The sequence below is a fragment of the Bidens hawaiensis genome, unplaced genomic scaffold (assembly GCF_021521415.1).
Source record: "Bidens hawaiensis isolate Kalapana, Puna unplaced genomic scaffold, B.hawaiensis_p1.1 tig00052927_1, whole genome shotgun sequence".
Classification (NCBI taxonomy): Eukaryota; Viridiplantae; Streptophyta; class Magnoliopsida; order Asterales; family Asteraceae; genus Bidens; species Bidens hawaiensis.
In genome coordinates, this window is record NW_027506235.1 from 3,181 (window position 1) to 75,269 (window position 72,089).

At 37.0% G+C, this 72,089-nt stretch overlaps 1 protein-coding gene across 1 annotated transcript; it reads right to left on the reverse strand.

The window, feature by feature from the left end:
* Nucleotides 1-5,229: 5,229 nt before the first annotated feature.
* LOC143617178 (phospholipase SGR2-like) lies at nt 5,230-18,441 on the reverse strand. Its single transcript, XM_077089818.1, has 22 exons — nt 18,177-18,441; nt 17,449-17,549; nt 16,746-16,922; nt 15,341-15,496; nt 14,533-14,604; nt 13,961-14,113; nt 13,799-13,849; nt 12,677-12,847; nt 12,206-12,355; nt 11,980-12,045; nt 10,836-11,222; nt 10,388-10,439; nt 10,163-10,287; nt 8,981-9,053; nt 8,563-8,665; nt 8,192-8,285; nt 8,050-8,112; nt 7,918-7,966; nt 7,700-7,800; nt 7,551-7,597; nt 6,480-6,742; nt 5,230-5,285 (listed from the first exon to the last, which is right to left on the reverse strand). Exons 1-21 carry the CDS (start codon nt 18,370-18,372, stop codon nt 6,526-6,528), a joined length of 2,604 nt encoding a protein of 867 aa, XP_076945933.1. The 5' UTR covers nt 18,373-18,441; the 3' UTR covers nt 5,230-5,285; nt 6,480-6,525.
* Between the last annotated feature and the right edge of the window lie 53,648 nt (nt 18,442-72,089).

Consider the following 72,089-nt stretch of genomic DNA (forward strand, 5'->3'; position numbering starts at 1 on the left):
AGTGTGAAATACTTATACTAATTTGGTATTAGATGAATGAATACGAATATGTATTACAACGTTGAATACAATAAAACTTTCATAAAATAAAAAAAAAAGAAAATTAGATGGTAAATTTTCAATAATCTCTAAGAATTTCTTCATATCCAGCATTTGTAGTTACTCTCTTAATTAAATATTAGAATATTGACTCCATCTCTAATTTTAATCCAGAAAATGCTACATAAATCTAAAAAACTTGCGTTGTATTACTTTTATATAATGCGTAAACTTTATTTATTTAACTTTTTTTACTAATAATACACGATTGTTACTAAAAACATAAATCATTTAGTATTAATATTAATTTGTTATGAGGATTTATATTTTAAGAAGAATAGTGTTTTAAAAAAAAGATTGATACAACTCATATAAATACTTAAATAAATAACAAAACACAAAGTTTAAATAAATAAATTATATTATAAAGTAATATAAATTAATATTTGTGTTTAACATTCAAATAAATAAATATATATATATATATATATATATATATATATATATATATATATATATATAAGCAAAACGTACACCATATACTAAGAGTTTAAAACAATGCTAGTCCACAAAAAATGAAAAAAGTATTTTCAAATATAAAAAACATTATCTTAAAGATAAAAAACAGCTTCATATTTTCAAAGCAACAAAACATCCTGAACAACATGAAACCATTATAGGTTTTGGATTGCATCAATCGTTAGAAATTTTAGTCATATTTATATGTATTTTTCTTGAAAGGTATTAATCTAGATTTGATGCATATGAGCATGTAACACCATATGACTGACAATGAAATTACTGTTGTTAACATTTGTTTTTTTTTATGTGAAATAAACCAATTTTTTAATTAAAAACATAGGATAGTAAGATTATATAAAATTAGTTTATAAACTTTTTGAGCATGTTGTTGTTGTTATTATTATTATTATTAGTAGTAGTAGTAGTAGTAGTAGTAGTAGTAGTAGTAGTATTTTTGGAACATAAAAAGTTATAATTATAGTCGGAAAGTGAAAGATTTTAAAAATATGGTTTTCAAAATTAAAGTGTTAAGTATAGTTTATAGTTTAAATTAAAATAAGATTAAGTATAAAATTTAAAGAATTCACTTTTTAATATGAAATTATTAAGACTATTATTTTGTATAAGTCATTAAATTGTAAGAAACAATGGAATGTTATATTAAAATATTAAAACAAATATTGTAAAAGGATATCATTAAGAAACATTTATTTTTGTTAAAATTAAATACGGCAAAAAACATGTTAGAATTTTGGTGCATTAATGTGATAAAGGGATAAGTTATAGAAAGTTTTAATTGATTTATTTTATTAAAATAATTAATAATTAAAGATGAAAAGATAGGGGTGCCGTTTGACAAAATATTATGCCAATTAAAGGATATACGGTTGAACCATCATTTTCGTTTATTATAATAGTATATTGATAACACGTATGGCCCTAGAATTGATGAGTGTTTACTCATCATGCTATTAAATTTAAGTTCTTATTAGTTATGATCTTAACTGTTATATGACCTGGTATTCGTGTAATTAACTCTTAAATGAAATGATGGATCAAAACCGAAATAGTGTGCCATGTGTAATTAACTCTTAAAAAATAAGCATAAACTATAAAAATTCGGTTATTATTATTAGGACGAATTTCGAATTATGTTTGGTAGATCAATAAAAGGTTGGAATGAAACTCATTTCAATGAATTTTCACGATCACCGGAATTCAACTTCTTTCATCATGTTATTGTTAGTGATGGAACTTAAACATTTCAACGAAATGCTTAAACATTACCAAAATACCAAGATCTAGAAAAAAATGTTCTCTAGTCATCACAGAAGCGATGAACCGTCAACCGAACCTCCACTATCCCAAACCATTGATTATTGAACCTTCGATTAGAGGATGTAGATCAAAACTCTCATTAATAACATGATTTGCATATCTTGCTTTCCTTCTAACATTGATAGGAAAATTGGTTTTTATTGGTACCAGCTATTTCATTTTTGTCGACGCTGGTCCCAACTTTCATTTTGGCTGGCAACGATCCCAACTTTCACATACGTTTCTTCCACCAGTCCGCGACTAACGGAGTACTAACTCCGATGTTTTTTCTGATGTGTCCATCTGAGTTGTCAAAAAACCGTTACGTGGTACCCACCGTGGCAGCCATCTGATTTGTCAAAGACCAGAGAATCAGAAACCCCTACCGGACTCCAACCTCCCACCCATCGCCGCTATCAAACTCAAACCCACCTCCTCACACCACCGTCCACCACCACTCCCACCACCCCATCACCACCGCCCAACGCCGCATCAGCCACAGTCACGTTCACCATTTCCGACCACCGTGTCCATCATTATCTCATACCACTCTTAGTCTACTACGACCTCATTATGATTCACACTTTTGTTTTGTTTCTCCAACATGCACCAATTCGTCAGCCTCCATCTCCGGTCGGGCGGCCGACCACCATCATCTTTGTGCATCACCACCATCATGCTTGCGGAGTTTTGAATCTGCTTGAGCCGTCTCTCCCATATTCGTTATTCATCTCAGTTCGTATGTAATCGCCTCGTCCCGTTTTTCCGGGGACCCGCCCCCGTGTTCCGATTTAGGAACCCGATTCATATATGATAAATTGGGGGGTTTGACGCGTTGGTGGTGAAGAGTTCATATCTTGGATGATGGCTAGTGATCTCTTTCTCTGGTTGCCGGAAAAAAACCGTCGCCGGAGTTGGTGGAGGAGAGAATTGGGGATTTTGATTATGAATGCAAACTTGTTATATAAAAACTAATATCCATGTAGGCTGCCATCTCATATGTTTTTGATAAGTAGGATGGACACGTTAGCAATGACATAACGAAGTACTCCGTTAGTTGCGAACTGGTGGAAGAAACGTATGTGAAAGTTGAGACCGTTGCCAGCCAAAATGAAAGTTGAGACCAGCGCCGACAAAAATGAAATAGTTTGGACCAATAAAAACCAATTTTTTAACATTGATAACATGGTTTCGATGGTCAGAATGCAGTATATCAACAATTAAATATAATTCGCAATCATTATGCCAACAAGTAATTATAATTTCCAATCATATGTCAACAATTAAATATAATTTGTAACTTAAAAGTTCCTAGTTTGCAGTCATATGCCAACAATTAAATATAATTTGCAGATTTATTTGTATTTTTATTGCCGAAAATTTATTATTATCACCGGATATTTAAAAAAAAAACATTAATTCATTTTTAAAAATTTTTAAATATTACCGATGGATTATCTGTGGCAACTCAAACTTTAGCGGAAAGTTGTCGTTGGCTAGTAGTCAGTAAGCACTCGAAAATTTGTTGGATAAGGGGCGGCAATTCAATTCACTGATGGAATAAGTGTCTGCCTGGAAATATCCATCATTGTTTCATGAAAAAGCTTTACCGGTAGTAAAAGTCCAGTTTTCCAACGATGATTCCATGAAGCCCACAACATTATTTCTTTGGCAGTGGACTTCAATTAACTCTCATTGTCACACTAATTCTTTGAACCTAATCAACTTCTCTTTTCTTATAATTTGTGTACCACAAAAATTAATCAACTTACACAAAGTTTTACTGCTTCTATCAATCACTACCACCCACCCACTTTTATTGGTTTCCAACAAGCAATTACATTTAAATTTTGATATCAATCAACATCCCCTACCAAAACTTTAACCTAACCTTGTTACAAATAAATAAATACATTAATAAATATATATAAAAGGTATATTGGTTTTATTATAGTACCAGTCCCAACTTACCAAGTGGCTGCTGACATTTCCATCTTTTAACGCATTTGTTCCCAACGGCCTACGACTAACAGAATCCTAACGTCGTTACTTGCAAATTGCTGGAAAAACGTTTTTGCCCGGAAAAGTCATATTTTTCTAGAGAACTCAGCCTGAGCACCGCCACGACCACCAACTGATTCACCACCAACCAACCACCATCACTTGTGCACCATCAACCGATTCCGACGATGGTTCTAGGGTTCCGATGACCTCAATAATTGAGGTTTCTATCAGAAAAAGGTTCCTAAAGGTCTTATCCAAGGTTACAAAGATGTTTGGGACGTAATGTTGAGTTTTCCCAAAAGAAATGCGAGTTTTTTGGCCAAAAACGTTTTTCTGGTAATCTGCAACTAACGGCATTAGGATTATGTTAGCCACGGGCCGTTGGGAACGATACGTAATTAGTTGAAACCGGCAGTGATCAAAGATAATAGTTGAGATTAATAAAAATCAATACACCTAAATAAATAAATTCATTTTGACCAGACTCTTCTCCTCTTTCTTGTCCTGCAATGACCCAAAACTTTTTCAAACCTTCCCGTTGCTTCTCCATATTTACCAAACCTTTTGAACGGACAATTTATTGGGACAAATAATAATTCCGATTGATACCACCAGAAAGGGGGGGGGGGGGGGGGGGAATTACAAAGAATACAAAAAGTTGAAAAATTGACTCTATATCCAATAAATGAAACTTTTCAGGTATGATAAAAAGTATTTTATTTTGGTTCAACATGTAGTCCCGTATGTCAAACTAATCTAACCTGCCAATCCAGTCATGAAAACAGTGACAAAAACAATCTTCTTTGTCCAATTTGAACAAATAAACTAAATAATCACAAACTAATCTTGCAAATACCCTACTCTCCATTTTTTTCAAAAATGTTGGGTCTATCTGGCCAGGATAGGCGAGGTTAGGCAGGTAACATATATGTCGGGTTAATGGTGGCGGCTGAGAAGGCGCATCACGTTGGTAATAATTGATGATGACGAGGGCCTTTGAGAATTGCTAAAATTTTTTAGCAGGCGAAAAAATTTAAACATTAAATTAGTTGAAGAATTAGGTTTACACTTAAGAATACATATTTTTTTTTTCTAAAAGAATATATATAATTTAAAAAACAATAAAAAGTCCAGCCTGTCAAGCCTTACGTTTTGAATTATTCACTTCTATCTTGCAGCATTCGATTCAAAGATCATGCATGTTTCTCAAGGCTGTTATATGCGACCACTCAAATCGCACACTACGGATTCTACTCATTCATTCATCCATACCTATTATACAATTTTTCTAGCATAAGGCACAACATGATTACAATTCCAGAATTTAAGAGGAAGTTATTTGCAACTTTAAGGTACTACAACATCCTGCTTTATATTTCCAGCAAAATTTAAAGCTTCTGCGCCTGTATACAACAAATAAGAGACAAAATTAAATGAATTAGAAAGAAAATAAGCGAAAAACTAAAAGTTGTAACAGTAGGGATGACAAACAAACCCGAACCCGGTATGCAAACCTGGTAAGGGTTTGCTTTTGAAAGCATTCGCAGGCATTAGGGTTTCGGGTTTCCCGGGTCGGGTTCTTCGGGTTTCAAAGTTTTAAATCTTAACCCGAAACCCAACCCAAATCTCTTACGGGTTTTTCGGGTTCGGGTTTTTTTGGGTTGGGTAAATCGGGTTTTGAGTATCCTAGAAAATGAAACAAAAAACAAAAAAATTTAATAAACTTCAATGCTAAAATTAAAACAACATATTTTTCTTTGCTCGTAACGCAAACAATCAAATAATAAACCAGTATAACTTGATAAAGTCATAAAACAATTCAAAAGAAGAGTAAAACTAAGTAGCTAACTCGAACCATAATCGTCTTCAATCATGCATGAGTTGATTGTTTGATTATGGTTGTTATTATTAATAAACAGAAAACATAAATTAACAATAAACAATCGATCCATAATAGTTGGATTGACAAAAGTCGACTAGGCTCAGATTCTGATAACTTTATTGATTAAGACCAACCCGAATTACTTCGATTCGGGTTCGGGATAGTCTTTTCTCGGGTTCGGGTTTTTCGGGTCAGGTTAGTTCGGGTTCGGGTACAGGTTTTTTCGGGTTGGGTTTCGGGTTTCAGGTAAATGTGACAGCCCTAGCAGGCATGGAACGAGTATTGTATCAGGTAATACCCGGGGCCTGATTACCCAAAACATATACTTATCCGTTTACCCGAATCATAATTTTAAAATATTTGTTCTTGGGAAATGGAAATTTATAGAAATAAATTTAGTAAAAAGTGTATTTAAAAATCCCAAGATGTAATTTTTGGCAAAATAACAAGTTGGGTTGTTTGACCCATAAAAATTCTTTTTGCCTTTGTTAGTTTAATTTTACAAATAATCAATATGGTACATAGATTAAAAAGAAAAAACACCCATAATTACCATAGTCATCTAATCCTAACTTCACTAAAACAATATGGAAACTCAGACTACTTTCAACCGTTTTAAAATTGACCCGTTCGACCCATTAGCGTTAAAATAAAGCCAAAATAATCCTATTTTCGCATAAACGGGCCAGTCAGATAACTTTTTTCTACTATTTACCTGTGTTTACATTATGTACAGATCAAGAAGAAAGTCAGGCATGATTTCACTGGTTTGTTAGCTTTTTTACTCCAACCGAGAGTTGTTTCAGAAATTTCTGACTGGCGAAAGTTAAAGGAACCTGTTCTTCATCGAACATTTCTTCCCAGTCTTCGTTATCTTCATTTGAAGTGTTTTCCGAGGGTCTTTTGGGCTTCTTTGGTATATCGCAATACAAATGTTTTAATATGAATAGTGCGGTATCACAGTCTCTCCAGTATTTTCTATGAAACAAAGGAGGAAAGTGAAGATATTTTTATAGTTTAGATGATATTGAGCATGCGTTTTGAAAGCGATCATGTGATAATGATCATTGTGTAAACCAAGTCACTCATGAGCAACTCTAAATGGGCTCGCTAAGAGCTTGAATCGAGCCAAGCTTAACGAGCCCAAACCTAAATATAAGCTCGTTTAATAAACAAGCCCGAGCTGGCCTGTGAGCCTAAACGAGCCTATGATTTATATAACTTTTATTTAATATAAATATATTATTCACACGATAATTGCTATTATATATAAAATTATGATAAAAATAACTAAATAACATATATTATGCTACATAAAAGTTGTAACTAAAATATATATAAAAAACAATTATAAACGTATAACTTAATTAATAAATAATAAATGAGCCGACCTTGAATAATTACTCACCAGCAAAGCTCGAACTTGTTTAGAACCCTAGTTAAAATGGATCATTTATTTGTGTGGGCCAAAACAGGACAGATCAGGCTGGGTTGACCCGTAAACACCTTTAGAGCAGTATTATGATTACAAAAACAATATTGTTGCATTAATAATTTCAAATTTTGAATGAAACCGATTTAGGAAATTTTAATATTGTCAACTTATATGCATAGTTTATAGAATATAGGCGAATATAAGCTTGTTTGACTATTTGACCCATTTTGACGTTTTTCCCCCCTTTAGCTTAATTATTTTTTGGCCCGTTTGAGATATTATACAACCTACTCACATGTATATGAGTCGAAATCACCACCTCTATGTATGATAAGAATAATGGATACTTACGTATGTGCTCCGACAGCTGATATGTATTGATGCTCAAATGTTTTATTCTGCATTATCATAATATCATGAAGTTTTGAAAACTATTTAAAAAATTAATAATATTTTCATTTAAAAATGAAATTGACCAAAGTCAATTTAAATTTACATACTTGAAGTACATGATCAACTCGCCCATCTTGACTCCCGGTCAACCTCTCCAACATTATTGAACCATACGATCTCTCAATTTCTTTGGTTTCTTCTGACGTTTCTGCAAAACAAAAACATACAAGTAATTAACTTTATAAAAGTTAAATTACATATATATCCTTCAAATTTTCATGATATTATATTTGCGCTTTCAAAGCACTAAAAATATCATATGTACCTTCGTGATCATCATTGTCCTTTGATTGACAAATTGTGAGTACTTTAACCTAGAAAAAGTTAATCCCATTTAAATCATATTTTAAAAAGCAGAAACAAATATAGCATTTTGAGACCAATTGGTGACAACCACCTTTGCCAAGCTCATTTGATCAGCTACCACTTGAGTGCGTAATGCAACTCCTTCAACAAATTCCTGCACCATCACACAACAGGTCAAAATCAGGTCACAATCCAAATTGGCTTCGTTATAAGTATATGTATAGTGTGTGTACCTGGTATCCAACATGCAGCCTCTTTCCACCTCTGTGATAAGGAATAATGACGGGTCGCTTGTCTATATACTCTTTACAAACAAGTGGTTCAACTCTGAGCAAAAGACCAATTTTAATGGCAGGTGTCAAAACATAACTATTTTTTATTTGATACAGAAATAAATTATATGAAAAAGATTACATGTGTGCATCAATAGGTGTTATAATACTGTAATTAATAACCCTAAATGGAGCCAAATTTGACCTATTTTTTACTTGTAAAAATAAGATGCCCTTTTTTTTATAAAGAAGCATGCACCATGAAAGCAGAGTAACAGTGTCAACCGAAATGGCCATATTAAGAAAAAGACAAGCATAGGGCTGAGAGATACCTATATGCCACTGGATCGTAAGGATGGAAAACATTGAACATTTGACGACAACATGGCATTTCTTCAATTATATTTTCATCTTCCCAATAATCTTTTCCTTTTCCTGAAGAATATTATAAACAAAACAAATATACAAGTAAAATATCAAATAAAAATTATATATAACTATGCATCGAATATGCATAAAGTCCATTGGAGTAAGGATGCACATTAATAACATGTTTATATATTAATTTGTAAGTGTATAGATTCAATGAGAAGAGTTTGGTAGTTCACATAGAGTGAGACCTTAAAATGTCAAATAAATGCTAAAAGACCCATATGTTTATTTTTAAAAGTTGGAAGATTTGGCATCAATGACACTATATTTGGTTTACTCGACGTTAATACTCTTTCAGGATAATAGAATAATATTTACCAATTCCAATGCGGACATTACGTAAAGCAAGAAATACACCAAGTGGAGACCCGACTGCAAAGAATGTGTCCACCTGGCATGAATATAAAGCAGAATGAGGATCAAAAGCAAGATTTTTTATTTATATTTAATTACACAGATGATCCTTTTAGTTTGCCCATACTGCATGTTTAGTCCCCATGTTTCTATAATTACACTTGTAGTCCCTACCATTCACTCAAACAAAACACAAATGGTCCTTGGAGTGGACGGAGGTTAACTTTTATATCAATTATTTTAAAAATTGACCAAAATGCCCTTTTGTTAAAATCAAAAGATCAATTGTTTAAATCAAACTTAAAATGGAGGGGACTCACTTTTTTACATTATATTAATATATAATATTGCTATCTTTATAAAATTGTTACATTTTTAACATCTTTTGTCTTTATCATTAAGGGTAAAAAAGATATTTTACATGCACTTAATATGGAAAGACATTAAGGTGGTGTTTGATTTTGCTTAAAACATCTGCAGGAGGCTTATATCTGCGGGCACGCAGACATAAGCTTCTGAATACTGTTTGTTTTTTTTTTTAAATAAGATCTGCAAACTGCTTTTATGGTCTTAAAAAAGAAGCTATTGTTTAACTTCTTCACACATCTTCACACTTCTTAACATCCTACCAAGTACCAACACCCAATATCCAACACCACCACCACCCATCATGCGCCGCCACCACCACCACCATTCACCGTCCACCACCACCACCACCACCACCCATCGTCTGCCACCACCACCGTCCATCACCGCCACCCACCACCACTCACCACCACAGTCCATCACCACCACCACCACCCACTACCACCACCCACCCGTCGGCCACAACCATCGTCCACTACCACCACCCACCGTCCGCCACCACCACCCACCACCACCACCTACCATCCGCCACCAACACCACCCACCACACCATCCAACACCATCTACAGACGTTAAATGACTTCTATCTACTATGATATGTATGATAGGTAACTAATTTTCAGCTTATGCAGACGATACCCAATTTATAAAACAAACAATATTATATTTTCAGATTGCAGACCTTTAGACCACATCTTCAGTTGCAGATATGAAATCAGATTGCAGACAGTTTTTGTCTTCAAAAACAAACAACACCTAAGAAACATATATAAACGTTACCTTGAACATTAGCTTGGTGTACTTTATATAAGGGGTGTAACTCTTCATAGAATCATTTTTTGAGGATTGAGAACTCTCGGACATGCCTTCGTTTCTTGCGGTTGAAGTTTCCTGCTTCCTGTTAACTGTTTGAAATACACAACAAACACGATTTCAATCTCACATGAAACCAAATTAACATGATATTCATTAAACCATCAAAAAGCACAGGCTGCAAGATGGTACCTTCAGCTATCTGTGATTCTAAGTCTTTGACTCTAGCTTGTAAACAATCGATCTGCAAGATCAAAGACACTAACAATCAGAATTAAAGATAGAACAACTTAAATATTCACTAATTTTCTAGTAAACAAACCGAACGAACACACACAGGGCATGTTCGCGCTCCTTTAACGTTAACAGAACAATTAGATGAATGAGGTTTTATTGCTCGTGTTTTTTTATGTTCGCTTGTTAATAATATTAACAAACAGTTTACGAACATAAATGAATGAACAAACATATCCGAGCGAACATCAATTTGTTCGTTAGTTTTAACTAAATGAACAAAAAACTGTGTTCATGTTCGTAAACAAACATAAACGAAGATTTTACCCAGCGGTTCACTTAATGCTCGGTTAGTTTACAAGCCTGATATAAATACTAAAAAAATAGCAGTGTTGAACTTTATAACCTCTTCCTTCAATGACTTGATTACTACGCTTTCATCATTCTCATTAACCTCCTCGCTAACTTGACTTGAATTGCTTGTTAACACTTCATCATTCTCGGAATTGATTGCAACTTCATCTAAAACCGGACTAACATATTTCTCAGTATCCGTTGGTATTGACAAATTTCCATTTATGCCCTCCGCAGGTGAAGCTGCCGTATCCGTACCCACGTTATTTGTGATCAAATCTTGGTTTTGAGAATTTATGGAAGAATTAGACTCGGGAGATATTTCATGGGGTTCATCTTTGTACATCCATTCCATTGGGAACGGGGAAGATAAAGTCTCTTGGTGACAAAGGATGTCATATGAGAGTACACTTCCTAGAGAATGACCATATAAGGAAACCTGCACAAACGAAAATCACAAGCGTAACGGGTCAAAACTAGGGGTGTACACAAGTAGAGTTGAGCCCAAGCTCGAGCTTAGCTCGTTTAACTTACAAGAGCTTGAGCTCAAGCTCGGCTCGTTTTGAGCTCTATTTCTAAAGATCAAGTTCGGCTCGCGTGTACCTTTTAAAGCTCGAGCTCTGCTCAGCTCAAGCTAGGCTCGTTTATAATTTCTTAATTATTTATATATGCTTTAGCTATTTTTTTTTTGTATATATTTTGATTATAATTTGTATATGTAACATAATACATAACTAATTTAATCAATTTTACGTAAAATAATTACAATGTAACATTTGTTAATATAGTAAATATATATAGGGTTTGGATCAAATACAAATGAAATTAACGTGCTAAATGTGAGAATCAAGTAGAGTAATTATGTAATTACATCATAGAGTATATATATATATAAAATAGGCTCGTTTACGCTTGCAAGCTAGCTTGAGCTCAATAAGTGATGCTTGACTTGGGATAATTTATAAAACACACTCTAAAACTATCCAGAAGGTTGTACGCATTTTAGATACACTTTTTTGAGTTTTGAGTCGCTTCCATTTTATCCGATGTTTTGAAATTTTGAGTTTAGGAACTTAACCATGAAAGCAGGACCGATGTGTGAACTCGGAGAAAACTTTTACGGGTTTTCAATTTTTTCCCTAATATAATACCCAATTCGACCCATTTACCTATAAAAGGGGTCCGAATTCGTGTACCTTTCCATCATAACCAGGATTCCTCTTAAGGAACTTCATATATAACCGGTTTAATTGGTTGGAAACCTGCAAATATTTAAGAAATTAATTCAAAATGTAACCTACTACGTCAAAAGTTTAAATGAATCATCTCAAGGTAAAATGACATATAACTATAGGTATTTTTCAAACTCCAAATCCATATTATCTAAAAATTATATACAATCAAAAAACTAACCACACATACCGAGTCAATGATATCCTGGCAGTATATGGGACTCATGTAGTATAATACATCATGAACAGTTGCACTTAATGTTACTCTCAGCCCACGTACACCAGGCAATGTGCATTTTTCTACAGCAGATTCACCACTTAGTTTTAAGTCTTTCCTCCACTGGCAATACAAAAATACCAATCACATCAAGGATAACAATGAAATAGAAGACCATAGGTGGTGAAGCAGGCTGTTCAAATAAGGGGTCAAATGAGTTTCGGTCAAAATGGGTAATTTTTGGTACAGAATACAGATCAAAGCGGATTTAGGTGGTGAGGATGTGCATATTTGTCATTTTACAGTATTCTTACATATTTCAATATACGTAAGGATGTTTTCAATGAAAGAGGTTTAATCATTGTGCAATCTTACAAACAATAGTCCTATGTAAAGGGGTCGAAATAGCCAGCTCTAGTTTAAAACAATTAACATGATTATTACCTGGCATGGAATAAAGAGAACTCTTTGAGTTCCACGTTGGTAAGATGTAAGGTGCAGATCAGCAAGATTTTGTGTGACTAGGCGAAAAGTTCCAACATCATCAACCAAATTTGCTTTCTGCAACCTTTGACCAATACCATGAACCATGAATACCAGATGTCGAACCGGAACCTGTTAGCAATTTGAACACCAAAGGAATTTAATTCATGCAGGTCTTTATGATGTCTCAATAGCGAGAAACAAATTAAATGGTGCATAGGTTGGGGCTAATTGGATTTGGGTTGCAAACAAGCCAACACATGCCCACGGCTAACCTGTCCAATAAATAGGTTGGGTACAAGTTGACCTAACCAACACATTTACCAGCCAACATATTTAAAACTACGGATGTGAATTTCTCACACGACACGAGCATAGCACGAAATTTGCGGGTTGGGTTTAGTATAGATGGTTTCGGGTCAGTTTCAGGCTGAACACATTTAACTAAACAGGTCAGGTTCGTGTCAGCCCGGTGGGTTACCAGGTAGACCCGTTTAACCCGTTTAATTTTAATTTTGTTATTTAAATGTGTTTTATGTCATAAGTTAAATAGGTTTGAGTATTTTATGGCAATACTTTGGGTATTTTAGACAATATTTAAAACTTAAAAAGAGAAATTGACATATGGTTTTATAACTAAAATGTAAACTAGAGTGTGTGAAAAATACAAAAAAATAATAAAACAACAATAAAAAATCGGTTAAACGGGTTATGTTCGTGTCAACCCGCAAATATTCATGCCGTGTTCGGGTTTATATGTCTGACAATTCTCGAATGCGTGTCGTGTTCACGTGCGTGACGGGTTGGGTCCGCAAGCCCACGTATATAACCTGTTTAGCACCTTTATTTAAAACCCGCTGTCTCTGGCCTATTTACAGCCCCATTTAACTCACCAACCCGTTTACCCATTTAGATAATCGGACTATATAGGTCCTGTCCAGGTTATGGTTCAACTAGGGCTATATAAACTCAAACCCAACACGAATTGTCATTTGTCACCCCTTTAACAAACATACAGCAACATAGAACTTGTGTTTGTGAAGTCAGCACTATTAAAATATATGTAAGAATATATAGTATTACCTGTGAACAGTAATCATCCATTTCTTCCTCTTTTTGTTGGCGTAATTCATCCTATAAACACAAGTTATCAACCAAATAATAAAAAGCAAGGCACTGGAATATTGCTGTAGGATTCATAAAAGTTTGACCATTGAAGAAGTTTGTTGACCAATAAGAATGTACCTGGGTCGGTTTTGGTGAATGAGACGGCGCATAACCACGTCTTAATTTGAGGCCCGTCCCTCCAAATTTAACTATGCCGGAAAATCCAGATGAGGGAATATTTAGCCAAGCATCCCATGTATCATCCTCACCCGTAAAAAGAGCATGTAACCCCTATAAAATAAGTAACAATTAGAAATCCCAAGAGCAAATATATTGAAGAGTCATATAAGTTTACCTCGAATCCGTTTTAGTATTTATTTTTTTTCCATTCATGTTGGTAATCATAAGTTAATTGACCCAATTTGGTATTACCGTAATAATGTTAATTTCAATAGAAAAATTGCCATTTGTACATATTCATTAACTAAAATTATATGTTGAGTGTGAATTGTAAGGAGTATGTGTGTCTATTTATTAATACCACTACAACTATTATTAATAGAAGTAAAAGAGATTGACAGATCTCCAAAAAAGACCAAAACAGGTCAGAAAAACTTTAAATACATCTTAATTTGTTAATTGTTACTCTTAAGATAGTCGTCAAAACCCTGAATATAACCATATAAGTTTGAAACAAAGCACAAACATACCGGGCTGGACCCTTGCATATCAACCCGCGCAGCAAACAATCCAGATGGTTGAAATGTTCTACGGTGCCAAACCTGAAAAACAATGCTCACATTATGTCTTAATGAAACAACCGCATAAAAGCAGCCAAAATTGCAATAAATTTGCTTTTATACATGTTTAAGTTAATGACAAAACAAGAGAATAAAAGAAGTGCAATTAAAAACATTGAACTTTGAGATTCCTTGAATGAGAGAATCAACGATAGCAATGTGGCAATTCAACCCATCTACTTAGTCCACTTTTGTTATGTTTTTATCGTTACCGGGCAGAATTGTCTAAAGTAAATACAGAGTAAATTTCAGTTCTTTTTCCTTTATGTTTATACCAACTCGCAGGTATGTTTATACCAACATGCAGGTTCGTCAACTAAAGAAATTACAAAAATCATCCTTTGTTTTATAACTTGTAACACATTACGTCTTTTACAAAATGACTATTTTGCCTATATAACTAAAAGACCCAAATGTGTAATTTTCACAACAGAAAAGAAAAGAAATGTGAAAATTACACATATTGTGGAAAGGAAGTAATGTGTTAACTTTGAAATATAAGATCATTTTTGTAATTTCCTTAGTTAAAGAACGAAATCTGCAAGTCGGTATTAACATAAAACACAAAAAAAATGTAATCTACTTTTAGATAAACTGGCTGAAAAGTCGCAACCCTATGTATTTAAAATGCATACAGCCTTCTAAAGCACTCTATTAAATAAGCTCAAAAAGTTATAACATTGTTTTTAGGCAACCAGGCCCGGCTCATTTCACTTACACGGCTGCGGTAAGCAAACTCCAACTGTTCAGCAACATCTTCACGAAGTGGAAACCAATCAAGAGTCCCTTTACGAGCAAACCAATGGCCTCGTAGAACTCGTCGATTATCTCCATTCCAATAAACTGGAAAACTATGTCTTCTTAATAAGTCTACCTGCAATAGTAACATGTAACAAATAAGTAATTATTACCATTTTTCAACTTATTAATAATCTACCTAAAATGAAAAATCAACTTATTAACTGTGTCTTCTTAATAAGTCTACCTAAACTGGAAAACCATGTCTTCTTAATAAGTCTACCTAAAATGAAAATTCAACTTATTAACAAATACACCCATAAATATATCATTACCATTATTATTATTATTATTATTAGATGAAATATTTAAGCCTGTAAACGAGCCGAACGTTCAGTGAACCGTTCGACGAGAAGTTGTTTATGCTTGTTTATTTATAAACGAACTGACATGAACACATACCTCATTTTTTTCATTCGTGAACGTTTGTTTGCATTTGTTCATTTACATTTCATTTATGTACTCACTTAATATTTTATGCCCATTATAATGTAGCATAGTTTATCAAATTAAGATATGAACTATTACAATTTAGTCAAGTTTTATTATTTTTGTAGGACCGATAGATTGATGTTCAGTTTACTTTTAATTGCTATTCGCTCAGTTGCGTGCTTATGCTCATTTATCTATGTACATTCGTTTACGTTCGTGAACCATTCGTTTATAGTATTAATGAACAAACATAAACAAGCGTGAACATGTTTGTTTTGTTAACAAGCACGAACAAAAAGCCCCGTTCGTTTAGTTGTCTCGTTTCTTCGGTTAAAGTTAAATGAGTGTGCACGAACATGTTTTGTCATGTGTGTTTGGTTCATTTACAAGCCTAACTATATTTTAATCTGAAAACTTCTCCACATTCCTAGATTAGGCGTGTTACAATTTCCGTTTCGGAATGATTATTCCGACTTGATCACTTTTTAATGTTTGGATAAGCACATTCTGATAATTATCACTTGATTGTTTAGGAAACCAATAATCAGATTTGGATACTAAGTTTCATACCAGCAACAGCAAGATTATCACTAAGTTTCATACCAGCAACAGCAAAATTGATAATCTAGAGGTAAAACAGAACTACTTATTCACCCTCTATTTAAACCTAATTTAAGGGACTTCTCTTTTACTTCAAACAGAAAAAGTACATCCACAATACTTTCTATACCCCATTTTATTACAGATTCCGATTATTCAATATTACATAAGCACCACCAAAACGCATCCAAAACGAAATACAATCCTAAGCTTATAATCACAATAATTATGCCAAAATGCCTAAAACCAAGATGGTATTTAAAACCATAAAAAGAGAAGAAAAGAGACAGCACCTCATATAAGCCTCCTTTCACAGGGACACCAACTCTTTCTTCTTCATTTGCATATAGTTTGCTTGATTGAGTGTTTGATGAATCGTTTGACTCCGAAATTGAAGGAAGTGAACCTTTCGGGCCCATGCTACATTCACCATACTCTCTCCACCAATTAGAAAGCAGCTCTTCTTCTCTCTGTATAACATAACAGTATGCAAATCAGTAAATCCCTGAGCTTTGGTGCATAGAATACTTATCCACATGTGGCAATTCGGCCCATTTACGTATGAATGAATCAACTAGGTTTCTGTTTTATCTCTAACGGGTCAGACGGATAAAGAAGAAAACAGCTAAAAGGAAATAGGTCTTAAAAGTCTCCCAAAGTGTGCAAAATATTAAACTATCATTAAAAAACACACTTTTGCGTAAATGTATTTGTCAAACTAACAATTCTTAATAAATATAAACAAAAAATGTTTTTGGTCAACACGTCCCGCCCATTATGGCCTGTTACTAAATTGCAAGACCAGCCCATTTTGTCACCTATAGTATAATGCAATAATGTTTCATTTACATATTTTAGTATCAAATAATCACGGGAAAGTAAAATCTCAAATAAGCAGCATCGTACTGAGTAATCCTAAAAGTCTAAAATGAACCATGGATATCAAATCAATAACTAATTTTAAATACAAAAGAAAATGAGAACAAATGGTATGACCTGCAAGAATGATGCCTCTATAGCAAGAGAATCCCGCATACCAAATCGAAAGTAATCACCTTTCCCTACTACTTCAGTGGGTGGGATAGCAGCAGCTAGCTCTGTACATAAGTAATGGCAGCAACAAGAAAATAACATGTAAGTAAATAAATATGAAAAGGATATGTTCATGCGAGATTAACGGATTATGCATGATATCATATTTAAGATTTGAAGAGGACTATGCGTAGAGAGAGAACCGTGAAAAAAATGTAAACTTATAGAACCTCTTTAACTTTTCTTTATTCAAAGATTCAGATTATTATTATTATGGTATACTATTGTTTTCGTGTTAAGGTCAACCCGACCCAGCCCGTTTCAACCTACAGAAAATGACAAATTTTGGCCAGTTAACTAACCCACTTGACATGCCCATCATCCTTCTAATAATGACTAGCTCATGTAAAAACTACCCTTTGTATCCAATATATACAAGTACTCTGGAGATAATATAAAAATTACATATAAAATGAACACGGTTCGAAAATTGGATCCATATAACGTGTTAATGAGTCATAGCAAGTTGCTAAACCTAACTTAAACACCTATCACCAATAGAAAGAACACTAAGACACACTTGCAATGAATAACTCACAATCCCAGAAGAATGACTATAATTTATAACTCAAAACATTCATACAATATAACCAAAACCGTGTGACGTCAAACATCATAATCAAACAACTCACCATTTTCCCCCATTGGGATCTTAGAAAAGTACCACCGAACATCACCCCCATCCGACGGGCTTCTAGTCTGCGCAAGATACTTCTGTCTACCCTCACACTGCTGTATCTCATCAGCTAACCTCCTAATATTCGACGGTGTATTCCGTAACTCAGCAGAAGTCGCCACAACGTCATACTTGCCACTGCTTTCCCCCATTATTATCAGCTTAAATCCGATGTAAACTTCGTTCAGGAAATTTATCAAACACTTGGTGTGCAAGTTCCAATACCATAAAAACCCAATCTAAACATACAATTACTCGCTCTAATTCAATAACCACACTCGATCAACGATCACGAACTTGAAATCGGGTTAAACCAGATACAAACCTCATTCACGCATTTCATCAAACACTTGGTGTGCAAACTTCAATCCCACTAATATCACAATCTAAACAACCAATTAACACAACCCAGTAATCTAAAACGGGCAAATAGATTCTCACACACTCGATCAAGAACCGCAAACTTGAAATTGGCTTAAATCAGATACAAACTTCATTCACGCATTTCATCAAACACTTGGTGTGCAAGTTAAAAACCCACTAAAGACCCAATCTAAAGTAACAATTACTCGCTCTAATTCAATACCCACACTCGATCAACGATGACAAACCTGAAACTGGGTGGAATTGATTCTGGGATTTGAACATATAACCCTTAATTGATGATGAAGATCGAAGAGATTTGAGGCGAGAATATAGTGGAATGTTTAAGAAATTGGAGTGGCATATTCTGACTTTGGTTTTAATAATAATATTATATGGGATGGAGGTGGGATATATGTGTCATAGGGTCAAAAAATGATGATAAAGTTTGTAGCTTAATTCTGTTACTTACGGATGGTTGCCGACAAATATGATAAAAGGTGGCAGGCTGGCCCTGAGGATTTAGATACTTCGGTTGAGCCGAAATAAAAAAGGTCCGTATAGCTTAAAGAAACTATGGATAAAAAAAAATATTTTGCACCAAATATCTTTAAAATGCTAGATCAATACCTAAAGTGGCGGAACGTGAACATTTTAATTGAGGGACTAAAAATATTACAAAAGGCAAACAAAGAACATAAATAAAAAAAAAAAAATCCAGTTCTTACATGGTTAAAAAATTAACTGTCATGACCAATAACCAAATCATAACCTACATAACTGAACCGATTTTAACCGATAATCGGCATAACCGGTGGGTCGGTTTAATAATTTTTCAAAAACCGCCAAATATGGGTCGGTTTTGGATAAATGTAATTTCAAAACCGCCATAACCGAACCTGGCCCATTTGTTTAACTTAGAAGCTAGAATTAATTAGAGGATTGAAATTAATGTATGTACTGACGTATTTTGGCTTGATATTAATGCTTCATAATCCCAAATTCCCTACCATATTATTTCATACTAGCAATAGTGCCCGGACGTTGCTGCGGGTTCGCGCAAATTATCCTCTCGTATTGGTTTGTAGTGTTTGGTGTGGTGTGTATTGGGTAATCAGTGAGAGCGTGTTGCTGCATATGCGTATGATTTGTTGGAATTTTTTGTGCTGGGCTGCACACTAAAATATTGACATATGCATATATATTGGATGTTTTGTTAAATATTTGTTAATAAAGTGGGTTTATGATTTTTAATCAGCATAAAGGATTGAATGCGTGTTAATTGTGAGTAGTACGAAATGCATTATAACTGGTTCAAGTTCATGGCTTTATGCACAGAAGAATTAAAAAAAAAGAAACAACTAATGGCAATGCCAAAACAATAAGCGTCAACTGTTGTTGAAACGATTTTCACAACTAAAAACTTAAAAGCTCCAGAAAAGGTCTCCTCTGAAGAACTCCATTTATATTGTCTATAACACCATGATAAAGCATCAATTTCTACACAAACCATTAGTTTATGAGATTTAATTCAACATTGATAACCAATAATGCTACGAATAGTATAATATGAAACAAATAGTTTAAAGAAGTGTACGTAATGTTGAATGTGTGTATAATACTCACAGATTTGTGGAGGAAAACATACTTTAGAACAAGCGATAATAGCTTAAAACTACAGCCATGGATCCGGTTCTTGTGACACGAGATTTTTGGCTATTGTTGTCGCACGGTACCCAAAAATCACACACATATATGGCTCTGAAAAACTAATTCATGTTGATTAAACTTTATTTATGTCCTCAATGCCCCAGTGTGCGTTGCTTTCAAAACTTTTGGTGGAAACCTATAAAATTAGCCAAGTAAGAATGTGAAGCAATAAAATAATAATAATAATAATAATAATAATAATAATAAGGCAAATTGGAAATAAATAATCTCAACTTTTGTGTATTGGCCAATAATAATCCCAACTTTAAAAATCACTACCAGCGGTCCCAACTTTTAACTATTTTTGTCTCAATGGCCCCCCGTTAAAAAACACTTAACGCCGTTATGTTTTTTCCCAAGTTTCAAACCGATGTTTTAGGGCTTTTGATCGGAAGAACGATACGATTCAATTGATGTAAAACTTATCCCAAAACGGTGATTCAAATGACTTGAATTTTGTTAATTGAAAATTCAAACGCCCGAATTGAAACATTGTTTCGTCGTTTGGATAACAGCTTTGAGATAAGTTCTACATCGGTCGAATCGTATCGTTCTTCCGATCAAAGGCCCTAAAACATCGGTTTTAAACTTGGGAAAAAACATAACGGCGTTAAGTGTTTTTTAACGGAGGACCATTGAGACAAAAATAGTTAAAAGTTGGGACCGTTGGTAGTGATTTTTAAAGTTGGGATTATTATCGGTCAATAAACAAAAGTTGGGATTATTTATTTCCAATTTGCCTAATAATAATTACCTACATGGGCAGTTTCTCCCGAAAGCATGATAGCATCAGCACCTTGTATGAATAGCAAAAGGAGTATCTGAATAGACAAACCCAATTTAGAAAATTGTGTAAAATGTGATGGGAAAACATAAAAGAGAAAATGTAAAAGAGAGGGTATATTTAGACACCCTCTCACCCTTTAGAGAGGGTGTATGTAAAAGAGAAAATGTGTGAAAAATGGGTGTATGAATAGTAAAAGAGGTGTCTGAATAGACAAACCCTATTAGAAACTTCAGCACGTGTTGGGGCGGGTGATCAATCATGCATTGTTGCTACTATGACTGGTTTTCTGTAAGTTTTGGCTCCTTCCAATGATGTCTTCCTGATTAATCAATAATCATTAAGAGGAGTGTGATGTTTAGCACTAACCATGATGAATCTTTCATGCCCCATATCACATACTTGATATAGCAATAAATAACCCACCTATTCAGTAGTTCTCACTTCCTCATTGAATTATTTAACCAATCGAACCATAATTGCCATATCCGTAATAAACAAATTTTACCTTTGACCAAGAAAAGTCAAACATGCCAAAAAAAATGAAAGTAGATTAATAAAATCAATAATTCCTAGAAAATAGTTTAGACTCTTAAAAAGTCAATGTTGCCACAAGACTCAAAACTAACCAGATTTTATCCCAATTTAGTGCTTTTTGTTATGACCGATTTGCCACTCTCTTCTATCACTTCTCCGTTCATTTCCAATACTAATCGTGAAACACCATGAGCAGCAGGATGTTGAGGTCCAAAATTCGAAGTGAAACTTTTGATTTGCCCGTTCAGCAAGCTCCCTCCGGCTGTCCAGGGGCTGGTGGCTCTCAGTTCTTTTCTTGAGGGGGATTAGGCGGCAGTTGAAAGAGCTGCTCGAAAGCTTGACAAAGAAGCGAAAAAGGCCTATATATAATATTCTTTTTAGTACAAGGGCTTTTTACCTTTAAGCGCGATTGCAATAATATATAATTCGTTGACCACTTTAAGACAGATCGATCTTAAGAAGATCATTGCTTACTCCTTAGTAGCTCATATGAATTTGGTGACTATTGGTAAGTTTAGTCTGAACATCTTTATTTCTAGCCAACTAACCTATTTCCAACCAATTGAAAACATTAAAAATATGAAATGTCCAGTTGGGTACAAACCAAAATACTTGTAATTCCAAATGATTGATGTCTCACGAAGCTCATAGTAAGATCGTAGAGTCCGTTCAGTGAAATACTCAAAAACATGCCACAACCAGCAACAAATTAGAACATGTTGACAGATTTCAAGAAACTTTATTGGTAAAACTGGCCCAATTGACCAATCCATAAGCATGCACGTACCCTTAACGCCCTCGATCCAATCCATATGTATATTAACAGTTAAGTTTCAAGACCATTTCTAATTAGTGGTTCTTAAAAGCAAAACCATGTTCGGCTGCAAGCCATATGTTGTTTCAAAGTTCTGCAGAGTCATTGAGTCAGCAAAAGTCAAACCGAAAAAAGAAAGGGAATATTAAATGCATTTGAAAAAAACAGTTTACTATGTTCATTGGAAGCTATATATGTACCTACAAATACATGTTAAATACTATTTATGTAACCATAATCAAATCTGCAAATACTTATTTTGATGCACTCCAAATTGGATTAAATATATTAGAAGTGTTAAAAAAATCAAGTGCACTTCAAAATGTGATGGGAAAACATAAAAACCAGGTGATTCTTCCAAGTACCTAACCAATTTGCACTGACACAATTGCTTTGCATAAAAGTTGCCTGCTTTTTAATGTCAAGATTCAAAACAAATATATGATAGGCCTTCTGTGGTTCTTAACTGCATGCATTTTTGAGGTTTGTAATTGTAATAGTAAAACACTTGCAAAAGTAGCTATAATATAATTTCCGGTAGCATGAATGCTAGGTTTTCACCTAATTTTGAACACCAAATAAGACCAAACACTTAAAATTTATGTTTTTTAGCTCACCACATAAGAAAAAATCAAGTTGTAACAAAGAAATAATAGATTACATTAATTAAACATGACCCACTAAGTAACAAATAGGTTAACAATAATAATATTGCCTAATGATAATAATACAGGATTTTCTAGGTTTTGTTATTGATTTTATTGTATAAATAGGTAGGCAATAGAAATGAAAATGAGAAAGAGACATATTTACTTAATCAACAACAATTTATGTTTCCCATTGCTAATATTTGTATTAATCTGTAATCTGTGGTTGTATGATTAAACCAGTTGATATATGCCATTTTCATCTTATGTCGACTTACAGAATTCCAGGTTCATTCTTTGGGGTTGACGAGTTTGCCATTATATGGGGTTGCCATCAATTGATGTTTTTGGAGATTGAATAAGTTCAATGGGAATTATATTTTAAATAAATTCTAATTTTTTAAAGTTAATATACAAAGATTCAAGTAACTGTTTTTTATTGACAGGATTATAATATGTTTCTTTTAACAGAAAACCAAAATATAAACATGAGAACAAGACCGTGAAATTCGATAGCGATTACTACTAATAAGGTTACAAGAAGTTAATAAAAAGTAATCAAACATTAAAACATTTATATATAGACAAAAATGGAGTTAAAAAAAGTGTCTAAAACTCTAAATTGGACAGGGTGGGATCTCAAGAGTTAGACCGCCTCGAATCGTTCCCCAACCGATTAACCGCCAGTGCCTCTCAACTCTCCAGCTCAGAGCAATCTTCTCACCTTTCGTCGTGCACACGGGTGATGTCAACTGCAGTTTCGCTACACCATTCCTTCTTGCTACATCATTCATCACACGAGCCCATGTGGACATTGATCCCATGTTCACCATCAATATTTCCGCCTCTGACAAGTCTGATATCGTCGCTTGTTGTTCTGTTCCTTTAGTCTTCACGCCCAACAACCGTCTCATAAGACAAAATTTCACCTACATTTTATAAATAACTAACGCGTTTATTAACATTACAAAAACAATATTAAGTTATTAGCCTGTAAACAAAAAAAAATAAATAAGAAAGTAATGTTAACATGGCCATTTATCTGAGTTAACTCTCGCCCTAGAACTCGTGCTTTCTCTACAATTAATGATAACCAACTAGTTAATTAAAGCTTTAGAAAAATAACATTATATAAAACATGTAAAAGAACTGGTATTTGATTGATAACTTGATGATAATACAAGAAGAGAACCACTCTATTTATAAGGACGGAGAGGGGGCTCTTAGTAAATACTAATTACATCATAGGTGCCTAGAATACATGCAAGGACCTGCAGCTAAATACTAGTTTACATGCAAGGACTAATAGTTAAATATATTATTAACACTCCTCCTCAAGTTGGAGCATTGATGTTTATCATGCCCAACTTGTTACAAATGAACTCAATCTGGGCTTTCCGGAGCGGTTTGTTAAGGATATCTGCAAGTTGGAATTCTGTCTTAACATGAATAGGTTGAATGGATGGAGGATCCTTTTTTGTGCCAGTTATCCGATCTCTGATGAGATAACAATCAACCTCAATATGCTTTGTTCTCTCATGACATACTTGATTCTTTGCTATATGTATCTGATTGGTTGTCATAGTATGATCGCATCAAGTCATTAGAGATGACCCCGAGTTCTTTGAGAAGACGACGAACCCATGTCATCTCAGATGTGACATCAGCCATGGCTCTGTATTCTGTTGTTTCTTACTTTTCCCTGACACAAGATTGCCTTCGACAAATACACAATACCCGGTAGTAGATCGTCGTGAAATTGGATAACCTGCCCAATCTACGTCTGAGAAACCTGATATCCGATCATCTCACCTGCTTCCGTGAAAGCTCCTACTCAACAATGACCCTGATCAGAATATAGGATTTCGATGCCTGGTGTGGCCTTGAGATATCTTAAGACACGAAGAGTAGCATCCCGGTGGCTGGTATATGGTTCAGCCATGAATTGGCTCAGAACACTGACAGTAAAGAAAATATCTGGTCGCGTGACTGTTAAATAATTAAGCTTCCCAACCAATCATCTGTATCGCTCAGGATCCTTCATTGGACTTCCGGCCTTTGGAGGGAGCTTCCCAGTTGGAAGCATTAGGGTTTCAGCAGACTTGCAACCTAGTAATCCACACTCAGTCAACATATCAAGAACATACTTCCGTTGTGAGAGAAGTATTCCTTGTAGAGAACGAGATACTTCTATGCCGAGGAAGTATCGAAGTCGACCTAAGTCACTAATCTGAAATGGGACTGAAAGAATTGTTTAAGTTCGTTAATCCCGACCTCATCATCTCTTGTAATGATAATGTCATCCACATAAACCACAACAATAATCCTTCGGGTGCCTAAAGAATACGGAGTGATCATATGCGCTACAGACCATCCCAAACTCTCCCATAGCACTAGAAAAACAGCCATTAAGACCATATAAGGAACGGCGTAACCTGCAAACTTTCGAGGCCTCTTCCTCGACAATGAACCCAGGTGGTTGCTCCATATACACCTCCTCCTCAAGAACACCATTGAGAAAGGCGTTCTTGACATCAAGCTAATGGAGCGGCCAAATGATTAATGGTGGCAAGGGCAATACAGATGCGCACAAACGACATTTTGGCAACTGGGGAGAAGGTTTCGTCATAGTTAATGCCATAGGCCTGAGAATAACCCTTAGCAACCAATCGGGCTTTCAGGCGATGTAACGAACCATCTGGGTGTAATCTAACCGTGAACACCCAACAGCAACCAACAACACGTTTTCCATGAGGAAGTGTTGCAAGATCCCATGTATGATTGGCTCTGAGAGCCCCGATCTCGTCTTCCATTGCCTGTCTCCATCCTGGTTGAGTTAGGGCTTTCGTCACATTCCTGGGAATCCGGTAGGAATCAAGGGTGGTGGTATAGGCACGGGACTGAGAGGAAAGGTGAGAGTATGCAACATAATCCTGAATCACGTGGCTCTTTGTGAAAGGCGATAGGTATATCGGGGAAGGGTGCACCAGAAGGATCAAAAAGATCAGGCGATGAAGTGGGTTCGGGAGTAGGGGATGGGGTGTTGGAGTCAAAAGCGAGTGGATGGGAATCAGGAGGCTACGACAAGTGATTGTGACATTGACGACTATATGTGAAAAGTAAGGGTGGAGGTTCTACTTGGTGGACCCGTGGGAGTATGGACCGGAGCTGTGGTGCCGGAAACCAGATGGGTAGAGGGAACTGATACGGGAGATGCAGGAACTGGAGAAGTGTCGTCCGAGACCGGAGGGGGCAAAGGAACAACAGACATAGGAAATGTGGGGACAATGTGTGACTTGGGTATATCATGAACTGAAGTGGAGGACTCGAGAAAGTAAGGACATGACTCATGAAAGGTGATGTCAGCGCTAGTAAAGTATCATTGAAGAGAAGGGCTATAACACCGATACCCTTTCTGGACACGTGAATAACCAAGGAAGACACAACGAATTGCTCGAGGAGCAAGTTTACTAATGCCTGGACGATGATCATGCACATATGCTACACAACCAAAAATCTTAGGTGTGAGTGGAAAGGGGGTTCCTTTAGGGAACAAAACAGAAAATGGAGTTTGACCGAGGACAGATGAGGATTATATGATTTATGAGATAACAAGCCGTAAGAGCAGCGTCACCGCAAAATCTATCAGGAACATGAGACTGAAACATGAGTGTGCGTGTGATATCCAACAAATGGCCATTTTTGTGTTCAGCAACGCCATTTTGTTGAGATGTGTACGGGCAGGAAGACTCGTGAACAATGCCATGTGTTTTCAAATAAGTAGAAAGTTCATTAGAGAAATATTCTGGTGCATTATCAGTGTGTAGGGTTTTAATGGATGAGTTGAATTGATTTTTGACATAAGAGTGAAACTCACGAAAAATTGAATTAATTTCACTACGAGTTTTCAAAAGATAAACTCAAGTAGCATGAGAATAATCATCAATGAAAGTGATGAAATACTAAAAACCCAATGAGGATTTAACATGATAAGGACCCCATACGTCAGAATGCACGAGTTCAAATATAAAATCGGTGCGTTTTGACACTTTTAGAGGATAAGAACGCCGTTTATGTTTACCAAGCTCACATGACTAACAATGAAAATCATTAGGAATAGAAATATCTGGTCTCATTTTCCTTGATGGCCGTACCGACAGTTAGTCTCCCTAACAGCGGAATCACATAAGTTTGCTGTAGGGTGTGATAGTGGTGACATACGGTAGAGGCCTCCTGATTCAAAACTGGTACCAATTACCCGGTTTGTTCCTAGTTCCCGAAAGACACAGTGAGTTGGGTAAAAGGTTACAGAACAATTGTTTTGTTTGGTAATCTGACTAATGGAACAAAAGCTTGTAGGAAATTTAGGAACGAAAAGGATAGAAGAATGTTTATGTTTTTCGAGTTAATGATGGATCCTATGCCATGAGCGGGGCTTGAAGATCCATCGGCAAGACGAACCGGTGCATGAGAAACATAATGCAGGCTAGATAAAATACCTTGATTCCCCGTCATGTGATGTGTGGCTCCAGAATCGATTACCCACGAAGAGTCGAGGCTTGAAAACTTACCCGAATGTGCCGAGTTGGTTTGAGCATGAGAAAACTGTGAGGCAAGAAACCGTTGAATCAAACAATACCCTTCTTTGGTAAATGTATACGTGTGTTTGTTATCACTTATTGAATCAGAAAGTTAGTATACCGAGCGAGAACATGCACACGAGCTGAGACAGAAAAATAAAAGTGCCCGAATCGGAAAACTAACAGCACAAGGAGGTTAGAAGTAAAAAATAAGTGGCCTGGAAAAATTCCGGTTACTGGAAAATGGGTCACGCGCCGGCGCGTGGGCGGAAGTGGCGGAGCAGCGGTGGCGCATGGGGGCGCGTGCGGCGGCTGTTCGGTGGCGGGTTTTTAGGGTAGGTGAATCAGGGCTTGTTGGTTACGATGGTGGTGGCGGTGAGGGTAGGGGATGTCTCGAAAAAAGATTTCGTGACAAAGTCAGGAGGTATAATGAGACCGGAACTAGTTACAGATCTTGTGGCGGCTGGTCAGATTCAGGCTCGGATCAAGATTCGTAGCCCTGATACCATGTAAAAGAACTGATATTTGATTGATAACTTGATGATAATACAAGAAGAGAGCCACTCTATTTAAAGGATGGAGAGGGGGGCTCTTAGTAAATACTAATAATACATGCAAGGACCTACAGCTAAATACTAGTTTACATGCAACGACTAATAGTTAAATATATTATTAACAAAGCAGAGATTATGAATTTACTTGGAGTTAACAGGTTGTGCCCAAACTTCAAGCCGATACAGTAACTGTTTCCTCTTCTCTCGATCAGCGGCATAATTCTCCATTGGTCCCCAAACAGGGTGACACTGGTCCTTCTAAGATAGTTAGATAATTATTAAAAGCAAAAACTATTCTTGTATGCAAACTGCCACATCTTACCATATCAAGCACCGTGTTTCCATGTTCCCCGCTTTTTGTATCATTTTGAAGAAACTGCACAAATGAAGCCACAAATTAAGCTTCATTGTGTGCAAAATTCCGTTTATCAGATTCAAACCATCCGGGCTCATGTGCAAACTAGCCTAACGAGACCCTGCAGTATCATTCCACGAAAGTCTAAATCACCAGTTAATATGAAAAAGTTCATTAGTAAATTGTTAAATATTAATTTTTCAATACCAATAAATCCCGTCTTGCAGTAGCTGAAGTCCCGGGCTAACTTTCCGTAAGCTCCCATGATATTGGCACGAGCAGAATTTAAGTCCAAAGAGCATGACAGTTGCAAAAGTACCAGCTGCGGCCAGGTGGCGAGAAAATTTCCATGGAAGTTTTGTAATCGCCTGTAACATCCTTCCAAGAAGCAGCAGCTATATGATACTATCATATTGTACAACCTACCAAAGCAGCACATATCGAAACCAGAGTGATTGTGTGTTCAATAACTGCCAAAGAAGAAGAATTTTGACCTCAAAACGATCAACCCCTCTATAAAACCTAACAGTGAGGCAATAGAAATACATCAAACATCACATTATGTCATTATAGGCCACCACTTGAGTCAGATAAACGCATGCGTTTAACATTTACATAATAACATAAATGAAAACGATCAACCCCTCTATAAAACCTAACAGTGAGGCAATAAAAATAAATTATAGGCCACCATTTGAGTCAGATAAACGCATATGTTTAACTTTACATAATAACATAAATGACAATTTAACAGTTATGAATCCACCTCTCAAACCATCAGCACCCCATACAGCCTCGACCATATGTGCTATACTCATTCGCTTCTAATCACAAAAAAGCAATGCACCAACATGAGTATAAAGTATGAGCTCTAATTCTGTAGTGTTTGAACATTTAATGTGATTGTAAGCAAATCATAACAGACCTGAGTGTGTGTCATAATAGCTTGACTCTGGATTCGAGTTTTCACAGTATCAATCGGGTGCATCATCCCTTCCACAAAACCACCAGCAATGGCTCTGAAAATGAACAACACACATGAGAACTTTGCTTTTCTATATAATCTTAAACACTTTGAAGCAATGCATTTCTAATAATCATTGACTCATAAACTTGTAAGCTGGAAAAACTTCGTTTGATAGTAAGTTACTAAGTGTCCTAATACAGCGTTAAGTGGACTACATTTAACTTCAAATGATAAGGATTGATATAATAATTATTCATAAAACTGATGAGCATAACTAAAAGTATCTAATTACTTGATAGAATCATGGTTCATTATACAGCTTCAAAATGTAACTACCACTACTCAATCCACAAATAGCACCAATGCCTTCATAAACCTAACCTTATAGTATCTTCACATAGTTCTAACTATTATTATCATACCGAATCAAAAACATAACACGATCACCAAGCAACATAGCATGCATACACAGTAACATCTAAAACGAAGCAGCATTTCCGATCTGAAAATCAAATATTGCTTCATTTCAACACCAGACGATCAAAATGTCGACGTTAATTGAGAATAAAGAGAGGAGGCAGATTATTATTATTATTATTATTATTATTATTATTATTATTATTGGTAATGACGAGTTAAAACTTTTGAATGCCTAAAAGGGTTAATAAGTAATTTCTAAAATTTTTGAAGCTTTATGAAGTTATACCAAATGCTTGAATATAACACATTAAAGCATTGACAAATTACCTTTTCTTCCCAATTGTGAATTGTCTCTTTTGTCCTTGTACTATAATTGTGAAATTACCATGGTTGTCCTTCACTTATGCTTAATAATAATAATAATAATAATAATAATAATAATAATAATCCCTGCTAACAATGCCGGGAATTCTGCTTACCATATTATCTTCACAAATTCCATAATCATAAATCAAAATCCCATTCGATAATCATAAATCACAATCACATTCATTTCACCTTTTTTTTAGAAATATTCTAATACACACAAAAGGTCAAATGGCATAACTCAAGCCAAACTTTTAGGCTCATTTGCATTTATTTGGTCACGATTAATCGACCCATAACCGACTCGCTACAACCTCAAAACCGATTAAGCGAAACCGCAACAATGGATTGGTTATGGTTATGATTATCCATTAACCGACATAACGGTTATGATTATGGGTTTGGCCAAAACCACCCCAAACCGACCCATGCACACCCCTACTAAATACACATGATATTATTGAAACTTAATGGGCTAAAATCTAAGCCAGTGACGGAACTAAAACATTTTAACTAGAGGCCCGCAAATTGTTCTTCTTGCATCCACATGTAAATTTCAAGACCATATGATTAAGTATTGCTTCCTTACTTTCTCTCTTTTATTAGATAAGTAATCATTAATCGGCACGCAAAACAAGATCACCAATAATTTAATTTTTCAAAATAGTTCAACCTTTCTAACCCTCTTTATATATTGATTTCACAAGTATTTTTTAGAAAGATTGAATAGAACTCAACAATTATTTAAGATGTTTCTTACAAACATATTTTTTAGTGAAATATTTTAAAAGAAGTATATATGTTTTTGTTAATTAGAAAATAGAGTACGCCATATAAATGTTGAGATTAATTCAACCAATCTCCGAGTCAACCAATCAGGTAACTAAATTAAACATTCTGTTAGTAAGCTTTGGTTCCATGTGAGATTACCAACGACTTTAACCAAGGACTTCTCAAACCGGTTACATTAAATCCGGTTTGATTTTTTTTTCAACCAAGGACTTCTCAAACCAATTACAAACTGACAGTTTCGAAAATCGGTTTTGGTTTATTTGGATCCCAAACCAGTTCCGATGTGCACCTCTACCACCAAGAACCTATTTTCTGTTAGCCCAAACAATTATAAATTTAGGATAAAATTGATTCAGATAATTAGGATCTTTATGAATTTAGACAAATAGTTGCTTTACAATATTTCAATAAATTAGTTTAGTTCTAAGTAAAGAACTAAATTTAAGTAGTATATTTGATCAATGTGGAAAGGTCAATCAAAAACATTTATAAAATACCTTTACTAGCAAGGGCAAGTACGGTGTCGAATCCACAGGGAATCAGTGGAAAGTGCTAATCAATTCTAATACTTAATTATTAATTATACAAGGAGGACAAACGATGTCAAGCGGTTTTAAAGATTTTGATTTGTAAACAATAATTAAAAAGCAACCAAACTCCAGGGTTCAGGTTTTGAAGTAAATTGGATAAATGATTAAACCTATGGAATTATACTCTTTGTTTGAATCAATAAAACAAAAGACTAAATGTTTGACTATGGTGATCGTTAGAACTTAATCCAATTGATTGATTGACACAGCTAAACAATGATCTACTTGACTGTAATCTTAGGCAATGATGAAATATTAGTTCTGTGGTTAAAGATAACTAGGCCAATGACACTAAGAACTCAATCCTAATTGTTGATGACCAAAATCAATAACTGATAAACTGCAAATCTCATTGATTACCCAAAAGTATGTTCAAGCACACAAACAAGATCCAAAAATAAGGTTTAAAGTACCAACAATACAATAAACAACTCAACACTACACCCGGAGATGGTCACGAGTGGTTTAGCCATAGTCGTCTCGAATAGCCTCTTTGATTCTTGGGTGGATGATGCCATGGATGATTCGGGTGATTAAGAGGTGTTAAGATGGTGGAAGAAGCCTCCAAAAACGTCCAAGTATGTTATAATTTCGAAGATCGGCGGCCTAGGGTTGAACCGGCCTTAAATATTTCCAAAAAAAGCTGAAAATTCGATTTTTCCCGTCCTGGTGACCGTAGGCTACGGTCTCCCACCGTAGGCTACGGTGGGGACCGTAGCTTACGTTGGTTGTCCTCTGCTTTACGGTGGCAGCCCCCACCGTAGGCTACGGTGGGTGACCGTAAGCTACGGTGGGCTGTCACCCACCATAATACTTTTTGCGTAACTTCTTCGTCCGAACTCCGATATATGCCCCGTTTTCGGCCACGTCTTCGTCTTCACTTACTCTATCATTCCATGAAATAAAATCTTCCTTTCCTTTCCATCTCACATGATCCCATTTAGCTCCTTTAAGCTCCGCACACCTGTAATCGCAAATGCACACAAAGTAATTGTGTTTCCGGTATATAAACTTACAAACATATGATATAACTCATTTAATACACGATATTTCACCAATACATCACATTCCCACACTTATCCTTTTTCGTCTCGAAAAAGATATACAATGAAATCAGAACCGGAAACTGGTTTTTCTTACATAATTAAATTATTTTAAATATCAACAAATAACACAAAAACCGCGATTGCCGATATTGATATCCACTTAAACCCATGCCCTAATACTACCGGGATAAATAAGGTGTGAAAATTTATTAGTTTATTGTACTTTGAATAAACTAATTGTAATGAGACGCGAGCACGGGGACCCCACATGACTAACAGCGTGGATGATTAAGTCAGTAGTGTAATTGTACTTTGAAAGCACGTAATGATCATGTTTAATGACTTATAGTTGGCAGATAAACTGCAGGTTTGCTCTTTGAGCTCTTTTAATATTCATAAATCCACTTAGGAGATATGAATACCCAGATGATATACCACATAAAGACTCCTGGGTTCCGAACCCTAGAGCATCCCATTAATATAGGATTTAAGGTTATAAAACCATACACCTATGAAGCGTTAACCACTTAAACTAGAAGTATTTTCATTATGTTTATATCACAAGCCACCTAGCATACTCTAACGTTAAGCCTATCCAAGCATTGTTCAGTAGTCTATTCATATTTTAAAAATTTCTTCTTGTGATCAAATCTAACAAAAAGGCTTGAGTATGGCCCGACCTTTCATCCCAGTTCTTACACAGGCTTAGCTAAACAAACAAAACCAGAGGGCGTTTCCCACTGATATCAAGCAATTAAAGGTTCAATTATGTCACAGCCGAACCGTCCTTTCATTCTTAAGGCTGAGCCTACCGACACATCCCAAATTAAGTGTGTTGTTGTTATTTTATTATTATTATTATTATTATTATTTTTACTTTTTTTATTTTATTTATTTATTTTCTTTTAACAGTTCCAGTTTTTCTATCATTTTTCATTGTTTATAAGTATAAAATTTTGGGACATTCATCGCATTTTTCACTTTCAAACCAAGCCCGCATCCCCACACTTGAACATTATATTGTCCCCAATGTAAGCTACCATCAAAACATAAGTGAGGCATCCAGAAACTCCTACCCAATTACCCATAAAAACGACACTAAACACAAGCAACCATACTCAAAAGATAAAAAGTTCAACACCACCTTCGACCACACATAGTTCACAAAACAAACAAACAAACAAACATACCAACAAGTTTCATGCCACCTCCCAACTGCCCAGACACATAAAAGACAAATTGTTCAACAAAAACATAGAGATAAGGAGAGACACATGGACCTGATTCGAATCTCTTTTGATAAATGGGTCCTGCTAATGAGTACTTTTGCAACTTTGACCTGTACTCCTTAAACTATGATGTGACAATATATGCTCCACGAATCTTGACTAGACCACCGTGAACTTCCCCACACTTAGGGCTTACTATGACTACAAAACACAAACAAAAAGTAACACACAAAAAGAACAAAGATAAAGAAAAACAAAACAAAAGGTCGGGTTGCCTCCAGGTCAGCAGTAAGTTTTTGTTAAGGTCTTCAGCCAGACCGTTACCTCATTTGGTGATTATGGTGGCCTATGGAGCATTTACCTACAATTTTCCTATGTAAGCTCGGTAGTTAAAGATGCCAAGGTTGTGCTTCCTCTTTCAGGATCAGCATCTCTAGTGAACCAATACGGGCCGGTGTGAACGCACATTTGCCTTTTGAATTTCCCACATATGACCGATAGTTAACACGTCTAGCCCGAGCACCGTTCCTTATCTTTGAAGCATCAAATGTTGATCGGGGGCGAACCGAGCATTTTCCCACCGAATTCCCCTGTATGCTCGGTAGTTAAGGTGTTGTGTCCAGACTTTCTTTCTTGTGGTGGAGACGCTAGTAGAACCAATAAGGGCCCATTTCATCATGTTTTGTTCAAGGTCTTCCAGACCCACCTTCCTTTTCCTTGAACTTGAACCATCCCCCTTAACTTTGTTTATTGGTGTGCTTATTATAAGAGAACAATAGGGATTCACCTGGGCTGCTTCAATCACATGCTCTTCAAAGGTTGATATGCCTTCAACCGGGTCTAAACTTTCAACTTCATGCCCTAAATGATCTGAATTGTGTCCCTTAATATCATCATCTTCATCCACAACCACAACATTCATTGGCTCATTGGTAATTGACGGAGTTGGTGCGGTATTAATCTCCACAACCTCTTCCTCCACTTCGTGCTCTGTAAGTCCCTGAGCCTCATCTATCACTTCATCATCCACCACGACACCACTAGCCAACTTCTCTTGTTCTCGTTTAATTTGGACCACCTCTCCTAATAGTTGACTCATCAGTTCATCTTGGGCAGCATTAGACATTTCTTGAAGCTCTAACCTTTCATTTATAGCCTTATTATGAACTTCTTGATCTCTCTTCATCTCCTTTAGAAAATCCATAATGTCTTTAATAGACTCTTCATTGTTACCCAAGGAATCTTCTTGATTCTGCTGATAATTCCTTTGATAAATACCACCATGATTATAATATTGAGGGACTTCTTTGTATATCGGTTGGGGTAACTCATCATAATTGTAGTTTTCCTCATCTTGGTAACTTACAAAAGTTGGCATCTTAGGTCCATCACTATCATACTCATCAGCTGACTCATAAAACCCATGATCATTAGGTGGAGGTGGTGAATAATTTTGGTAATGATTGTTACGACCTTACTGATTGAAGTTCATTTGGTTATAATTATCTGACTTGTAGTAGTCTTGAAGGTTTGGTGAAGGTGGTTCATGATATGAAAATGGAGGGTACGAATCGTCGTCCTCCATGGCCTTATATCCTTCAACTGGGTCATAAACCCAACTCCACATCATCTTGAGTTACCTGCACACATGAGACACACAAATACCTCGCGTAAAATCAAACGAATAAATGTAAAAAAAAAAGTAAATTAATAAACTAAACTAGCACTTTGCGCGTTGATTCCCCGGCAACGGCGCCATTTTGATTAATGTCGAAAGGTCAATCAAAAACATTTATAAAATACCTTCACTAGCTAGGGCAAGTAAGGTGTCGAATTCACAAGAAATCAGTGGAAAGTGCTAATCAATTCTAATACTTAATTATTAATTATACTAGGAGGACAAATGATGTCAAGCGGTTTTAAAGATTTTGATTTGTAAACAATAATTAAAAAGCAACCAAACTCCAGGGTTCAGGTTTTGAAGTAAATTGGATAAATGATTAAACCTATGGAATTATACTCTTTGTTTGAATCAATAAACCAAAAGACTAAATGTTTGACTATGATGATCGTTAGAACTTAATCCAATTGATTGACACAGCTAAACAATGATCTACTTGACTGTAATCTTAGGCTATGATGAAATATTAGTTCTATGGTTAAAGATAACTAGGCCAATGACACTAAGAACTCAATCCTAATTGTTGATGACCAAAATCAATAACTAATAAACTGCAAATCTCATTGATTACCCAAAAGTATGTTCAAGCACACAAATAAGATCCAAAAATACGGTTTAAAGTACCAACAATCCAATGAACAACTCAACCCTACAACCGGAGATGGTCACGGGTGGTTTAGCCCAGCATAGTTGTCTCGAATAGCCTCTTTGATTATTGGGTGGATGATGCCATGGATGATTCGGGTGATTAAGAGGTGTTAAGATGGTGGAAGAAGCCTCCAAAAACATCCAAGTATGTTATAATTTCGAAGATCGGTGGTCTAGGGTTGAACCGGCCTTAAATAGTTCCAAAAAAAGCTGAAAATTCGATTTTTCCCGTCCTGGTGACCGTAGACTACGGTGGGGACTGTAGCTTACAGTGGTTGTCCTCTGCTTTACGGTGGAAGCCCCCACCGTAGGCTACGGTGGGTGACCGTAAGCTACGGTGGGCCTGTCACCCACCATAATACTTTTCGCGTAACTTCTTCTTCCGGACTCCGATTTATGCCTCGTTTTCGGCCACGTCTTCATCTTCACTTGCTCTATCATTCCATGCAATAAAATCTTCCTTTTCTTTCCATCTCACATGCTCCCCTTTAGCTTCTTTAAGCTCCGCTCACCTGTAATCGCAAACGCACACAAAGTAATCGTGTTTCTGACATATAAACTCACAAAACATATGATATAACTCATTTAATACACGATATTTCACCAATACATCAATATTCACCCACCATTTAAATTAATGAGTAGGGTTTCACCACCACCGTAGGATTTCACCGCCGTCTGCCACCGTACACATCCAAAAAACTACCCTGCCGCCGCCGTAGGGTTTCACCACCGCCTGCCGCCGTACCACCGGGTTTCTTTATGGACCGTCGGAAGCCTATTTCGGAGGCGATTTAACGGAGGAGAACGAAGTTCTTTGTAAAAAATTCACTGATCAATGCAGCAACAATGATTTAGCGGGGTTTGTTAGAGAGCATGGTAACATTTTCGATATTTACATTGCTAAGAAAAGAGACAGAATCGGAAATAGGTTTGGGTTTGTTTCATTGTTGGACGCCAAAACGGGGAGGATGTTAAGCAAGATTAAGATGGGAGACTTTGTGTAAGGCCAATTTAAGTGACTTGCGATATCAAATGACGAAACCCGTTATATATTTATGGTCAAGATAATATTTAATGTCGGCTAGCAAAACCGGACACGAGACGAGAACTTCGACAAGCGTTTAAGTTTGACGGGAAGACTTCTAGAAAGAATATTGTCTTTTTTGCTATATATATGTAACATGTTGTCATATGTATGTGTGTGTTTTTTAGTGTAAATCATCCACCCAAGGGGAGCTCACCTTGGGTGGGTGGGTTCGTGTTTAATATATTAAATCTTTCAACTGATAACGAGATCGTTCATATACTTTATATTATCTTTATATTATGTTCGGTCGTTTGTTTCACCACACCCGTCTCGAGTACTTATCAAGAACGAAGCCGTTCGTTGTCGGATCCGGTTTCGGAACCTACAATTGGTATCAGAGCGGGTCGAATCTTATGATTCAACTTTGTTCTTCATATTCGGGTTCTATTTCCGCTATTACCCGTACCGAGACGTTAATTCCATTGAAGATTTGAAAATAAAGTTTGGTGTTTGGAAATAAAAGTTTGAAGATTTAGGAAAATAAAGTTGCTCGAAGTTCGTCTTGTGTGTAGATCTGGATTCATCGACACTTTTCGAGGTTTGTCTTTGGGTTTTTGTTCAAAACATGAAGAACAGTGTGTGTGTTCGAAAAAGTCGATACTGGAAAAAGTCATATATGTTGTATTTTTTTAGCGGCTAGGGTTAGGCTGTGTTTGCAAACGAAACTGGTGGTGGTAGAGACGACGACATAAGCCGTAGTGGGTCGAGGTTTCGGGGCCAGAACATGTTTTTTTTGGTGAACTCCTTTCCGGCAGCTGCGGGGGCTCGGTTCTCCGGCAGGCGTGGCCAGTTACATGCTTAAGGCGGTGACGTTGCCGGAAGCCATGTTTTCCCGTGGGGTGGCTTCAATGAGATTGCTTTTCCGGTGAATGGTAGCCGGTGGCATATGGTGTTGTCGGCAGTAGTTCGGGCGGCGGTGGCGTCTTGTGAAGCTCAGTTTTTCGCTGTCGGTCACCGGATTCATTTTTCCGGTGAGGTAATCTCTGATGTCGTTGATGATGTACGGCGTTTAGATGTTGATTGGGCAAGGCATCGGCAGCTATGGTGGCCGGACTCTGATTTCCGGTGGCCGGTAACCGGTGATCGGTTTTCCGGCGCCGGTCACCGGTGATTTTATGTTGGCGGCTGATTAATGGCTAGGGTTTACATCACATGATTAGGGTGACAACATCCTTAGAGAAACGAATCTTCAACCAAGCCTAACAAGGTAATTTTTTTCATTTTGGGCTATAGTTCACTTGGTAATATCTTGGGCCAGATCATGAATTTTATAATGGGCCAGATATATATTTTAAAAGAAATATAACCAGATTTTTGGGCTGATTACGTGAATTTTTTTTGGGGAGAGAAAGTATTATTATTCGGGTTGACCAAACTGAAGAAAGTCAAAATTGATCAGGTTTTCGTCTTGTTTAACCGTGTTCAAAGCTTGAAATTTCTAAGGCGTTCGAGAAGTTGGATCCGAAAGGTGAACTTCGAACGAAATAATAAGTTTTGTTCATTCGATCATTGAACCCGGTAATTTGAAATCGATTTGTGGATATTCGAGCTCTTCTCAACCTATATTTCTTAAGATCCGAGATGGATAAAGAAGCCGGAACTTCTTTATGAATGAATTTGGTGGGTCATACCTTGAGGGGGTGAATTGAAACGAATAAGGTTCGGTTTATCGGGTGATATGTGAAGATGTGATACACGGTTCGACGATATTTTGAGATCACAAGTCAAGGGGGTGATTGTAAGGCCAATTTAAGTGACTTGCGATATCAAATGACGAAACCCGTTATATATTTATGGTCAAGATAATATTGAATGTCGGCTAGCAAAACCGGACACGAGACGAGAACTTCGACACGCATTTAAGTTTAACGGGAAGGCTTCTAGAAAGAATATTATCTTTTTTGCTATATATATGTAACATGTTGTCATATGTATGTGTGTGTTTTACAGTGTAAATCATCCACCCAAGGGGAGCTCACCTTGAGTGGGTGGATTCGTGTTTAATATATTAAATCTTTCAACCGATAATGAGATCGTTCCTATACTTTATATTATCTTTATATTATGTTCGGTCGTTTGTTTCACCGTACCCGTCTCGAGCACTTATCAAGAACTAAGCCGTTTGTTGTCGGATCCGGTTTCGGGACCTACACTTTGCGTTAAAGTTTAAAGTGGCGAGATTTATTCTTGAAGATGGTGAGGTTACCACTAAGAAGTTGGAAGAGAGAAGGCAGCCGGGGGGGGCATGCGAATGTGCATTCTGAGGGTAACACTCATAACCAAAGTGCAGGTTTCGTGGTGGTGCGACGGTGGTCACCACCGCCTTTGTTTGTTTTCGTTGGTTTGACCATCGCCGGTTGTTCACCGGGTTTATAAAACCCACCACCGGTAACATGTGGCTGTTTATGTGTTATCTTGCTGTTGCCGGCGGCCATTTCCGGCCGTCTAAGGTAGCGACAAGGCTTCAACGGTTGTAACCACAACCTTGATTTCTATTGTTTTTGCTGTTGTTACCGGGTTTCGTATCGGAACCGTTGGTAACGGTAGTATAGTGTTGGCAGTGATGTTTAGAAAGTCAGAATAGACAATGTTGTGGTGTTATCATGCTGTTGTAGGCGACCGATTCTGGTCGTCTATGGCGGCTAGGCTACAACGGTTTACGACCTTGATTTCTATTGTTTCTAGATATCAATATCGATTTTTGTTGTTGGCGGTTCCATGTATTGGAACCCTTGGTGACAGTGACATGGTGTTGGTTGTGGTCTGGCGTTTATGTTGTTCGTAACAGCGGGATTTCGCGATTTCGTTGAACCTACAACTGAAGATTCTAAAATTACCTTTCTCTATGTTTGTTTGCACAAAATTACCTTTGTCTATGTTTGTTACTACTTTGTTCATTACCTTTGGCTGCTTGACTGGAGAGAACCTTGAATGGTGTTTCAAGACAATCTTCAATACAAAAACATCATCTTTACAAATAAAATTGCACTAAATGATTGATATGTGAACGAAGAGTCAAGAGTTACTTCTTGCAATAAATTTTCATATGCTTGCCATTTGATATTATAATACATTGATATTACATTATGAAACAAAGGAAATAAGGTTTGCCCATACTTCTAATTCCAAGATTAAAACCCTTCTTGATGCATATTAAATCATGAAAGTTTTAAAAGACTTTTATAGGTGTTGAAGGCTAATTTTTTGCATAAATATGTTTCTCAAATATGATTTTCACCATAATTTGATTTGAGACTGGAACTTGGAGTTGAACATTGATGGCTTTGAAATAACTTATAGATTGGTTGAAGCTCAATTGAGATTATAAGTCTATTATGTTCGTTGTTTTGGTATGGAAGTTTAGTTATACCACAATAAGCTATTCTACAACTTTCTTTAATGGAATTATGGTTTCACGCCCCCCGCAACGCGGGGGGTCTAGGCCAGACTGTGGGCTTTCGGAGAACAGAAGATTCCCGAGAAACTTTGTTCAATGTTGTCTTTCGCAGGGCTGTAGTGGGTACCTATGCTAACTTAGGGTATCTCACTATCTTGCCAAAAAAACATTCTCCTTCATCAACTATTACTATTGATTCTCCCCTGCAATAGGTGTGAAAATCTTTTGTTTAATTTTTTTGATTTTGGTTTTCGTTGGTTTATGTATTTGAGTTTGTTGATTTTGTAAGACATTTTAGCATTCCCAATTTGTTACCGATTTACACTATTTGCATAATCAATTAGTCGTAGTGGATCAGTTTGTGGTGGTTGGAGTATATTTCAAACTTCTGGCTTCAATTTCTCCCCTAGGTATGGCATTTCTTTACCTCATGTCTTTAATTTGTGATGTTTGTTTGATGAATTATGATAGCTAAGTTTATGTTTGGGGAACTATATCAAAATTCAATTTGCTTTTAAACCTAAATACAACAACATGACATTTTATTTTGATTATGTTTTGCTTAGTTCAGATGTTTATTCTGCTTCTAACTATTCAACATACCATGGGCATGGTCTGCAAAAATTTGTAAGTTATCTGGATCATTTTTAAGTAATTATTGTATCTATCAACATTTGCCTACTTAGTTTTTCTTGAATGGCTAGATCAAGTGGCAAAGCAGATTTACAGATTGATTATTTACTATTTGTTTATTCAGCTTTCTGTATTTAAATAGGAACAAGTTGGAGACTTCACGCGTTGCAGTGGCTCGAACTTAACTTGAGAAGGAATACTAACGCTTGCGGTGAAACCCAAAAGGATTCAAACCCTCTTTTTTAGATGCCTTAAGCTGGCGTTGTCACACCCCAACCTTAGGCGGAAATGTCGGGGCGTGATCCGATTGCTCACAGCTCGAAGATATTATCATTAATATAAGTGACAATATCTAATTAATTATTTTATTCAAAGTATACACACATTATTCAATTACAACAAACATTTTAAATACAATGAATATAAACTCAAATAATGATTATCTTGATTATATCCTAAGGTCTTGTCTAAATGTCCAAACTTTAATCTTCAATACAAGCAACCTGCATATGCGTAGAAAATGGAGTTTGTCAATATAAAGTTGAGTGAGAATATCACCAGTTTTGACACAACAATATAAATAAGCATGACGTGATAAGTGCGGTAAATATAATCAAACCATAAACAAGTATGTATACCGTTGCCAAGCGAATCGGGTGTTGGTCACCAGTAGGAAAACCCGCTATATGATTATTGAATAGTAATCCCAATATACGATTAATTGAATGGTAACACAAGTAAGCAAGTAGCACGCATGTTTGATTAAATCACTCACAATAACACGTATGCATTTTTTTGAATATATATATATATATATATATAGTATGAAATAAGGATACGTACGCATATATCCCCAAAACATTTAGAAAATTAAGTAAAATAGGGGAATGATAAAACTCACCTTAGATTGATGACAAACGAATATAAACACGTAAGCGAGTTAATGAATAAGCGAGTCGTCCACTACACGTCAAATGATATGAACAAATCAGAATCTGGAATTTTGATATATGATAATATGTGTAAAAACGAACTCATTTCAGCTGGAATCAATCCAAACGGACGTTTAGAAATCAAGTTATGTTGATTTTAATGTTTAAACGAGTCGAGTCTGACCAGAATCCGAACTTTGAGTCAGGAGTCGGGTTTTGGTCAAACCCTTAAAATTATGTTATGAGAATAAAAGTCTTCTGGATCGAACGTTGAATCCGACCAGAAGTATGAGAAAACGGATACTCACTTGTTGACTATTTTGCCCTTTAACGAGTTTTAAACGATTTGACCAGGCAACACCCTTCAACCACCGAAATTGATTGAAGGTTATTGACTAGGGAATGTATATGAATGATTCCTATGTTTACAACTTATCCGGAAAGCGAAAGAACAAAGAGATATAACGAGTCAACGGTCCACATGCATGCAAAGTCAAACGTCTAAGAGTATGTCTTCAACCAAATAAGCAAAACCCGAGAAGAATGATGATGGGAAGAGGTTAGGACGGCTGGGAATAGTGAATTAGGGTTTAGGGATGATTTATGGCATAGAATATATGATATGTTTATATAGGATACACTAAATCGAACTAAATATTGTAACTTACTTACTCGTTTAAGAAACCGAATGGGCCTTTAATGATCAAATCAATATTATAACCAGTAAGTTCCATTCTTGGACAAGGGTTAATGAATATGGACATGTATCTAAGCTTTGGGGGATTTCTTAGGGCTTAATTCACTCGATTTATGCCAAAAATAAGCGATTTAGACACCAAAAACGAACTAGGAAACAAAATAATCAATTAATGACAAAATCGGGTATAATAACTCAAAGATTTTGGTTTGGCCAGCAATAAAACGAAATTTAAATGTTTTATAACATTAGTTGACATATCTTGGAGCTTTAGTTTCGTTAATTTAATCAAAAATAAGAAAGATTTGGCAAAACTAGTCCCTGTAGTTCCCTGAAAATTGGATTTTTAGCCGTTTTAAGCGATTTTAAAGGTTTTTAAGGGCTATTTGGCATAATTGAAAGTTATGAAATTATAAAATAAGTTAACCAAGTTAAATACCAAAAAAATACAAGTTTTAAATAGTTCAAAAGATCCGAATTACGTTCTCGAATCGGATTAAACAAATACGAAAAATCCGAGATGTTACAGTCTCCCCTACTTTAGGAAATTTCTTCCCGAAATTAAGGAAAACTAAGACATCATCGTTTTGAAAATAATTAAACTTTTTAAGGAAAATATCATAACATAGAACTCCTAATAACCGAAGCAACGCTTCCGATGACAATCCGATAAGGGTACTTATATATAGGATGTGCCGGCGGTGTATCCATCATGTCCTTATCATCTTCATCATTCGTATCATTACCCAAGCTACCTTAGGTTCTAGATCATGACACATAATTTACGTTTTATATTTTCCATGCGAGGACTCGAATAATTATGTTCCGGACCATAATTACTCTTATCGTCGGATGGTCCGCATAACTCGTTTTCATCATATGGGTTATAAAACATTTAAAACCATCATTTTGGAAGAAGCAAAAGTTTTGATAACTTTAAATTTAATAAATGTTCGAGTTGTATAATTAAAACCGTAAAATTTTCTAAAACATCTTTTATAGCAAAGTTACGAATTTCGAAGATTTAAATGAATTTCTTGAAAAAGACATTTGAAAATAAATTATGATGATCGAGAATAAGCTAAGAGTGGAATATGAAGTTAATCGTGATAGATAAAGGAACTTGATTCATGAGATGATATGCACAAACGTTTAATTTACAACAATTATTAAGATAGTTAATAAAACGTGGAATCTTTAAAGATCGTATTCATTAGGATAAAATTCTTAAGATCGAGGGTATAAGTTTAAACATAGTTAACGAAAATTTTGATGAGTTGGTGGCTGTTTTCCTGGACTGACAAATTCTAATGAAATTGATTCAGGGGATTTAAGGTCTCCTTAAAAAAATGTTCAAAGAGGATACCGAGGTCTCGGCGACCATTACATTAGGGGAAAAACTTGGAGCTCGGCTGTCTAATTTTCACAAGATGGTGAAAGAATCGATTGTTCAAGAAGAGGTACAAATAGGTAAGTGAGGAATTTCTTATCTATTAATATTCGAGGGATTGGGGTGATTGGTAAATCGGGTTGGATAAAGAAGTTTAAGAAGGATTGTGGGGCTTCGTTTTTAGCTATGCTGGAGACTATGCGTTCGGATACGCATACGCAGATGTCTTCGTTTTGTAATTTATGGGGTGGGCAGGAGGGTTTTGAGGCGGATTGGGTTAACTTTAATGGACGATCTGGTGGTATTGAAAGTTTGTGGGATCCAAAAGTTTTCCGAAAAGATAGCACAATTTTGAATGATAATTTTGTTGCAACTTTTGGTTTTCTGGTGGATGGGAATCAACGACTTAATGTAGTTAACTTGTACGCCCCTCAAAATAATGTAGATAAGAGAGTTGTTTGGCAGGAGATTCTTAGGCTTATTCAGTGTGGGCAAGGGTGGTGGGTTATGTTAGGTGATTTTAATGCAGTTAGATGTCCTGAGGAAAGGAAGAATTGTAGCTTAATCAAGAGTGTGACAGGGATTTCAATGAATTTATTGATGAAGCGGATCTTAAAGAATATAATATGAAAGGTAAGAAGTATACGTTTATAGCTAGTAGAGGTGATGTTGTTAAACTCAGCAAGATTGACAGGGTTTTGGTGTGCTCCAACTTTATATCTAAGTGGCCAAATGCTTGCTCGAGGGCTTTCCCTAGAGCGGTCGGATCACGCACCGTTGGTTTTGTCTTTAGTAGAACCAATTTTGGTCCAAAGCCTTTTCGTTGGTTTTAATTCGCGGGGGGATAGGCCGATTGTGAGGATGTGGTGGGGAAGATTCTTAGGAATTGTGCTGTTTCAGGTCCTCCATATGTGTTTTTAATGAAAAAATTCAGATTGTTAAGAGACAAACTAAAAAAATGGGTCAAGGATTGTAAAATTAAGGAAGGTGAAAACTTACAAATTTTTAAATCAGAAAAAAAAGATTTTGAGTTACTTATGGAGGAAAGGGATCTTGAGGAGGGTGAGGTGTGGGAACAATGTAAAACGGGTATAGAGGATATTGAGGCGTTAGGGCTAAAGTTTTAAAACAAAAATCCAGAGTTAATGGGCGTCCTTCGGTGATGATAACACGGCATTCTTTCGTAGTATGGTTAACGGGAGGAAAGTTCAAAACGCTATTCCAAGTTTGGAGATTGACGGGGAATGGATTTCTAAACCGACTTTGGTTAAGAAACATGTTTACAAGTTTTTTAGAGAGCACTTTTGAAAAAAATTCAAAATTCAGCCAGTGTACCTTAAAGATAGTTTGGTGGATCCTTTTTCTAAATTCCTCAAGTCCACGGTGTTTGATTGCCAGTAAGATAAAGCTCCTAGACCAGATGGTTTTAATTTTATGTTTGTAAAGAAGTTTTGGGGTTTGTTGGAGAATGACTTTTATAATATTCTTGTAGCCTTTCATGAGTCCGGGGTTATTAGTTATGGTTGTGGATCTTCTTTGATCACTTTGATTCCCAAAAGTAAAAATCCTTTGGGTCTCAAGGCTTACAGACCTATCACGCTCATTGGGATTATTAGTAAAGTGATTTCTAAAATCCTTGCTAATCGTCTCAAAAAGGTTTTGGGGTGTTGATTTTTGAGTCTCAGTCAGCATTTCTCAAAGACATGTTTATTTTGGATGGGCCTCTCATTGTTTATGAGCTAGTGGATTGGTTGAAGAAAAAGAATACGAAGGCATTCCTTATGAAGATAGATTTTGAGAAGGCGTATGACAACGTCAATTGGAATTTTCTGATTAATCAGACGGGCTTTCCTAACCAGTGGTGTTTATGGGTTAAAGGGATTTTGGATTCGGCTAGGTCGGCGGTTCTAGTGAATGGGTCGTCGACTTTCGAATTTAAATGTGAAAAGGTGCTCAGACAAGGATATCCTTTGTCCCCTTTTTTATTTCTGATTGTGATGGAGACTCTTAAAGCTAGAGAGATAGGGGAATTCCCAGGGATTCGTATTTCGGGCATGGATATCACTCGTCTTTTTTATGCCGACTATGCTCTTATTGTTGGCGAGTGGTCTCAAGAGAATTTGGAAAAAATAGCTCGGGTCCTTCGGTGCTTTTATTTATGTTCGGGTCCTAAAATTAATTTACATAAATCCAACTTGTTTGGAATTGAAGTCGAAGACGATGAAGTGGATGACATGCGGGCCGTGGTGGGGTGTAGAAGGGGATTGTTTCCTTTTGATTATTAGGGATCAAAGTGGGGCAAACATGAATCGCATTGGCAATTGGTCTTCTGTTATTAATGTGGTGGAGAAGCAGCTCGCCTCGTGGAAGTCTAATCTTCTATCTATTGGAGGAAGAGTAACTCTTATAAGATCGGTTTTAGAGAATCTTCCCATTTATTATTTCTCGCTTTTCAAAGCTCCTTCGGCGGTGATTGAAAAGTTAGAAGGTATTATGCGACGTTTTTTATGGGGAGGATCTAGTGAACAAAAAAAGATCAATTGGGTTGCTTGGGAGAGAGTGGCGAGGCTGAGGAAAATTGGTGGGTTGGGTTTACATCGATTAAAAGATACTAATGAAGCTCTTCTGCTTAAATGGAGCCGGCAGTTCAAAAAGGATGGGAATTGTTTACGGAAGAAACTCATTGCGGTATGTCATGGTAGTACTCGAAGTTGGTCCTTCTTACCGCTAAGGTCAGCGGCTCATGGATGTTGGAGAGAGATAGTGAAGATCGGGGAGCGTTCGATTGGTGATGGTAAAAAACTTAATAGTTTCTTGCGTGGAGTCGCTGGGGATGGTATAAATATTAGATTCTGGTGTGACCCATGGCTCTCAGAATTTCCTTTACGGTGTATGCATCTTAATATTTTTATATTGGAATCTCAAAAATGATGCAGCGTGGCGGATAGAGTAAGTTTCCAAAATAATGATCGGGTCATGAGATGGGCTTGGCGTCAGGATCCCAGATCATTGGTATAGCTGGATGAGTTATTTGGGCTTCTGTCCAATATATTTATATTTGAGTACAACTAGGCCGCTGGATGTGATAAATGGATTTAGGCTTGATCTGAAGATGGCATGTTGTCGGTTTCTGCTGCAAAAAAAACTTATTATTGATAGCCTATGAACCTTTTTAAGTTTAAATGGGATGGGTGGATGTCGATCAAGTGTAATGTATTGGTGTGGAGAGCGGAGCTGGATAGGATTCCTACTAAAATTGCTTTAAATAAGCGAGGGATGTGTCTTAACGAGGACAGTTGTCCGTTTTGTGAATCGCATAAGGAATCCGCTAATCATATTTTCACATGTTGTATTTTTGCAGCTGAGATATGGGATAGGATTGCCGTGTGGTGCTGTTTGAATTCTATTTTTGTGTTTGAAATTCGGGATATTCTTGTGTTAGCGAAAGGATTAAAGAAGCCAAAACTCGAAAAAGGGTGGCTCATTGTATAGTGGTTACGGCCTTATGGAATATGTGGAATGCAAGAAATGAGAAGATTTTTCAGGATAAAGAGGCCAAAGCTTTCGAGGTGGTGTCCAAGATTAAATCTTGTTCGTATTTTTGGATTCGAAATAGGTCTAGATTTGAATATATAGAATGGAGCGATTGGGTAAATATCCTTTTGGGTTGATTTAACTTGATTTTCCTTGTGGCCCTCGTTTTGAGGACTTGTAGGTCGTTTGTGGTGAATGAAGCTTGTTTAAAAAAAAAGTATATTCACCTGATATTTTTAAGCGTTACCCGACCCGCTCAATCAGCTCATTTTCTAACTTTAATTTCATTATAATCATTTCTTTATCATTCTTGCAGGTTTAGGGAAATTTGTTACTGCTCTAAAATGCCTTTCCAACATGAACTCTACGTGAAACACCTCCCGGTGACAATCTCGAATTCCATGTGAGATTACCTCCCTGTGATATATCGATCCTGTTTGATTTGGTTTCAACTGAAGAGTTCTCAAACCGGTTACAATTTGACGGTTTTGTTCGGTTTCAAACCGGTTTCATAGGATCTTTCGCAGTTTATTAGGATCCCAAAGCGGTTCGATGTGCCCTTCTGCTTTTAGCCCAATAAACAAATATAATATGAGGATCATATTGACTTAGATAGTCAGGATTTCAATGAATTTATTTACAATGTTTGTTTTAACTACTTCTAACTCGATTCCATGTTGGCCTAATCTGTTTGACGTGAATAAATTGCTACATTTTCAAAATGGCCTTGATTGACCCGAATTCATTTTGCTTAGAACCCGTTTCGACTTGAACCGTATGCAAAACCTAGGTGGACACACCACTGAAATAAGGAAAAATTAGATATTCTGAAATGAGGAAAAATTAAAACTTTTTAAGCAAAAAAAATAAAAAAATCTTTTATTAGGGGTGGGTTGTGATTTGATTTAATTTTAATAAAGTTTCTTTTTTTTTTGGTGTGTGTGTGTGTGTGTGGGGGGGGGGGGGGGGGGGTTGTCGTTGGATTATATTTTCAGGATCTTTATTCATGTGTTTTTAAGGTATCGCTAATGGACGAAGCCTCCTTATGTTATGATAAAAGTGTATTTAAATACGTGTTTTTATGATTGATATTCTGAATTTCTAAAACTATGAAACAAAGTTTTCCCGTTGTGTAATAAATAAGTTAGCGCAACTCTTTCAAGTCCAACGGTCTCATTCAAGTAGCATGGCATGAATCAAAGAACTAGTGAGAAAAACTTTTTGTAGCACGAGATGATGTTTTCACAACTTCACCATATGCTAAAACAACCTACAAAGGAAGCTCATCATGATATGAATATGAATAAGGTTGCTAGAATTCAATTCAATTCCATGACGGTATTTAGTTGATCTGTAACGGCCATCATATAAGTGGTGATGGCATTGAATTGAACACAAAACACAAACCTTTTGCGTGCCCAAAAGGATTAATTCCTAAAGTTTGTGAAGTTTCATGAATTTGTACCAAACGCTTTAAAAACGGATCAATGTATTGACAAATTACTTTTTCTGTCCAATTATAAAATGACGTTTTTGACCTTATCATACAATTGTGAAATTACCTTAAACTGCCCATCTGTTGTAAAAAAAAGAGGCAAATCGGGAATTTGGCGTCACAAATGGGTAGGGGTGCAAACAAGCCGAGCCTCGGGCTTGGCTCGTTTAACTTACATAGAGCTTGAGCTATATTTTCAAAGCTCGAGCTCGGCTCGTGAGTAGATTTTCAAGCTCGAGCTCAGCTCGTTTACTATTTATCAATTATTTTTATATATTCTTTTTCTATTATAATTTTAAGTATAAAATAATATATATATTATTAAGTTATTTTTATTTATTTTTCATAAGATTATATATATTAATTAATAATTATGAAACATATATTTTAAAAAATTATGTAAATGACAGGCTCGTTTAGGCTCGCAAGCCGACTCGAGCTCGATAAATGAAGCTCGGGCTCGGGTTTGTTTATTAAACGAGCTTACTTTTAGGCTCAATCTCGGGCTCAAGCTCAGGCTCGATTAAGCTTAGCTCGATCAAGCTTTTTAACGAACCGATCTCGAGTATCTCGGCTCGTTTGCACCCATACAAATGGGTCAGAACCAAGCTAGAAAGAAAAACCGTTCCACTAAAATTCCTTCCAAATTGCATGACTACCACTTAATGCCACGTCAGCCCATGATTAACCAATTGTATTCTGTTACGACTGTGTATTTTGTTATGAATTCTTTTGTGAGTTTGTTATGATTTCTTATCGTTTGGTTTAAAGTACGAGAGAGTTAGGTCATGAGTATTTTGGGAGTTTGTTATGATTTCTTATCGTTTTGAGAGTCAGGCCACAAGTATTTATGTACCGGATTTCCTTTTGTAATTATTGACATCTATTTACCAGTAGAGATCATAGGTATTGCTCTGCTCTACAGTTGATTTAGGTCATGTGAACGTCCCCAAAATGGATATTGTTGGGGACGCGTATGGAACATAACTAATCCGGAAAACACGCTTCGGCTCGTTTCGTTTGGTTAGTAAGAGTATTATTGATTATTGCTAAGTCTTAGGCATATACTAAGTATTATTGGACTACATGTAGTTACTCTGCACTTGCTGTCTAGTGGCTTTATGGGACATGTTTTTTCGCGTTCTATCTGGAGTATTAAGTTTTAGATAGATGCATGGATCTGAGATTAGGAAAAATTAGTTTGAATTGATGTTAGATGTGTCTGTGTTGATAAAACAATGTCACAACTTTCATGATATCATCTCGTCTTGGTTTGAAGTATTAACCGCATTTCCGTTTCCTGGATGGTAATCAAGTATCGACAATCTCCTGATGAGGTTATATCTCTCTCCCTCTCTCTCTCTCTGTAACACACACAAAACATACAAATAACAGTGAAATTTAACATTTATTGATGTTAACTTCAAAACTTGTAAAATTTCCAGATATGGAAATTTAAACAAATAAATGTTTTATTTATAAAATTTCAAAATACATTTAGTTATTTAGTTTGTTTCTGTGTTAATTAAAAAATTATCTTATATATGCCTAATCATTTTCTATCTTACACAAAAGGAGGAAGCATCTAAACTAGATTTTCTTTTTTTTTTACTTTTATGAAAAACTATCTATTATTTTCCGCCCTTGTAACATCTCTTTCTATTTGACTTCATCATGTTAAGTTTTGCAAAATTCAGTTCCTATTGCCTAATCATTTTCTATTTCATACAAAAGGAGGAAGCCTTTTTATTATTATTATTATTATTATTATTATTATTAATATTATTATTATTATTATTATTATTATTATTATTATTATTTTACTAAGTACTTATTGTTTTCCTCCCCGCAACATCTCTTTATATTTGATTTCATCATGTTAAGTTTTGAAAAATATAGATATATATATTGTGAGGTTCATTATTGACAGCTAAGTTAATGCAAGAAGAAAAAATAAAGTAGATTGTTTAATTTTTAATTAGTGGTTTGTAATTTTTTTTAAGTTTCTTACTTCATACATGCAAATATATATGTTATATATATTTATAATCGTTATACTAATTTGTTTTATACCAATTTTTTTGCGAGTTAGTGTACGGATTTACAATCATTTTCTATTTCATACAATTAAAAGGAGGAAGCCTTTTTATTATTATTTTTTTTACCAAGAGCAGAATACCAAGAAGCATTTACCTGTAAGAACCTCTCAGTTCGTTTAGAAAATTCCAAGTCATGATGATAACTAAAATAAGGGAATGCTAGAAATTGATGTTGAATGCATCTTTTAAACTTTTATTTAAAAGAAAACTTAGTTACGTTAGAAATAAACCCGGAGATATTATAAGTGAAAAATACTACTAATTTTTAACGTTTGAACTATGTAGCTTTAACTTTTGTTTTAAAAGATAAGTAACTTATTTTAGAAATAAACCCGGAGATTAAAAAAAAAAAAAAAAAAACTACTCAACCATATGCACATTTATGTCTTCCAACTCCTCGAAAACCTTGTTTGAGGAATGTTGCGTGCTATTGAAACCTTCTTATTTCTCGCTTGCCAACTGAACCAACACGTACTAATGAAAATTCCTTGTATTACCTTTTTTATGCACCGAAGAGACAGATCCTCGAGGGACTTGCATACTTCCTTAGCCGAATATTGATATTCAAGTCAATTAAGTCCTTTACCTATAAGACACTCATAATATCTTCATAATAAGAAAACTAAAGTGGGTGAGGGTTTTATTGTTAATGTGTGTTTATTCGATTTTTTTAAAAAATAGTGTATATTTAAGATTTCTAATCACTTGGGGGGCTGACTTTGTTTTTTAATCACAAATGGGGTATTTGCTTTTAATAGTGACGAATAAGGTTTTTGGTATAGGTGTTTAAGAGAATGTAAGAGGTTTGTCAGGTGAGAGAATCTTATTTGCATCTGATAGTGGCGAATAAGGTTAATTGCGTTTGATAGTGACGAATAAGGTTAATTGCGTTTTTGATAGTGGCGAGTAAGAATGAGGTCACGTGACCAGCTACTACTAGCCCTTAGTAATGGCGAATAATGTTAATTTCACTTGATATTGGCGATTAAGGGCCTATGATTTGCCAAGATCAGCTTCTTACGTAGTTAGTTATTAAAAAACGTTGTTGGTTATATTAAAATAGATGGGCATTTGCATATTCGATGTATCTACCGGCAATATCTTTAATAGGAACTTCATTTGCGGTTTGATACACCTGACTCAATCCATCCACCTGCATGTAATAAGGTGCTAATAATTTTAGCTAATATTATTAATACTCTATTAATAATATATATGATTTTTCTTTCACGTACCAGCATGAAAAGTTAATAAAATTAATACTCTATTAATAATATATATGAGTTTTTTTTCATGTACCAGCATCTGAAACCTCCCACCATCATTTGGATACCGACTTGGATTTACGTCTCTACGTGTTGGGTCTGCTACGTATAGCAAACTACGTAAGAAGCTTCTATTTAATATAACCAACAACTTCTTTTAATAACAAACTACGTAAGAAGCTGATCTTGACATATCATAGGCCCTTAATTGCCAATATCAAGTGAAATTAACGTTATTCGCCATTACTAAGGGCTAGTAGTAGCTGGTCACGTGACCTCATTCTTACTCGCCACTATCAAACGCAATTAACCTTATTCGTCACTATCAAACGCAATTAACCTTATTCACCACTATCAGATGCAAATAAGATTCTCTCACCTGATAACCCTCTTACATTCTCTTACACACCTATACCAAAAACCTTATTCGCCACTATTAAAACCAAATACCCCATTTGTGATTAAAAAACAAAATCAGCCCCCCAAGTGATTAGACATCTTAAATATACACTATTTTATAAAAAAATTCGTGTTTATTATAAAGCTAGATTTCTTATCTCCTTACTGTAACAAGGAGAATCATATCTTCCCACCAAAAATATATATTATATGCATAATATAGATAATAATAAATGTCAAACTCAAAAGACTTCACAAAAGTAAAATAAATATCATCTATCCTTACAAACATTCACAAACACCCCTATATCAATCAAGACATACTCCATAGCCAGTATTTCAAACACATAATCAAACCAAACCAATAACCATGAAATATTTTTAACTTAAAAGATTACCTCAAACTCATGCATACGCCAGAATCATGATCCAGTTGTCGTAGCGCAGCCATAAACGAATTATAAGACGATTCCAGGTCAAAATAAAGCTGCCTAGCCTGCTGCTCTGTCAACTCATCTGCAGCCCCCATCTTCGCCAACCGCCCGATCCACTCTTTCATCCTAGTCGTCCCTTCGAATCCGGGGTAAAATCGACAATTTGTTTAATGAACCTGACAAATCAGAAAGCAGAGGGAAAACTTGATCAACTGCAGTCATGGTCAGCTTCAATGAATCCATTGCTGTAATGACATTTTGCACGCGTTACACCACAATTGCAGCAGAGGTCACCCCAGTGGCGGTGGCAGCCTCCCTGTACTAACAATCTATACCTAAAAATGCATTTTCATTTTTTTTAAATGAAAACAAAACTCAAGTCAACTAGTAAATCCTAAACCTTCAATTCAATAAAATTTTCCAATGCCCAAAAGGGTTAAATAGTAATTCCCAAAATTTGTGAGCCTCGTTAACTTGTACTATACGCTTGAAAAACAAAATGATGCAATGGCAAATTCCTTTTTATGCGGAATTGTGAAATGTCGTTTCTGTTCTCATCCTCTAATTATGAAATTACAATACTTGTCCTTCACTTATCCTTAATAATATAATATACATAAACGACTACAAAATATATGATTGCTTTATGTACGCTTTAATTTTACAGAAAAAAAATGATAGTCCTGTTTATTTAATTATAATATTTTAATAAGCCAATAAATTTATAATTAGTGGGAATTGCATATATATATATATATATATATATATATATATATATATATATTGCTTTCTTTCAAAATCCAATATAACCATGATCCGCTTCACCATAACTAACATTCCCAAATGGTAGTGGTTTAGAGTACACGACCGAACCAAGGCTAGATAGTTCTTAATCCTACTATCCGGTTTTATCCAACTACAAGAACAATAGAACATTGACTCTAAAGTCAAGTTGAATATATATGATTGTTAATGGTTATATTATTTTAGTTTATTTACCAGTAGTTGTATCTTTTCAAATAGATTTAAGGTAAATACTTATAAAATAATTAAAAGTGATAAAAATAATTAACATAATACTATCATAGACAATTATTTTAAAAAATAATAAAACATAATAATAAATTGGTTGGAATTGGATCCGAACTTTAGACCTTGCAGCCTGTAGTCCAAATCTTTACTTTCCCTCTAACATCAATCCATTAAAATACAATTTTATCATATTGCTCACAAATTAAAATATGAACTACGTATGCTTAAGTAAAAGGACTCTTTCAACTCACCAATTCAACAATTATGTGATTTTTGCTTGTTTTTCTCTTGCAAGTTCACACTTGGTCATTCCACATATTTTTCCATTGACAAAATCCCTACAAAAGTCTTGGGGAGCATTATCTTGATTACTAAATCTATAAAATGAAAACAATGTCATACAATGAACAATATTACATAGTTTTTAGGATTTTAGCGTCATTTACATCAAGATTCCATGGGTCCTCTATATATTGTAAGTTGTAACTCTATTACATAAGTGGAAATTACAAAGATAGGCTCCGTCTGGGCCTGAACAAGCTAGGATTAAATTCGGTCGACAATCATTAGTGTGGACAGGCAAAATAATTTGCTTCAATAACTATTAACAAGTTATCATAGTGGTTTTTCTTCAACTTATTTGTTCCAAGCTAGACATCATAGCGAAGTATATTTACTTTAAGGGGGATGTTATGATGTTAAGAATATTATTATTATTATTATTATTATTATTATTATTATTATTATTATTGAATTCGTGTTAGGGAGCTGTTAATTTAACAGTAGGAAATTATTTTTACTGTCTTATTAATATATATTTACTAGCTTTTTGCCCACGTGTCACGCGGGTTACCTTTAATTTTTTGTAGCTATTGATTTAGCCTAGTTTGAGTCGTTACCTTATAATATGTTTGTTAGTAAACATTATGAATTCAAAAATTTTATTTATAAAATTGTACTAAATTGAGAAATCATAATATTCTAAGTGATAAAAATTAACTTTATTTCAAATAAGAGATTGTGCTAAATTGAGAAATCACAATATTGTAATTGGTAACAATTAAGTTTATTTCAAATAAGAAAAAATTTCCTTGAAAACGACATTTGTCGTTTTGTTAGTCTGATTGTCATTTTTGTCAAGAATCAGTATCTTCAAACCCTTTTTACTCATAACTCTTAATAGTGAGACGTACAGCTGTCCATGTGAGAAGACATCGTTCTTTAAGAATAACCCCACCCTACTTAATGACTGCCCTTGACTTTTGTTTATTGTCATAGCGAAGCAAACTGATAAGGGATATTGCCGTCTTGTAAACGTGAATGCTATGTTCTTATCGGAAGGTGTCATGGTGATTCTTGGAATAGAAATCCTCTCACCATTATTATTATTCCCCGAAAGAATTTTCACTTCGATTATATGTGTACCCAAAGAAACAACCTGAAGCCTAGTGCCGTTGCATAATCCCTTTTTTCGATCGATATTTCTTAGAAGCATCATGGGTACGCCGACTTTTAGCATAAGCTTATGGTTTGGCAGTCCGGATATTTTAAGACCGTTAAGTATTTCAGTAGAGTATAAAGTCGGATCGACATTTCCATCTATGTAGTCGGACTTAGCTACAGAATCTGAGCTTAAGTACTTGACCGGATCACCAGGAAATAATTCAAGCAGACGATCATTAATCTCATGAACAACATCATTTGTTGGTGCAAGCAACCCCCTCTGTTGAAAGTATGTAGGGTCTTGGCTGCTATTTAGAATGTCCGGATAGACAAACTGAATCAACTTTATGATAGGGTCATCACATTGTTCAATAAGTAAATCATCTGGTATCTCTATTTTTGCCGTACCCTCATTAGGTCCACCGACTACTTTCTCCTATGTCTAGTAGCCATTTTGAAAATTTTTTGGTCTCTTCTATGTCAGCCGATGGCTGACCAATTGTTAACCTTAGGTTTCTTGTTAATTTCAGAACATGACAATGATGCCACATATAGGACGAACACATAGAGGCGTTTACTATTTGCTGCCTGCTTCCTTTCTTAATTACCGACAGAATCTGTCTGAAATCTCCTCCAAAGACAACAACCTTTCCTCCAAATAGCGAATTTGACTTTAAGACATCTTTGCAAGATTTGTCCAGAGCTTGAAATGCGTGTTTGTGGGTCATTAGGGCTTCATCCCAAATTATTAGCTTTGTTTTGTCTAATAATTCAGCCTCATACGAACCTCGTTCCATTACGCAAGATGAGTCCTAGTTTAGATTAATCGGAATATGAAATCTGGAATGTGCCGTCCTACCTCCAGATAGCAATAATGATGCGATTCCGCTTGATGCAATGTTTAAAACAATATTACCTTGGGATCGTATTGTTGAAAACAATGTCTTCCATAAATATGTTTTCCCTGTCCCACCGTGACCGTAAACAAAAAAGACGCCACCTTTATTTTGCTGTACAGCTTTCGTTATTAAGTCAAAAATAGTTTTCTGCTCTGAGGTTATCGATGTAAATAGGTTTTCAAATTCTGTTCTCTTTGTTTGTTGATCGTATGATTGCTCGTCTAGAACAAGGCAATTATTGATAACAGATAAGGACTCTTCATCTTCATCAGGGAAATGCATTGTCTCATACCTTGTTAAACTTGAGTTGTTTTGTTGTAGGATTTTCTGGATTTCGAGTAACGTAAGGTTCTTGATTTGGTCTTGTCACCAATAAATCTGTAAAAGGTTGTTAGTTTTTTTAGAGTATGATGCTTAAAAATAATTAGAAGGTAACATATATTGATTAAACACTAATGATGTTCCGCTGTTTTATTTGGTTGTTATCGGTAAACATCATATAATTCCATAAATATTGTTTTTTAATTATGATTTGGTAAAAAAGTAGCATATACTTGGTGATTTTAATAGCTTTCCTTGCCTGTGGAGGATATCGACAGACGGAAGTTTCCAGGTGCTGTTCCATACGTGCTCGGGCCTAGAGAGGCTATCGGTGGACAACATTGTAGCAAACAATGAACGCAGGTAAGCACCTGTTTCGGCAATGCTTGCCTCTTCAATTCCCTTGTCATCGTCTAATAATCCAAGGGAATAACATGCATCTCTGAAAGTAGGGTATGTATGGCCGTTAACGGTACGTACTTCTTCGAATGTTTTTGGTCCTTTCACTCTGTTTAAAAGGACCCGTAAAAAGTATGCTTCCCCAAGAGCGGGTGATACTGCATGGATTCTGCCAATAGAAAATCCCTTCTTTCTTCGTCGGGAATTCTGAATAAGTTAGTTTATGCGCTTCCCGATCAACGATGCTGCATTTCATCCACAATTCGAACATTGAAGATGCAACGGTATTTGTTTTTTCCAGCACATTATCAATATCTTCCTCGGTACCGTAAATCACCTGTTGTTTACCAGGAAGGTGGAAAGGCAGTCTCATAACCGCAGGTATTCTATAATGCACATCGAATCCGAAAAATACGCCACGACGCCTCACACGCTGAAATATATCGACAGTCATAGAACTCTTTAATCTCGTCAACATTACGATCTGTGTTCTTTTCATCCTCTCCACTGTTAGAGAAGTACACAGTCGCACAATCAGGGCCTTTGTTTATGTATTTGAATAGGTACTTGATAGACGAACCCTGATTGCACCATTCGACGTTTATGTGAGCCGGTATCGTTTCAAGAGTTTCTTGTTGTATGGTACGACGCTTTGGTTATCAAGATTGACGTCTGATTTTTCGACAACTGCGCCTGAATCGCGTCTTCTGTATAAAGGAAAGCCATATGTATCTATTGACGTTTCATCTTGAAACTTCTTTGGGAAGTTTTTGGAACACTTGTTGTCTATAACGCACGAGCATGGCTTGTTATAATGTGCGCAAGGACCATGCATCATCAACTCAGCCACAAGGTTGTATAATTCAGGATCTTCGTTCTTATCAGGAATCTAGGCGCTGATGTACGGATCGACATGCTCTACGTTTGGTAGTTTGTCTTCCTTTTGCATAAACAGACAAATATGGGCGTGAGGCAAACCACGCTTTTGAAACTCCACCGTATAAACAGCTGTAGAAATACGAATAATATATTAGCATATAATTAATTCTTTTTGTGTTATTAAGATGTATAGTATTTGTACCTACTTGAACTTTTCCAAGGATATCTCCATTCTTCAGGTCTTTCATCAAGGAGTCAAGTTTTATTTTAAATAGCCTGCACTGCGTTAAGATTTTTGTCTTGAAGGAATCTTTTGACTTCTGGCCATTTAGGATTGCATGTTATTGTGATGAAGAAGTCTAGGTATCCATACCACTTACAGAGGGTCATGGCATCTAAATAATTTTGCATCATGTACCGAGCTCCTCCTGTAAAGAAAGAGGGTAATATGATACGTTGTCCTACGTTTGTGACATCCGAACGTCCCTGTTCCTTTAGAGATTTTAGGTTCTCAAATGTTACGACCTCAGTTCTTTTTGTTTACTTCTTATAAAACAAAGCCTTTCGCTTTCAATCATCGTGTAACCATCAACCGGAATAGCCTTCTAGAGTATAGAGTTTTTGAGAACTGGCCGACCCTATCTTGAATCATATATGCAAACCATTCTCTCATTGTAGTATAAGGTCGTTTGCTACTGTCGTCGTCTTCAACTCCTCTATGCTTGATTTAAGTTCGGTAACCATCTTCACCATTAGGATGTAGCAGCGGGTACTGAAGAGGCACGTACGAAGGATGTAGCTCATTCATATATTCTAATTTGCCTCCCACTTTGTTAACAACAATATCACGTGGCTCGTACGACTCCTCGATGTCTCCTACAATTAGTGCCGCAACTTCTGAAGTTGTTGGAAGGTTGTATGTTCTGCCATCTTGTTGCCTGTTACATATAAGGCGTAGCTTCATATCCATAGCAGGTTGTTGCTTATAAACATCTCTTGCCATTCTATAAGTTTGTACTAAAACATTTTGACGATCAAGCATTTCTTTCAACCATATAATAATGTCAGTATCCAGCATCTTTTCTCTAATAGTATTAGTATAGACAGATAAATATAAACGTAATCCTTGGTTTGATTTAAAACCGAAAATGGTTAGATGTTGATATGTTTACCTGAAAATGGTTTGTCTGTTTTGAATTTCGTTTTCTGTATCACATATGTAAAGCTGTGAGAACTTTGGCTTCGTCCCATCCTTTGGTAACAGACTGCCAATAGCATGATAGTTTTGACCGCTCATTCTGAACACGTAAGGAGCTTTTCCTTTATTAATTGACGTGTCAACCTTTCCTCCCATAGAAGTAAAAGAGAACATGGAGTTGTAGCGACGAATGTTTTTCAGGAAGAACTTGCTTTTAGCATTATTTGATTTAAATAGTTCTTCATACTCTGGGTCCGATCTAACCGGTGGTGGTAGCTCAACAGCGCCATTATGACAACACAAACTATAAGTCACTTTTATTTCTTTTCGTTTGCCTCTTCTAGCCTCGTCGTCCATAGTTTAGCGTGACACATCTCACACACAACAGACTGGTCTCCATGATCTAAGTAATCTGCAGATAAAAATTTAAAAATGATAATTAATACTAAATATGTGTTAATTAATGTAAAAGCATCGCATAAGTGAACCAACCTTTGAAAATTCCATTAAATTCGTTATTCACGGGCATACAATGTTCCCCTCTTCGCTTGCCATCCATTTTTATTTTCCTAGTTATACGTTTCTGTTTAGTCGCGGAGATGTCTGTTTCAATGCCTAAAAATGTATGGGAAAAACGTGTTAGTAGTTAAATCAACAAAAGCTAATAAAATTTAATTTTTAAGATACCTATGTTTAAATGAGTAATTGAAGAAGTTCCGGTAGTAATCATAGCGTTTGAATTTGATGATGTGGCCGTATTGGGCATTGAAACATGTTTTCTTCTGCTATCCAAAATTAATTTTCTTCTCATACGATTTACTTTTGCTACATTGGTAGAATTAACAGTTCCTCTTTTTGCATCCAAAAGCAACTTCCTTTTAAAATGATTCTGTTTGTAGAGCATCTTCTTTATTTGAGTCCCTAAAATAATATTAATTATTTGTTGATATAACTTAGAGCAAAATATAACATTGTTATTAATCTTATTATTTTAGTTGAAATGTATTACCATTAGTAGAATTACAAGTCTGAGTGTTGAATATTCTGCGGGTATTAATTTCTACAAGATATATAGGAAATAATGTCAAATCAATTGCAATGCAAAAGTGTCCATCAACGAAAAATAAAAAGTACTTAAAAGAAGCTTCAAATAACCAAATAAAAACCAATCCAAAGTTTTGCATAGTTATTAAAAAAATAAGACGATAATTTATTTCTCCTTTTAGGTGTTAAGAGATGGTTCTTGCCAGAATCTTCAACTTTTGATGATCTTTTTTGTATCGGAGTTGATTGTTGAGGTACGCTATCAACATCATACACATCTTGGACCTTCGTCTTTGCGGTTTCAGCATTCTTGTTCTTGTTTTGTTTGTTGACAGCTGATGCCTTTGATTTCTTTCCAAAGGCATGACATCATCATCTTCAATAAATAATAACAGAATCCTAATAACAAAATTTAAAGTTTCATAAAAAGCTTTATAAATTATGTGTATACTTGTACTCGTTCTAACGAAGTTAATATATACTGCATACCTTATCAGATAGGTTTATATCAGGATATGTAATTGACTCTTCATTACTTGAATCTAAAGTTGGTTCCTGAGATTTTTGAACACAAATAATCAAATTCTTTATGTTATGAAATACGGTATGTAATAGATATCAGAAATCTTAAACATGTATAAACCAAAACCAGTAAGTTAATTAACAAATATCTTACCAGATTCAATTCATGCTTTTTTTGCAGCTCATTTATTATGTTTGGATCTTTGGTAAGTCTAAAAATATTGTAGGAAGACCCTTCATTCAGTAGACTGTATTGTTGAATGTTGATCTTAAAAGCGAAAATTTGACCCTCAATATCGTGTATCTCTTTAGGAATTTCTTCAATATTAGCACCACTCTGTGCAAAAATTTAAAATATTGATACTGTAATTATCATTTAATTGCAAAGTTATACCATATATTGAAATGCTATTTTATAGTATAACAAAACTTACCTCTACCAATCTCTTAAACAGATCCATAGCAGTAATCTTGAACATGGGAAACGCTTGTCCTTCCCATAAAGTTAACGACAGTGATCCAGTTGAGTCTTGAACATCAAAGGGGACTCGGTACCTGCATTAATGGTGATTAACGTTGTTATAGGCAATAACTATATTATCTTATTATAAGCGTAAACAGTATTTATGTCTATAATCAAACGTTATTGTTCACAAACCTGGCAACTGCATCTACAATAGCATCGTTGCATTTTTGGCTGCCGCATTTATATGTTCCTTTGAATTGATTCAACGATGTCTCCCCATCGATCTCGTTTTCATGGCTTACCTTGTTTTTGGTTTTCAGCGTTGTAGCACACACTTTACAGCCAATATAGTACCAACAACTATAATTAGATGCTGGCATTATGGTACCACAGACAACTTTTTTGGTCTGAAACAAATAAACAGAATTTATAATTTAGAATGGTTATAATAAAATTACATTATTAATATATATAAAGATGACGGTTAAACATTACTGTTCTTATATTTTCAACTTCTCCAATATGACTAAACTCCGTGTCATTAACAAATTCAGCAGGAAACGGATTCCGAATAGTTGGTGGGCTTAGCAAAGCGCTTGAAGACGGTTCAGAGGCAAGCATTTGAACCAAGCTAACAATAAACATTAAAATGTTAGCTAAATGACATATTCTTGCATTTAAAATATGGATGTTATTTGCAAAGTTATTTAAAGCTGTTTTACCTGTTCTTAAAATCAACAATCTGGGATTTCTTGATTGAGGATTAACTTCGTAACACCGTTTGCATTAGAGATACAAGGTTTACCTGGAAAACGATAACAACATTGATATATATATGTAATCTAAACTGTTATAAATATTTTTAATATAATTTAACACGCTAATAGTAAAAAATAAATTTTATTAACTAACCATAAAAAGGTTTGTATGCAGCAAAGTGTAAAATAACAACCATCGATGCTTCTTGTGGATTCTGTTCAATGTAAAATAGAATTTGTGTTGCATACGAATTCCATAAAGCGACACCGATTTTATTGCCACTGAAATAAATATATAAAAAATGTTACTAACAAGTTTTCAATGCATAATTCTTTTAGTATGAAAATATTTACTTGCTTCCATATAAGTCGATCTCTAATAGTTTGGTGGGGATACCGTTTTTCTTTATGATATTTCTAAATTTGCCATTATCATAATTCCAATAATAGTTCACAACATAAACAAAACAATAGTTATTAAATGCGCTAAGTGATAAATCAAAAGATATCAACAAAATCAAAAGGAATAAAAAAATAAAACACAAGATCCAAAACATTAATTATTATTATTATTATTATTATTATTGAGTCAATGTGAGAGTCAATACAAATCTAACATTAATGCTTAGTATGTAAATGTACTAACCAATGCATGTATCAGCAGCGATTGTTCCAGAAAGCAGCGTGTCAATGGGTGTAATGTTGAATGTGTTAATTTTGCCGACAAAATCATCACATAGTTTTACATCAGTCATCTTGGAAAAATTTACCAGATCAGCATAAGCTACAAAACTTGCTTATGATATTTTATAGCAGCTAGATTCTTTTATCTTGTTATCAAAGGAGTTTATAAGCTGCTTTGGAATAGAAGCATAAAACTTTATTTCCCTTAAAGAAACAAAAAATAACACATATTATCATTTTTTGGTACAAAACGTAAAGTAATTATTATAGTTATAATCAAGTCTTACCTCTTCGTCTTGTAATATAAAATCTAGAGAAATAACGATAAGAGGTTTGTCAAGCACATGGTTTATCCACTTCCTTAACACCTTTACCAACATAACTAATTTGTCATTAGCATCACCAAGATCATTCAACATCTTCAAGTTTTTGGTATCCATTCTGTAAATAATCATGTATAAGAAATCATATGTATACTTGCTTATTTATTTTATATTTAAACTTTACTACTTTATTGGTATATAGATTACTTAATAATGCACAGGGTAATACTAAAGTTAATATATTGAAGAAACACTAATCGACTCCGGGCAGATTACGGATAATCTGGGGGTTAAATAGATGTTTCCCACGAGGGTTAGTTCCGGCAAAGATGGTTGTTCTTCAGGTGACCTGCAAAACAGACACCGTAAGCTCGTCACTGAGAAGGGGGGGTTCCTCCTTGTGACCACCCTCCGGCGTGAGAATTAGACTAGTTTGCTCTGAATATAAGTGTATATTAAGAGATTGCTAGAGAAGATAAGATAATGAGATATCAGATGATGTTCTTACCATTCCAATGTGTTGGAGTATTTATAGTCGAAGGTAGGTTTCCAAGAAGGTACGCCGGCTGAATAGTATTCCTGTTCTACCAACAGTGGGCTACGCACAAGCCATGCTGGTTGGTGGATAGGCTGCGGCCGACAGTGACAAGGCCGGCTGTATACTGTTCCTTTACTGCCGGCTATGCACTGTTCCACCAACTGTAGGCTACGCACGTCCCACAGTAAGGGTTGGTGAGTAGGCAGCGGCTAATAGTGACAAACAGTACTAGAGAGTGCTCCTCCTCGTACTGTTGTCGGTGAGCTGTCACCCTGTGATTGGTTCATGGGCTGTTTTAGTCAGATCGTCTATTTTGCCCATACCTTGGCAGGTATAGTACAAAAGATCTTCCAGAAGCATACGGACTGGCTCATTTGGGCGGGAGTATTCCCGCCTTGCTCATTCCTTCAGGTTACTATCAAGAGTTAGTGCCTTGTGCGTGTAGCCTTGCTATCAGTGCGGGTAGCCTTCCCTGATGGCTTGTATCCGCAACTGCGGGAACAAGCGGGGTACTTCACAATTGGGAGGCTTTCCCTGCGGGAACAGCTGGCGTACTGCACGTAAGGTCTTCATCTCTGAGCATGGTGGGTCCTGCGGAAGCAGTTGGTCGTTGCGCAGACGTCCCTCTTCAAGGTGAGTCTTGCGGGTCCAACTGGGCTCTGCTGGGACCTACCTCTTCAAGTCCCCCCAGTCCAATGTTCTTCTCATGAATTATTAATAAGTGAGGTGAACTTTTGGACTTTAGCAAGGGGTTTTGAAAAGGGTTTTTAGTTTTAAGGTTTTCCGTGGGGATTCTTCCCGCGGTTTTCCTAATGTTACGCAGAAATTCCCGACTTTTCTGCTTGATCTTTGGGTATGAAGCGGGTAGGTATGTAACCTCCTCGCAAGTCAGGAGCGTTGAGTCCACTTGTGTGGATTCTCCGTGAGGTTTTGGTAGTTTTGAACATAGTGATCAATTATGTTAAAACCACCAATTCCATCTTGGAGTTTCAAACAATATAGTTCTCGACGTTCCCGCTATGCGGGGATGTTATTCCCGTTTCCGCAAGCATGGCCCAGAAGATCCTTCTTGGTTTCAATTCCCTGCGGAGCGCTAGGTATGTGAAGGGTTTTGCCTTGACACTGTACCCGCACTCGTCTTACGGTTACTTTACTTCCAAGGTATTCCTGGCGTCAATTCCCTACGAGTGCTAAGTATGTGAAGGGTTTTGCCTTTAACACTGTACTCGCACCTGTCTTATAGTTACTTGGTTGCCAAGGTAAGGGGTATTTTCCCGCTTACTTTTGAATCTTTTTGAAATTTTGAAATTCGAAGAGTTGGTGAAAGGATAAGAACAGTCCAAACTGTTGAAACGTCGTCCGACGGTTTCTTCTGACAGTGTCAGGACGTGCAGGAAGTTATGGCGACGTGACAGTATATGGTCATTCCAGGCGCTTTTTCAGGCGCGTGGGCGCGATTTCTCGGGCGCATGGCCGCGAAATTAATGGTACGCGTCCTTTCAACAGCTGTTGCCAGCTTGCTCATTGCCACGTGTCATAGTTTCATTGCACCTGCGATTTCTCTCTCTTCCGCATTAAATTCATCGCATTAATTGCGATGAGTATATAACGAGGGAGAGGGTCCTTTGCAATCCACACTTTCACTTCTCTTCATCTTCTTAAACGATTTCCGGCGAATACTCACTATTCCGTCGAGCATTCTTCTGAAATCGTTTCTGTACATCCAAACATGTCTTTTGCCGAGGAGTCTGACGTGTTCGTCGATAATCCGTCGTCCATTTCCGATAAGGACGACAAGAGCACTGCTGGCGAGTGCCAGTGCGCTCTTCCGGCCGACCTCTATCGGTACGTCGTCCGTAAGTTCATGCTCGAGCCGTTCGAGCCTGAGTTTCCGGAGCCACACCAGACGGTGTACAATGCCCCCAAGGGCAAGATAGGGGTGTACGCTGCATTCTTCGTCTATGGGAATCTCAGGTTCCCATTGACGAAGTTTGTATACCGTGTCTTGGAGAGGCACGGTGTGCATCTGACGGAGGTACACCCGATGGCGATCGCCAAGATCCGCCACTTTGAGTGGGTGTGCCTCATTCTGGGCGTGGAGCCCCATGTTGACCGGTTGATGACCTTCTATTCTTGGAGGTGCATCCAGGGGTGGTACACCTTGGTCAATCGGATCAAGGGGTTGAAGATCTGCGCTACCGAGTGCAGTCTTCGGTCGTGGAAGCGTGAGTTTTTTTATATCTCCGCTCGCGTCGTCCCCCTTGCGATGACCTTTAAGAATGGGAGAGCACTCCCCGCCCTTCACGCCCTCAACTATCAGGAGGCGGAGTGGTTCGCCAAGATCTCCAGGGTCCAGACTCCGGTTTACCGCTTTGCGGAGTCTGGGATGGTGATGCTTGGGATGAGCCGGGTGTGGAAGGAGGCGTCACAGGTTCCCATCGTCCTCGAATACGGTTTGAACTCTGTTCCTTACGGTATGCTCTTTCTTCTTTGTTTATATAGGTTTGTCTTCTAACTGTTTGTTTCTTTTATTTCAGAGGGGAACGACTTGCAGTCGCTCCTGCATCCGCGGGAGGCTGATAGTCCCGCTCGGATGGGTACTCGTGCTCTAGATGAGAACGAGTTGCCCATCCTTGAACAGACGGCGGATCGGTTCGTGGAGGTCTACCCGCCAGGCCACGAGATCATGAGCGCCAGGCGGCCAGGTAAGGAGTTATTCAACCCTCGACCCCTCAATGCTGAAACCTCTGCTGGAATTCCTCTAATCTTGTGTTCTGATGAGGAATCCGCAGATGGTCCTCCGTTGGTGCGGAAAAAGAAGGCTGCCGGCGGGAAGGGGAAGGCGAAGGTGGCCTCCACTGCCGATCCGGTGCCTCGGTCTGATTCAGAGACCGAGAGCGAGGAGGTGGCGGGGAACCCTGGTGGTGATAAGACCAATGCTCCGGAGGCTGGGACGACTGTCACCTCCGGAGAGCCGAGGATGACGACGGTGAGCGGCGTAAAGAGGCCGGCTCCATCGGGTTCGTCCCCGCCTGTTCGCACTTTTAGGCTCAAGAAAACCCGTAAGTACAAACTTCCTTTACTTTTAACTTCATAGCTTTCCATCATTAATACTTATCTTCTTTGTGCAGGCGTGGATGCTACCGCATTCCAGGGTGGAGCGGGGAGGAGCACCTCCGGACCCATGACGGTAGGCTTGGTCAGCCTACCTGAGGCGATGACCCAGGCGGCTGCGCCTGCTTCAGTTGGTTCAGTTGCTCACCCAGTTGAGCCAACTGTTCCAACTGTGATGACATCACCGCCGGCTGTCAGTGCCATATTTACTGAATCTTTCACTGAGCCGGCGGTGACTGTTTCTGCGGACTCCTCCGCAGCGGCGACCACGGTTGTGAGTTCACCTACGGTGAGTTCACCTCCGTTGGTTTCTACTATCGCGGCGGCCTTCACCATGCCTCCTCCGTCATCGGCAACGACGGCTGATCCTTCAGGTATGCTTGGGGCTTCTCGCCAACCTCTGCCTCCTTCTCATCTGCCTGACCTCTTGGATGGATTTCCCTTGGGTTCAGGTGATGGGTTTGGCGGCTATCGGCCTGTTGTCGACCCTACAGGTGCGTAGGGTTCTTTTGGCCTTTTTTATATATATATATATATCATCTTTTCCTAACTGCTTTTTGTTTTTTGCAGTGTCGGATTCCAATGAAGTGTATGTTCCACGATGGAACATCCGCTGAGGAACAACCCTTCGCACGCCTGTGGAGTGCGTGGAGTGGGCTCGTCACGCAGCTCCCAGTGGTGCGTTGGGGGAAGCCATGGCTAGCTACCAGGAGGGTAGGCTAACCAATGAGCTTCGGATTCTCCTGGCCCGGATGCAGCCGCGCGTCGAGCTGCTTTGTCGTGAAAACGACAAGTTAAAAGCAGCTCGTATCCAAGAAGTAGCTCAGGCGCGGGCTGTCCGGGAGGAGAATAGGAAACTCTCCGCCGTTGCTGCGGAGAAGGAGAAGGCCTTCAAGGCCCTTGAAGTTGAAGTTCAGGCCCGTCTCGAGACCCGTTCCAAGGCTGCCCAAGCTGTTAACGAACAGCTTCGGCTGGCTAAGGAAACTGCTCGGAACGCAACTGAAAGGGCCACCAAGGCTGAAGCTGTTGCTGAGCCTCTACGCCTCGAGAATGAGGAACTTAAAGCCAAACTAGAGGCGCTTCAACAGGCTCATGATGCCTTAGCGATGGAAGACGCCAAGAAGCTCCAAGAGATCTTGGACCAGAGGGGGGTGCTTGACCATACTGAGCGGAAGCTAAAGGGCGTTGAAGAGGCTGCGGCTAAAGAAGTGTTGCTTGCCAACCTCAACAAAAGTGAAGCCGAACGCGCCCGTAACCAAGCTCAAGCTGCCCTCCAGGAAGCTCTGGTTACCAAGGAATGGCTTCTTCGAGAAGCGTTGTCTCAGGTATGCGTAATTTCATATCTTTACACTTTTCTTTGCACATAGAAAGGGTTCTGACACTTGCATTTTTTCTTGTAGGTTGTGCATCGAGTCTTTTCGGACACATCATACGACGATGCCATGAGCGCAGCCCTCAACGCTTCTCATGAGGATGGGGAAAAGGCTGGCTTCCTGCTTGGTCTAGGGTTCGTTGAGAAAGGCATCCCGCCTTCCAACTTCCCTTTGTATGATGTGGATACTGAAGCTGTTTATGACCAAGCAGTGAACCAGTATGCCCCCTTTCCGCATCCGGTGGTGGAGAAAGTGAACGAAGTTGCTGCTGCTGATGGGCTAGCTATCCTTAAAGCTTTCCTTGAACCGCCACGCTCTACTGATGGTGCGGGTCCAAGTGGAAGTGGTCCTGAAGCTTGATCCTGAAGATCCCTTTCCACCATTAGAGTAGATTTTTATTTTTGTATAGCTTCTTTTGTATGCGGGTATGCACCCAGCAATCTTTGTAATATTTGAATTTTGATGGAATAAAGATTATGTGTTAATTCCTTGCCTTGTTTATTTTACGCATGTTTTGATTTAACTTAGCAATTTCTTTATTACTTAGATTAGTTAACTTTTTAACGTGGCAAATTATAAGTTTATGTTTCGCTTCCTCTTTCATGACTGTGCGGGTATGACCATCACTTACACTTAGTAGGATGGCTTAACTTTACTTATATCTGACCTACGTGGAAGTTTTCCTCATCTTTTCCTTTGAAATTTTTTAAGTGTTTAGAATAAGTTAACCTTTGAACGTGGTAGATAATAGGTTGAAGTTTTGCCTCCTCGTTCGTGATTGTGCGGGTAAGACCGTCACTTGCACTTAGTAGGATGGCTAAACTTTGCCTACATCTGACCTGCGTGGAGGTTTTCCTTATCTTTTCTTTTGAAATTTTTACCGTTTTGTGTTTATGCGGGTTTTGCCGCCTTCCACACGTAACGACTTACTTATTCCCATATTTATGCGGTGAATACCGGCACATCAGTGTGGGAAGTTCATAAGTATAAAGGTAAGGCTATCAACACATTGTGAAAGGAGAATCATTTCCATTAGAAGTGGCTCTAGGCCTTTTCTTTACAAGTTTGGAATTGATCTACATGTAACATTTGCGTAATTGAGCTCCATTCCATGTTCTTGGGATGGGAGTGCCATCGAGCCTTTCGAGCCGGTACGCGCCCTTTCCCAGAACTTCTTTGATAATGTATGGCCCTTCCCAGACCGGGGCCAGTTTTCCTCGGCGTTGTTGGTTCGAAGCCTCGTTGTTACGCAGTATGTAGTCTCCTACATTGAAGTTGCAGAGTTTTACCCGCGTGTTGTAGTACTTTTGCATTTGTCGCTTGTAGTTCTCTTCACGCACTGCGGCTAAGTCTCTGTGTTCCTCGGTTAGCATAAGGTCTAACCGTCTTTCCGCATCATTGTCTTCTGGCTGAATCAAGACCCTTGGTGAGGGTAAACCAATTTCAACCGGGACCATGGCTTCAGTGCCATAAGTGAGACTGAACGGGGTTTCTCCCGTACTGGCCTTTTTCAGCGTTCTGTTTGCCCAAAGGACGTGCGGAAGCTCGTCCACCCAGCCGGATCTGTGTTCCAAGAGTCTTTTCTTTATGCCTTCGACGATACTCTTATTTGCTCTTTCTACCTCACCATTACCCTGCGGGTGCGCCACTGAGGTAAAAGTGTGGGTGATTTGAAGTTCTTCCAGCCACTTTTGTAGCTTCTTGTCAGCAAAGTTGGTGCCGTTATCGCTCACCAAATTCTGTGGAAGTCCAAAACGACAAATAATAAATTCCCAAATAAATTTTTTGATATGTTTCGCGGTTGTTTGGGCTAAGGGTTTTGCTTCTATCCACTTGGTGAAGTAGTCGATGGCTACCACTAGGAACTGAACATTTCCTGCTGCTGTAGGAAATGGGCCTGTCACATCGATGGCCCACTTCTGAAATGGCCATGAAGAGGTGACTGGAACAAGTTCATTCTTCGGGCGATGCGTGTTGGGTGCGTAGAGCTGACAAGACCTGCACTTTCTGATGTATGCCAGCGCATCCGTATGCATCCCCGACCAAAAGTATCCCGCGTTGTTTAGCTTAGCTACAACAGCGCGTGGACCTGCGTGTACTCCACAGATGCCTTCGTGTACTTCCCTTAGGAGGTAGTCAGCATCTTGGTTGTCCACACATCTTAAGAGTGGGCCAAGAAAGTTACGTCTGTAAAGGATGTCATCGATGAGTTGATAATTCAGTGCTTTACAGCGTAGTTTTCTTGCCTGTGTTTTTGACTCTGGTAGTGTACCTGCCGCAAGGTAATTTATTATTGGTGTCATCCACGTTTTTGTGCCGGTTTGGATGACACAAATTTCCTTGTGCGGGACTGAAGGTGCCTCGAGGAGTTCAATGCGGATGTCCTTTCCCAAGTGGGTGAAGGCTAATGATGCAAGCTTGCTTAACGAATCCACAGATTTGTTTTCACTACGCTTGACGTGTATGACTTTGCAATCGTTAAAATCGCGCATAAGGGTTTTTGCTTGTTCGAGGTACAGGGCCATTGTGTCGTTCACGGCCGTGTACGTCCCGTTGATTTGGTTGGCTACTAACATGGAATCCACGTGGGCTTCCAAGTGTTTCACTCCCATCTTACGCGCAATTCTCAGCCCGGCCAAGAATGCTTCATACTCGGCTTCGTTATTCGTACTTGGAAAATCCAGTCGAATAGCGTAAGTGTATTCTTGGCCTGCTGGGTTGGTTAGTTTCAGCCCTGCAACTGAACCCTCGTTACTGGCTGCTCCATCAGTGTAGAGTCGCCAGACATCATTGATGTCCTGTGCTGGAGAGGGTTGAGCCTCTTCCTGGCACTCTTTTTCCCGCGATGCAGGCACTTCCGCAATAAAGTCGGCCAAAACCTGGCCTTTTATGGCTGGTCTTGGCTTATACTTTATCGCGTATTCCCCCAACTCAATTGCCCATTTGGCTAGGCGTCCCGATAACTCGGGTTTGCGTAGAACGTTTGCAAGTTTGAAGTTGGAGAGAATGGTGATTGGGTGACCCTGGAAATATCGTCTTAACCTGCGTGAAGCGTGTATAAGTGCTAAGACTAATTTTTCGAGGGTAGAGTACCGGGTTTCTACGTCTGTTAGGATACGACTGACATAATAGATTGGCATCTGGATGCCTTTCCGTTCAACTAGCAGGACCGCCCCGGTTGCTCTATCTGTTACGGAAAGGTATAGGATTAACTCCTCCCCCGCTTTTGGTGCTGTGAGCGTTGGGAGTTCGATCAAGCGTGACCGAATCTCCTGAAAAGCTGCTTCCGCTTCTGATGTCCAGCGGAAGTGCGTTTTCTTTAAACAGTTTCTCAACGTTGACACGAAAGGAAACGACTTATCCGCGTGGTTTGCCAAAAAGCGATTAAGTGCGACTAGTCGTCCATTCAGTGTCTGAGCCTGTTTGAT

Excerpts from the sequence above, each read along its gene's own strand:
- LOC143617178 (XM_077089818.1), bottom strand. The coding sequence starts at position 18,372 with ATGGGGGAAAGCAGTGGCAAGTATGACGTTGTGGCGACTTCTGCTGAG. Across the intron at positions 12,356-12,676 it reads TTCTCTTTATTCCATGCCAG|TGGAGGAAAGACTTAAAACT; the intron begins GTAATAATCATG and ends TTGTATTGCCAG. Across the intron at positions 10,440-10,835 it reads TCAAGTCATTGAAGGAAGAG|ATCGATTGTTTACAAGCTAG; the intron begins GTTATAAAGTTC and ends TTGATCTTGCAG.